We start from the raw sequence: 72,089 nt of genomic DNA, 5'->3' as shown, positions 1-72,089 counted from the left end.
TCTGTTGTGAGTAACAGTTGTGTCAGTTCTTTTCCTCAGTTTGAAACTTACCTTTTTTCTCCCTAGGAATCCAAAAATTCTTGTGGAATGTCTCACCCCTGACTTCCGAGGAGATCTTAAAGCAATAGAAAAAGTTGCTCTGTCAGGATTAGATGTGTATGCACATAATGTAGAAACAGTTCCAGAATTACAGAGGTGATTACATGTACAGAATAATGTTGGGACATTTAAAGGGTCAGAATCTGCTGTAATTTCTCACTCTTTTCAGGGGAGAATTTTGTAATTGACTTTTACAAAGTAATTTTCTTTTTTAAATAAAAACGTATATTACAGGAAAACCAGAATATGTAGCCAACAAAAAAAGCATAATATCACCCATAGTATCTCCACCCAGTAGTTTCAATTATTATCTAATATAAATGCCTAGGTATGTATATTTATATATTTAAATGTCTGCATGTTGTGTGTTGTTACAAACACATGAGCATGTTTTTTTCCTCTTTAATAGTATGTTGCAAGTGCTGATGAGTTATTTTTCTCAAAACAATTTCCAGAAAGAAAAATAATTGCACAAGAGCATTTGCTTTGATTATAATTCTTCTCAAAAGACCTTTAAAAATACATTTGGTGCTAATATATGCAATAAATAATGCATAAAAAATATGTCATTCAGATATATTTTATATTTCTTTTAAAAAGTAGATACTATGCTTTCTTACTCTTCCTAATGATGTTAGTTGTTGGAATATTTACATATTGTTATTCTACATCAGCAACCATGTTTATATTCAGAAAAATGAAAATTATTTTAACCTTCAGGAGACATTAATATATTTATTTTATTTTATTTTAGTAAAGTACTTGGCAATGATTTTGTTAGCTTCTATACATTCTGTATCATAGAACTTGAAAAGACAGGGTAAACAATAACAGCATTTTCACTAAATCCTAAGCTTTAGGGATGGTAACAAATTCAGCAGAGAAAGACTTTTCAAAAAGTAATTACTTGCTGTATGGCTAGTTTTGTAGTTATTTTTGGTTTCCTCTAAAATTGGTTTCCTCTCCCCTCTGTCAACTGGTCTCCGACTAAAAAAACCCAGCAGCTGCAAGCACATCAATTACACAAGATAAAGGTGGTAGAATTCAAATAAGCATGGGTTTAACATCAGCAACTTTCTGTCCTTCGGGCCTTGTAGCCAAGTACGTCATGGTGGTTTGGCTGCTGTTGAAGTCAAGCACACAGTTTGTTCCAAACCTGTCATAGCTCATGATACCACCACCAGTGGGTGCCAATTTCCCTGGTTTTGGTTAAGAAACATTATCCTTTCCAGTGAAAATTCCAGAATAGTGCATTTTTTTACCTAAGACATGGCAGTGTTTTGTACACACCAGCAGAGGGCACCTTAGTCTTTAGAAAAGAAATGAACATAAAAGTTTCAGACCTCTGAAATGTGGGTTCAGATTAAACAGTTTTTCCTTAGTTCAGTATGAAATTTTCTTACTTCCCCTCTTTCCCTTCCCTCTTGACTACCCCTTACAATCACTCATTCTCAGCTTAAGAATTCTGGTTCCTCAATGAGTAAATTCATAAACTGAATTACATCCATTCTAGTTTTCCCTGTCCCAGACTCGAAAGGTCTTCGAAGTAGACAGAGCTTGAGGGCCCAGTAAAGCCTTATTTTCTTTCCAAAAGTAACAGTTAGACATTTGTGCACAAGTGCTAATGATTGAAGTGTATGATATGGCTTAAGGTCCAGAACGCACTCTGATCTTTCAGGTTGCTTGCGTAACTCTGTTCTTAGCTGAGCTTGCGAATATTCTTACTAACAGCAGCCCTGTTGTTTTTAAGGAAAGTTCGTGATCCCCGGGCCAATTTCAACCAGTCTCTACTCGTACTGAAATACGCCAAGGAGGTTCAGCCCAATACTATTTCTAAAACATCTATAATGTTGGGTTTAGGTGAGAATGATGAGCAAATATATGCAACAATGAAAGGTAAAGAGATTAAAAAACGAAAACTCTTTTCCATTTAATTTGAGTAATAAGAGGAACCCTATTTTGAAAGCCCTGTTACTCTTCCTCCATGGTGTCAGTAAGGGCCAGTAAGAACAAAGTACGATTGATAGTTATAAACAGCAGCATAAAAAGGACAGAATGTATGTTTTCTTGGAACTTTATGGAATGATATAAAGGAAGCTCAGGATATGAAATTTATATCCCATTTTATTCCCTTGCCTTTCATCAAGTGAAAACATGATTTTATCCACTCTTATTCAGTCATTGGACAGTTTTGAGAGCCAACTAGGTACCAGGAGCTCTGGCAGGCCCTGATAATTCAAAGATAAAGAAGTCAGACGCAGCCAGGTCTTTGAGGAAGAGCTTACTTGTAGCATTGTCATGTAACATGATATGCTTTGGACCTTGCTTTCCATTAGTCCCAGAAGCCCATTTGCTTTGTGATTCTTGGGCTTTGAATTTTTTTTAATATAAAAGCTTATTTTACTTAAGGGTCCTTGGCCTGCTTGCAGTTCCTTATTGTTTTAAAGAATAACAAGTCCAAATAGTAATTAAAAGTTGCTCTTTGCCACAATGCATCCATTTTTACCAGAAAAATTCTGATATGTCAAATCGCTTCTAGAATGTATCTTGAATATTTAGTAAAAGCTTACTACACTGTATCTAGTCTATAATACAGATGTTTTCAGGTTTTTCACATACTGTTCCTTCAGCTTTTCTAAGAGACTCCTGCTCTGAACACCCTCCACCCCTATTTTAGCATTTATTCTATAATACTAGAGTAATTTGACCTTATATCTATCAGCCCCTCATGACTATCTTAACTTTCTCCATGTTTTCAGTCTTTACCATATTCCCTGGCACTCTTGAATGCATAGATTCAGTCTTATTCCCCAACATCAGGATTATAGACCAATGTGAAGTCACACTGTTCAGAAGTAAAATTATGCTCTGGAAAATTATATTTAAATATACCATTTTAGCATCAGAAAAATGTCTTCTAATGTAATATGTCCTTTTTCTATAGCCCTTCGAGAGGCAGATGTAGACTGTTTGACTTTAGGACAATATATGCAGCCCACAAAGCGCCACCTTAAGGTATAACTGTCTTGAACAACCAAATGTTTGTTGGTGATTTGAATTAAATCTTTATTGTCCATGGGTAAAATTAAGAAGCTGCTGGCTTTTTAGTGTGATGTTCCACGTATATTTGCAAGTCCCAGTTTCTGTTGTATCATCTGCATAAAGCAGCTTTTTTGCTGCCCCCAAAATTGTACAACATGAGTAAATGTACAAAAAAAGAATTTAAAAGTTGGGAAATTGCATTCATTCATACTTGGTGATCTTGTGGTTTGTTTTAGAGTCATATGAGAGCCAGAGGTGAAATAAGAAAGAAAAGTCAGTTTTCCTGTTTCTGTATTGGACATTCATTCATCTAAGAAACTTTTGTTGAGTGTGACCATGTGCCTGACACAATGCTAAGCAGAAGATACAAGATGACTAAGGCACAGTCTTGTCCTCAAGAATCTAATTCTTGATTATACCTAGTCAGTCAGTGAAGAAATATAGTTATATGATCTCTATAGATAATTTCACATTCGTTCTTTGTCTTTTGGAATAGCTAATACAGTACAACATTGACATAGCTTCCCCTCCTCTCTAATTTCTGGTGATCTGATAGTTTGTCCAGTCAGTAACCAGTGGACAGGGAGTCAGTGAGGGAGAAGAGAAAAGCCTGGGGCACCTGAATAAATTATGAAGTGAAAACCATCCTGAATACATGGGCATAGATTTTCTGTAGAATCAAAATGATTTAGGGCAATTCTAGAATTTATCAGAAATGATATCTTTAAATCTAGGTTGAAGAATACATTACTCCTGAAAAGTTCAAATACTGGGAAAAAGTAGGAAATGAACTTGGGTTCCATTATACTGCAAGTGGCCCTCTGGTGCGTTCTTCATACAAAGCAGGTAAGTTAGACTGCAGGGGGTGCTTTTATTTAGACCATAACTTTCCACATAAAATTATAATAGCTCTGGTTGTCTTTTGTGGGGAAAAAATAAGTTTTTTTCTGGAACATCCTTAGGAGCTCTGCTCCATAGGGGTCATATTAAAGAAAAATTTCTCTGAAACCTGGTTTGTCCCCTAATCTACCCCCCTCTTCCTTATAGTTCAGCTACTATGGTGAAAGCGGAAGTAATCAGTTTATTCTTTGTATGGATTCAATAGTAGGTTATTCAGAAATGACAAATACCAGTCAAGTATATAACACGGTTTTCTGAAAAATGTGTATTCATTTGATAATGATGGTAGCTGCCATCTCCACACTCCCAATTTCAGATCAGTTTAAATTCTGAAAAGTATCTATTTGATAGCATTGCTGCTTACATCATTAATATATTTTTGTTTTTCTTCCCAGAGGCAACAAAATTTTCCCTATAGAAATTTTTAGTGCTTTTATTAGCTACAATCCAGTTTTTCACCTTTTTAATTTTATCTCTTATTTTGATCAGTGGTTTGAGCTGACGTAAGAAAATAAAAGCCTTTCCAAGGGATAAAAAGTCATGAGGTCTATGAGAAAATATCTGAAGACTGAATTTAATCCAGATAATGTTTATGATGTATTCCTTGTTGGTTGGAGTTAACAATTATTGTTCAAAGAATAAACAGCTAGTTTTTTTCTAAACTATGCTATTACTATTAATGGTTTTCTAAATGACTGTGTTTTATAGGGGTCTAAATCATAGATATGTTTAAATTAGGCATAAATTCTATTTGTAAAAATTACTGTTCAAATATTAGTAATATCAGTATGTTCCTACAAAGAAATTCAATACATTTTAATGAACTAACAACAGTTTGGGTTATAAAAGCCAAGAATTAGATTCAGCACTGACTGATATTTGGAAGCCAGTAATTATAAGTGATTTATTCTTTTTCAAGCAGTGTTGTCAGCTGGCTAAAAACATAAAAGGATAAAACCAACATCTGCTTTGAGAGTGGTTAGAGCAGAGTAAAATGATTTCAAAGAAGTTTTAATTTTGTTGTTTTCTTGTTATTTTTGAAGGAAAATTTCTAACATTTATAAGGAAATTATGAACTTTTTATTGCTTTTAAAGTTACATAAAATATTGAATTCTGGTATGTAGAGCATTAGACTCAGATGGTGGACTAGGGTCTGAGAGTGTGGGCTCTACTTCTGCCAGATGTAAGTGAGGTGTGGAGTACATGGGCTACTCTATTATTTTGTTGGGTTATGAGCCTGGGGACTCTTGGTGACTATATACAGATATGGTCATCACAATTCTACTTGTATTTTAAGACAACAAAGAGAAGTTAATCAGACACCTCATAAAATCAGGCCTGTGGTGCTGAGCTCTACTAATATTCATTGCATCGTGCTGTAACAGTGATAGAGTAAATGGGCCCCTAATGACCTGAAAAATGTATGTTCCCTTTCTAAGCAGCTAACTTAATGCAGAGGCACAACTGAGGGGGTGGAGGAAAAGCCCCTTATAAATGAAGAGCACTTGCTTCCCTAGAGGCAAAGAAACTAAAGGGATTCCATCAGACGACTCTGCTCAACTGCACTGAGGTCTGTTTTATAAACATCAGATCCAGGCTAATAATGTAGCAGAACTACTCTCTGAAATGAATTGTGCCAGCAGCAATACTTTTTCAGTGATGAGTAGATAGTGCACAGAAAGTGAAATAAATTTAGAGAAGTAGACCCATAGATAGAATAGTGTCACTGAATGAATAATGAAGACTGTAGTGATAAACATTTTTTTTAAAGAATGACTAATCAGTATTCGGGGAGAAAGAGCCAAAGTTATAGGGGATATAGGAAGTAGAAAATTACTGTCTTTGAGATTTGAGAAGAGAGAAATGACAAAAAGTACAAATCTTCTTTGAAAGGGAAACACTGAAGTATAATTATGAAATTTAAGTTTATATTAATGTTTTTCACTCTTTCTAAATAGGTGAATTTTTCCTGAAAAATCTGGTGGCTAAAAGAAAAACAAAAGCCCTCTAAAATTTAACAAGACCTTCAAGATCACAGGAATTTTAAATACTTGATTCCAGTTGGTAATAGTGGTGGTACCAGAATGTGTAGACTTCAGCGGACATACCCCAGACTTTTTGTTTTAAGGAAAATGTCAATAAGCTATGCCTATTTATTTAGTGATTCGCTTGTCATTTAGCATGTCTTATTTATCCCAACAAACAATTTATTGATGTGATATAATCATAAAATATACTTGTAAGAGTTTACTGTTAACAGTATAATTAAAAAACACATTAAAAATTTCCAGAAAATGTTTCAAGCATCTGTTACCTGTTCATCATCACCACAGTTCAATTCTGAAAAATGATGTAATATAATGAAACAGCCAATATAAACTGAGGCTGTGATCAATTTATCTAGAATTAACATATGCCCTTTGCATAATAGGATAACATCATTGGAATAATTTAGAAAGGCTTAAGAGATTGAATGTTGATTCCTTACATTGGTATGACTGCTTCAGACCTGCAAGATAGTTTTATATTGGTTATTCAGGTGTCCAGGAAACCAAGACCATGATGTTATCTAAGACCAGGAAATACAACCTAAGAATAACAATATTAGCCCTCATTTTATATTAGTTGGCTACATTCACATGCACCATCCCATTTAATCCTTTTATTCCTCATACTACTCTTGGTGAAGTGGTTGTACTATATGATAGAAATAATCTGAAGGAAGATTTTCTTTCCTAAGTACTGGTGCTCATTAATCTTTGGACTCTGAATCCTTTTTATTCTACTATGTCCCACAAAGGAAGTTTTTAGATGGCTATGCTGTAAACTATGTAATGTGGATAACCAATTGTGTTTTAAAGTTTTAAGCGAACTAATGTTTTTTATAAAAGTAATGCATAACTCTGAAAATTAGTTACTTTAATTCAGGCGACTGATATACTTTGACTTACTTTCTTTATACATCCTATTAAATTTTCCTCTAAAACCCATCAACTTTAAACATCTCAGGCAACCATCCTTCTTAACATCTTACTTCACAGGAAAAATGGCTTACTTTTCTTCAGACTCTGATTTTGTGTTATAATCTGGAGGTTTCCTAATTTTGCACAGTTAGGCCAATTCGTAATAAAACATTTAGCAGAACTACGATTTTGTCAAATGAAATTTTCATGGAATGCCAGTGTAAAATAAATAGCATCTAATCAGCACAAATGCATGATAAAATTTCAGATTGTAACTATATAAAAATAGTGAATGATGGAAAATGACAGTGAGGGAGATGAGACACAGGCCTCCTCCCAAAACCACATATAATACAAAAATATACTTAATACAACTAATCCTGAAAGAGCAACAGGGAAGAAGGCTGCCCCAGACTGCATACATCTGAAGAAGAGAACAGACCTCACGGAATGGTAACATACCAAACCCATGATCTGATGGGACCCAAGCTCTTCTCCCACCCAGCCCACCAGTGGGAAGAAGAGAAATGGAGTGGGGAGGGGGTGGAGGTCTACGACTACAGAACACCAAGCCCTGGACATCTGCTCTGGGAGCATGAACCTACACTGCACAGTGCTCTGGAGATTAGTGTGGTTGGAAAGCTGAGACAGCCGGAACACTTGGAGACACTGAGATTTCAGCCTCTTGTGGAAATCAGGGATCCACATCCGGCTGCTCTGGGACAAAAAAAAGGCAGCCAGTCTGAGAGACTTCCTAACAGCGAGAGGACTGCTAAAGGGGCAAGGATTGTACAGAGCTTGTTGCTCAGGAAAAGGGACAGATAGACAAACTTGTCAGGGTATACTTTGCCCAGTATGTTTGGGAACTTTCAGGAACATCAGGCACTCCATCCCCTTGGCAGGCAACATATCTCTGAGGCACCCCACTGTGATACACAGCCTGATGGGCCTTCCTCCTGGTGGGGTGGTACAGATTGCAAAACAGCAGCCCTTGCCCTGGGATCAGGCCAGCCAGAAGGAGGCCCTGCTTACAGGAGATACAAATGCAAAGAAAAGAGGCTTACACCTGTGCACTCAGCCCACTGGTTCTGTCAGTGGAGACAGGCATAGCAACAGGGAAGCAGGAAACAGCTTTTTCCTCTCCCCAGGCAAAAGGTCTGCTCCCGTGTGACCCTCAACATCACTCCAGGGGCTGAGCAGCTCCAGAGAGTAGAGCTTCTTGGCACTAGAGGGCGCCACATACAAATATGAAATGTCAAAGGAACCTGGTTCAAACCAAAATCCCACAAACACAAGAAAAAGGGTGTCAAATGAAACTAAACTCATTAATCTTCCTGAAAGAGATTTCAAAATGAAAATCATAAACATGCTCATGAAGGTACAGAAAAATATTCAAGAACTTAGGGATGAATTCAGGACTGAGACTCCATCATTAAGGAATACAATATATGAAATGAAACATACAATGGAGGGATTTAAAAGCAGATTAGATGAACTGGAGGAGATGGTAAATGGAATAGGAATTAGAGAACAGGAATACAAAGAAGCAAGGCAGAGAGAAAAAAGGATCTCTAGGAATGAAAGAATATTGACATAACTGTGTGACCAATCCAAACGGAACAATATTCCCATTATAGGGATAGAAGTGTCTTTGTGGAGCTAATTGCTGAAAACTTCCCCAATGTGGGGAAGGAGAAAGTCTCTCAGGCCATGCAGGTGCACAAATCTTCCAACACAAGGGACCCAAGAAAGACAACACTAAGACATGTAATAATTAAAATGGCAAAGATCAAGGGTAAGGACAGACTATTACAGCAGGCAGAGAGAGAAAAAAGATCACATACAAAGGGAAACCCATCAGGCTATCATCAGACTTCTCAGCAGAGACCTTACAGGACAGAAGGAAATGGCATGATGTATTTATTGCAATGAAGCAGAAGGGCCTTGAACCAAGGTTACTTTATCTGGCAAGATTATCATTTAAATTTGAAGGAGGGATTAAACAATTTCCAGATAAGCAAAAGCTGAGAGAATTTACCTCCCACAAATCATCTCTACAGTGTATTTTGGAGGGACTGCTATAGATGGGAGTGTTCCTAAGGTTTAATAGCTATCAGCAGAGGTAACAAAACCACAGAAAAGAAAGTAGAACAGCTAATTACTAAGCAAATGCAAAACTAAATTAACTATCCCCAATCAAGGCAATCTGCTACTGGCACAAGAACAGACCCATAAACCAATGGAACAGACTAGAGAGCCCTGATATAAACCCAACCAAATATGGTCAATTAATATAAGGAGCCATGGACATACAATGGGGAAATGACAGCCTCTTCAACAGCTGGTGTTGGCAAAACTGGACAGCTACATGCAAGAGAATGAAACTGGATTATTGTTTAACCCCATACACAAAAGTAAACTCGAAATGGATTAAAGACCTGAATGTAATTCATGAAACCATAAAACTCTTAGAAGACAACATAGGCAAACATCTCCTGAATATAAGCATGAGCAACTTCTTCCTGAACTCATCCCCTCGAGAAAGGGAAACAAGCAGAAATGAATTCATGGGACTACATCAAACTAAAAAGTTTTTGTATGGCAAAGGACATCATCAACAAAACAAAAAGGCATTCTACAGTATGGAAGAATATATTTGTAAATGACATATCCAACAAGGGGTTAACATCCAAAATAAATAAAGACCTTACACACCTCAGCACCCAAAAAGCAAATAACCCTATTAACAAATAGGCAGAGGATATGAAGAGATGGTTCTCCAAAGAAGAAATTGAGATGGCCAACAGACACATGAAAGGATGTCCACATCACAAATCATCAGGGAAATGCAAATTAAAACCACAATGAGATATCACCTCACACTAGTAAGGATGGCCAGCATCGAAAAAACTAAGAACAACAAATGCTGGTGAGTATCTGGAGAAAGGGGAACCCTCCTACACTGCTGGTGGGAATGTAAGCTAGTTCAACCATTGTGGAAAGCAATATGGAGGTTCCTCAAAAAACTAAAAGTAGAAATACCATTTGACCCTGGAATCCCACTCCTTGGAATATACCCAAAGAATACAACTTCTCAGATTCAAAAGGACATATGCACCCCTATGTTCACTGCAGCACTTTTTACAATAGCCAATATATGGAAGCAACCTAAGTGTCCATCTGTAGATGAATGGATAAAGAAGATGTGGTATATATATACAATGGAATATTATTCAGCCATAAGAAAGAAACAAATCCTATCATTTGCAACAACATGGATGGAGCTGGAGGACATTATGCTCAGTGAAATAAGCCAGGCAGAGAAAGACAGATGCCAAATGATTTCCCTCATTTGTGGAGTATAACAATGAGGCAAAACTGAAGGAATAAAATGGCAGCAGACTCAGAGACTCCAAGAATGAACTAGTGGTTACCAAAGGGGAGGTGTGTGGGAGGGTGGATGGGGAGGGAGGGAGAAGGGGACTGAAGGGTATTATGTTTAGTACACATGGTGTGGGGGATCATGGGGAGAACAGTGTATCACAGAGAAGGGACACAGTGGATCTCTGGCAACTTGCTGCATTGATGGACAGTGACTGCATTGGGGTATGGGTAGAGACTTGATAATATGGGTAAATGTAGTAACCACATTGTTTTTTCATGTGAAACCTTCATAAGAGTGTATATCAATCATACCTTAATAAAAAAAATTTTTTTAATTAACTATTCCCAAAGTCAATCAAGGGATAGACAAAGAGTACAGAATATGATACCTAAAGTATAAAGAATGGAGGAGGAAGAAAAAGGAGGAGAAAAAAAAGAACCTTTAGATTGTGCTTGCAATAGTATATTAAGTGATTTAAGTTAGACTCTTAGATAGAAAGGACATTAACCTTGAACCTTTGGTAATGATGAATCTAAAGCCTGCAATGGCAATAAGTACATGCCTACTGGTAATTACCCTAAATGTAAATGGACTGAATGCACCAATCAAAATACATAGAGTCACTGAATGGATAAAAAAAACAAGATCCATCTATATGCTGCCTATAAAAGACTCACTTTACACCCAAAGACATACACAGGCTAAAAGTGAAGGGATGGAAAAAGATTTTTCATGAAACTAAAAGGGAGAAAAAAGCAGGAGTTGCAGTACTTGTATCAGACAAAATAGACTTCAAAACAAAGAAAGTCACAAGAGACAAAGAAGGACATTACATAATGATAAAAGGGTCAATCCAACAAGAAGATATAACCGTTATAAATATCTATGTGCCCAACACAGGAGCACCTACATATGTGAAACAAATACTAACAGAATTAAAAGGGGAAATAGAATTGCAATGCATTCATTCTAGAAGACTTCAACACTCCAGTCACTCTGAAGGACAAATAAACCAGACAGAAAATAAGTAAGGACACAGGCACTGAACAACACATTAGAGCAGATGGACCTAACAGACATCTACAGAGTTGTACACCCAAAAGCAGTAGAATACACATTCTTCTCAAGTGCACATGGAACATTTTTAAGAATAGCTCATATACTAGGCCAGAAAAAGAGTCTCAATAAATTAAAAAAGATTGAAATTGTACCAATCAGCTTCTCAGACCACAAAGGTATGAAACTAGAAATAAATTATGTGAAGAAAATGAAAAAGCCCACAAACACATGGAAGCTTAAAAACATGCACCTAAATAATCAATGGGTCAATGACCAAATAAAAACAAAGATCAAGCAATATATGGAGACAAATGACAACAATAATTCAACACCGCCAAGTCTGTGGGATGCAGCAAAGGCCATGCTAAGAGAAAAGTATATTGCAATACAGGCATACCTCAGGAAAGAAGTACAATCCCATATGAACTGTCTAAACTCACAATTAACAAAACTAGAAAAAGAAGAATAAATGAGGCCCAAGTCAGTAGTAGGAGGGACACAATAAAGATTAGAGCAGAAATAAAAATAGAGAAGAATAAAACAATAGAGAGAATCAGTGAAAGCAGGAGCTGGTTCTTTGAGAAAATAAACAAAGTAGATAAACTCCTCACCAGACTTATCAAGAAAAAAGGAGAGTCTACTCACATAAACAGAATCAGAAAAGAGAAAGGAAAAATCACTACAGACACTATAGAAATACATAGAATTATTAGAGAATACTTTGAAAAATTATATGCTAACAAACTAGGTAATCTAGAAGAAATGGACAACTTTCTAGAAAAATACAACCCGCCAAGGCTGACCCAGGAAGAAACAGAAAATCTGAATACACCAATTACCAGCAATGAAATTGAATAGGAAATCAAAAACCTACCTAAAAAAAAACCTCTTGGACCAGATGGTTTCACTGCTGAATTTTATCAGACATTTAGTGAAGACCTAATACCCATCCTCCTTAACATTTTCCAAAAAGTAGAAGAGGAGGGAACACTCCCAAACTCATTCTATGAGGCAATCATCACTCTAATATCAAAACCAGGCAGAGACACCATAAAAAAAGAAAATTACAGTCCAACATTCCTGATGAACATAGATGCAAAAATACTCAACAAAATATTAGCAAACCGAATTCAAAAATACATTGAAAAGATCATCCATCATGATCAAGTAGGATTTATTCCAGGGATGCAAGGATGGTAAAACATTCAAAAATCTATCAACATCATCCACCACATCAAAAAAAGGACAAAAACCACATACACACCTCCATAGATGCTGAAAAATCATTCGTCAAAATTCAACATCTATTCATGATAAAAACTCTCAACAAAATGGGTATAAATGGCAAGTACCTCAACATAATAAAGGCCATATATGACAAACCCACAGCCAACATCATACATAACAGTGAGAAGCTGAAAGCTTTTCCTTTAAGATCAGGAACAAGACAAGGATGCCCACTCTCCCCACTTGTATTCAACATAGTACTGGAGGTCCTAGCCACAGCAATCAAACAACACAATGAAATAAGAGGCATCCAGATTGGTAAGGAAGAAGTTAAACTGTCCCTGTTTGTAGGTGACATGATGTTGTATATAAAAAACCCTAAAGAATCCACTCCAAAATGACTAGATTTAATATATGAATTCAGCAAAGTTGTGGGATACAAAATTAATACACAGAAATGTGTTGCACTCCCCTACCCTAAAGATGAACTAGCAGAAAGAGAAATGAGGAAAACAATTCCACTCAGAATTGCATTAAAAAGAATGAAATGTCTAGGAATAAACTGAGCCAAGGAAGTCAAAGACCTATACTCTGAAAACTACAAGACACTCATGAGAGAAATTAAAGAAGATATCAATAAATGGAAACAAATCCTGTGCTCATGGATAGGAAGCATTAATATTGTCAAAATGGCCATCCTGCATAAAACAATCTATAGGTTCAATGCAATTCCTATCAAAATACCAGCAGCATTCTTCAATGAACTAGAGAAAATCATTGTAAAATTCATATGGAACCACAAAAGACCCTGAATAGCCAAAGCAATCCTGAGAAAGAAGAATAAAGCTGGGGGGATTATGCTCCCCAACTTCAAGCTCTACTACAAAGCCAAGGTAATCAAGACAATTTGGTACTGGCACAAGAATAGAACCATAGACCAATGGAACAGGGTAGAAAGCCCAGATATAAATCCAACCATATATGGTCAATTAATATATGGTAAAGGAGCCATGGACATACAAAGGGGAAATGACAGCCTCTTCAACAGCTGGTGTTGGCAAAACTGGACAGCTACATGTAAGAGAATGAAACTGGATTATTGTTTAACCCCACACACAAAAGTAAACTTGAAATGGATCGAAGACCAGAATGAAAGTCATGAAACCATAAAACTCTTAGAAGACAACTTATGCAAAAATCTCCTAAATATAAGCATGAGCAAATTGTTCCTGAATGCCACTCCTCAAGCAAGGGAAACAAACTAAAAAATGAACACATGGGACTACGTCAAACTAAAAAGTTTCTGTATGGCAAAGGACAGCATCAACAGAACAAAAAGGCATCCTACAGTATGGGAAAACATATTTGTAAACGACATGTCCAACAAGGTGTTAATATCCAAAATATATAAATAACTCACATGCCTCAACACCCAAAAAGCAAATAACCCAATTAAAAAATGGGTAGAGGATATGAAGAGACAATTCTCCAAAGAAGAAATTCAGATGGCCAACAGACACATGAAAAGATGCTCCACATCACTAATTATCAGGGAAATGCAAATTAAAATCATGATGAGATATCACCTCATGCTATTAAGCATGGCCAGCATCAAAAAGACTGAGAATAACAAATGCTGGGGAGGATGCAGAGAAAGGGGAACCCTCCTACTCTGCTGGTGGGAATGTAAGCTAGTTCAACCATTGTGGAAAGCAATATGGAGGTTCCTCAAAAATCTAAAAATAGAAATGCCATTTGATCTGGAATCCCACTCCTTGGAATTTACCCAAAGAATACAACTTCTCAGATTCAAAAAGACATATGCACCCTATGTTTATCGCAGCACTATTTACAATAACCAAGACATGGAAGCAACCTATGAGTCCATCAGTAGATGAATGGATAAAGAAGAGGTGGTACATATATACAATGGAATACTATTCAGCCATAAGAAAGAAACAAATCCTACCATTTGCAGCAACATGGATGGAGGTAGAGGGTATTATGCTCAGTGAAATAAGCCAGGTGGAGAAAGAAAAGTGCCAAATGATTTCCCTCATTTGTGGAGTGTAAACACGAAGCAAAACTGAAGGAACAAAACAGCAGTAGACTCACAGACCCAAGAAGGAACTTAGGGTTACCACAGGGGAGGGATGGAGATGGGGATTGAGGGGTATTATGTTTAGTACAATGGTGTGAGGGGCCACGGGGAAAACAGTGTAACACAGAGAAGGCAAATAGTGAATCTGTGGCATCTATACTGATAGACTTAACTGCAAGGGGGTATTGGGGGGGCTTGATAATATGGGTGAATGTAGTAACCACATTGCTTTTTCATGTGAAACCTTCATAAGAGTGTATATCAATAATATCTTAATAAAAAAAGTTTTTTAAAGAAAAGAATAAAATTAATTAATATTGCCAAAATGGCCATCCTGCCTAAAGCAATCTACAGATTCGATGCTGCCCCTATCAAAATACCAATAGCATTCTTCAACCAACTAGATCAAAATGTCAGCAGAGTAACAGAGATGGAGCAGCAGCTGAGGAATGTGAGCACATGGCCTTCCTTCCCAGTAGACCCCCAGCTACTCAAGCCACACACACATTTTAACATAAATTTGTGCTAAAAAAAATACCATTTTTATCTGTTTTTTATAGGGCTTCAATGAAAATTTCATTTGACAATGATTCTCTTGCTACAATTTTGACTACCCACCACATTATACTTAGCTAGAGCTCTTCTCTGATTATTTATTTTTTCTCTTTTAAATAGCATCCTTTTCTTGTTTCCTAGTTGCAGGTTTTTCCATTTTTCTCTCTAAAGAGAATTAGTCTTTTGAAGCTGTGGTTCTCTATGTTGAGCATTGCCTCTGTTTGTTTTGGTCTCTGTCTGTTGTGTTGAAGGCTGTCCACAAATGTCTGTCTATCCCCAGCTGCACATGCATACTAAGTGGCAAGCACGCTGAAGCTGACTGGAAGCTGGGGCTGGGGACTAACTGATAGAGCTTCCTTGCAGAGTGTTGGTGGGTGAGCTGGATTTTTCAAGGAGGGAACTCCCAAATGTTAGCATTGTCTTAACATCATTCAGGTTTTCAAGATCATGGTCATGATCCTCCTCCTCCTCAAGTTTCATGCCTTGGGACTTGTAAACCTGGCTGCTGGCCTTCTCAGAGTCAGATGAGAAAAAGCAGAAAGGATAGGAGAGTGTGGATCCCTGTTCAGCATGCAGGCTTTCATTCAGTTCCTTGTTTCCAGTCTGGCGTCTCACTAATACTCTCCCCAAGTCAGATTCTCTTCCTCCTGAAAATAAACTTCTATTATCCTGTAACAGTAAGGGTAGATAAGGTAGTTTCTTGGTGTGGGGTAGGGTAGTGATGGCTGTGTCTTTAAGCAGTCTTCCACTGAACTCCCCTTTTCAACCCTATACTTTAACTCCACCTTTTGTGGTATCTGGTGCCTCTAATTCTTGAAATCTGAGGAGCCTAATGCCTGCATCTACAAAACAGTTCCTTATGAACTGAAGTTTCTACTTGCTATTTATATCTTTCTTATTCCATTTTAGTTAAGCTTCAGGAGTGAAAATAGTACATGTGTTTAATTCAACACATGTAATCAAAAGTCCAGTCTTTTGACTTGTTTGTTTTGTGGTGAAAGGCAGAGAGCTCATGCTAGGCTTAGAATGGGGAAGGCTTGTCCTGGTGCATGACAGCAAAACCCATTGCTCTAGGAGGCAGAGCCAAGATGGCAGCGTGAGTAGAGCAGCAGAAATCTCCTCCCAAAACCACATATATTTATGAAAATATAACAAAGACAACTCTTCCTAGAATAGAGGCCAGAGGACACAGGACAACATCCAGACCACATCCACACCTGTGAGAACCCAGCGCCTCATGAAGGGGGTAAGATCCAAGCCCCAGCCCGGCGGGAACTGAGCGCCCCTCCCCCCAAATCCCAGCGGGAGGAGAGGAGTCAGAGCAGGGAGGGAGAAGGGAGCCCAGGACTGCTAAACACCCAGCCCCAGCCATCCAGACCAGAGTGCAGACACAGTGCATACATGGGGTTCTGGATACTAGGGAAACAGGGCAGCAAGACTGGTGAGCAGGTCCCTGAGGCCAGCGCCTGAGGACAAACAAAAGCGAGTGGCTTTTTTATGTTTCGTTTAGTTTTGTTATGTTTTGGCAAGTGCTTTTTGGAAGTCTTAAAGGGACAGGGTGGGACACTTAGTCCAGAGGCAGGGAATCTGAGGATCTCTGGGCACTCTAACCCCCTGGGCAGCAGGGAGCATGGAGGCCTCTCACAGAGATAAATAGCCTCCCAGCCGCTCCTTCTCCAAACCGGCTCCACCATTTTGGAGCACCAGCCCGAGGCAGGGCACGCCCACATCAACAGCGGAGATAAACTCCATAGCAGCCAGGCAGGAAGCAGAAGCCCTGTCTGCATGCAGCTGCCCAGCACAAGAAACTAGAGGTCGCTGTTCTCCCAGGAGAGGAAGGCCACAAACCAACAAGAAGGGAAGTTCTTCCAGCTGTCACTTGTCCCAGTTCTGCAAACTATTTCTATCACCATGAAAAGGCAAAAATACAGGCAAACCAAGATCACAGAGACAACACTAGAGAAGGAGACAGACCTAGCCAGTCTTCCAGAAAAAGAATTCAAAATAAAAATCATAAACATGCTGATGGAGATGCAGAGAAATATGCAAGAGCTAAGGGATGAAGTCTGGAGGGAGATCACAGATGCCAGGAAGGAGATTACAGAAGTGAAACAAACTCTGGAAGGATTTATAAGCAGAATGGATAAGATGCAAGAGGCCATTGATGGAATAGAAACCAGAGAACAGGAACGCATAGAAGCTGACATAGAGAGAGATAAAAGGATCTCCAGGAATGAAACAATATTAAGAGAACTGTGTGACCAATCCAGAAGGAACAATATCTGTATTATAGGGGTACCAGAAGAAGAAGAGAGAGAAAAAGGGATAGAAAGTGTCTTGAAGAAATAATTGCTGAAAACTTCCCGAAACTGGGGGAAGAAGTAATCGAACAGACCACGGAAATACACAGAAATCCCAACAGAAAGGACCCAAGGAGGACAACACCAAGACACATAATAATTAAAATGGCAAAGATCAAGGACAAGGAAAGAGTTTTAAAGGCAGCTAGAGAGAAAAAGGTCGCCTATAAAGGAAAACCCATCAGGCTAACATCAGACTTCTTGACAGAAACCTTACAGGCCAGAAAAGAATGGCATGATATATTTAATGCAATGAAACAGAAGGGCCTTGAAACAAGGATGCTGTATCCAGCACAATTATCATTTAAATATGATGGAGGGATTAAACAATCCCCAGACAAGCAAAAGCTGAGGAAATTTGCCTCCCACAAACCACCTCTACAGGGCATCTTACAGGGACTGCTCTAGATGGGAGCACCCCTAAAAAGAGCACAGAACAAAACACCCACCATATGAAGAATGGAGGAGGAGGAAAAAGAAGGGAGAGAAGAAAAGAATCTCCAGACAGTGTATATAACAGCTCAATAAGTGAGCTAAGTTAGGCAGTAAGATACTAAAGAGGCTAACCTTGAACCTTTGGTAACCACGAATTTAAAGCCTGCAATGGCAATAAGTACATATCTTTCAATAGTCACCCTAAATGTAAATGGACTTAAGGCACCAATCAAAAGACACAGAGCAATAGAATGGATAAAAAACCAAGACCCATCTATATGCTGCTTACAAGAAACTCACCTCAAACCCAAAGACATGCACAGACTACAAGTCAAGGGATGGAAAAAAGTATTTCAGGCAAACAACAGAGAGAAGAAAGCAGGGGTTGCGGTACTAATATCAGACAAAATAGACTTCAAAACAAAGAAAGTAACAAGAGATAAGGAAGGACACTACATAATGATAAAGGGCTCAGTCCAACAAGAGGATATAACCATTCTAAATATATACGCACCCAACACAGGAGCACCAGCATATGTGAAACAAATACTAACAGAACTAAAGGGGGAAATAGACTGCAATGCATTCATTTTAGGAGACTTCAACACACCACTCACCCCAAAGGATAGATCCACCAGACAAAAAATAAGTAAGGACATGGAGGCACTGAACAACACAGTAGAACAGATGGACCTAATAGACATCTATAGAACTCTACACCCAAAAGCAACAGGATACACATTCTTCTCAAGTGCACATGGAACATTCTCCAGAATAGACCACATACTAGCCCACAAAAAGAGCCTCAGTAAATTCCAAAATATTGAAATTTTACCAACCAACTTTTCAGACCACAAAGGCATAAAACTAGAAATAAATTCTACAAAGAAAACAAAAAGGCTCACAAACACATGGAGGCTTAACAACATGCTCCTAAATAATCAATGGATCAATGAACAAATTAAAATAGAGATAAAGGAATATATGGAAACAAATGACAACAACAACAAACAAAGCCCCAACATCTGTGGGATGCAGCGAAAGCAGTCTTAAGAGGAAAGTATATAGTGATCCAGGCACACTTGAAGAAGGAAGAACAATCCCAAATGAATAGTCTAACATCACAATTACTGACACTGTAAAAAGAAGAAGAAATGAGGCCTAAAGTCAGCAAAAGGAGAGACATAATAAAGATCAGAGAAGAAATAAACAAAATTGAGAAGAATAAAACAACAGCAAAAATCAATGAAACCAAGAGCTGGTTCTTTGAGAAAATAAACAAAATAGATAAGCCTCTAGCACAACTTATTAAGAGAAAAAGAGAATCAACACAAATCAACATAATCAGAAATGAGAATGGAAAAATCACAACAGACTCCACAGAAATACAAAGAATTATTAAAGACTACTATGAAAACCTATATGCCAACAAGCTGGAAAACCTAGAAGAAATGGACAACTTCCTAGAAAAATACAACCTCCCAAGACTGACCAAGGAAGAAACACAAAAGTTAAACAAACCAATTACGAGCAAAGAAATTGAAATGGTAATCAAAAAACTACCCAAGAACAAAACCCCCGGGCCAGACGGATTTACCTCGGAATTTTATCAGACACACAGAGAAGACATAATACCCATTCTCCTTAAAGTGTGCCAAAAAATAGAAAAGGAGGGAATACTCCCAAACTCATTCTATGAAGCCAACATCACCCTAATACCAAAACCAGGCAAAGACCCCACCAAAAAAGAATATTACAGACCAATATCCCTGATGAATGTAGATGCAAAAATACTCAATAAAATATTAGCAAACAGAATTCAACAGTATATCAAAAGGATCATACACCATGACCAAGAGGGATTCATCCCAGGGATGCAAGCATGGTACAACATCCGAAAATCCATCAACATCATCCACCACATAAACAAAAAGGACAAAAACCACATGATCTTCTCCATAGATGCTGAAAAAGCATTCAACAAAATTCAACACCCATTCATGATAAAAACTCTCAGCAAAATGGGAATAGAGGGCAAGTACCTCAACATAATAAAAGCCATATATGATAAACTCACAGCCAACATTATACTGAACAGCGAGAAGCTGAAAGCTTTTCCTCTGAGATCGGGAACAAGACAGGGATGCCCACTCTCCCCACTGTTATTTAACATAGTACTGGAGGTCCTAGCCATGGCAATCAGACAAAACAAAGAAATACAAGGAATCCAGATTGGTAAAGAAGAAGTTAAACTGTCACTATTTGCAGATGACATGATATTGTACATAAAAAACCCTAAAGACTTCACTCCAAAACTACAAGAACTGATATCAGAATACAGCAAAGTTGCAGGATATGAAATTAACACACAGAAATCTGTGGCTTTCCTATACATTAACAATGAACCAATAGAAAGAGAAATCAGGAAAATAATTCCCTTTATAATTGCATCAAAAAGAATAAAATACCTAGGAATAAACCTAACCAAAGAAGTGAAAGACCTATACCCTGAAAACTATGAGTTACTCTTAAGAGAAATTAAAGGGGACACTAACAAATGGAAATTCATCCCATGCTCTTAGCTAGGAAGAATTAATATCATCAAAATGGCCATCCTGCCCAAAGCAATATACAGTTTTGATGCAATCCCTATCGAATTACCAGCAACATTCTTCAGTGAACTGGAACAAATAATTCAAAATTCATATGGAAACACCAAAGACCCCGAATAGCCAAAGCAATCCTGAGAAAGAAGAATAAAGTGGGAGAGATCTCACTCCCCAGCTTCAAGCTCTACTACAAAGCCATAGTAATCAAGACAATTTGGTACTGGCACAAGAACAGAGCCACAGACCAGTGGAACAGATTAGAGACTCCAGACATTAACCCAAATGTATATGGTCAATTAATATTTGATAAAGGAGCCATGGACATACAATGGGGAAATGACAGTCTCTTCAACAGATGGTGCTGGCAAAACTGGACAGCCATATGTAGGAGAATGAAACTGGATCACTGTCTAACCGCATACACTAAAGTAAATTCAAAATGGATCAAAGACCTCAATGTAAGTAATGAAACCATAAAACTCTTAGAAAAAAACATAGGCAGAAACCTCTTAGACATAAACATGAGTGACCTCTTCTTGAACATATCTCCCTGGGCAAGGAAAACAACAGCAAAAATGAACAAGTGGAACTATATTAAGCTGAAAAGCTTCTGTATAGCAAAATACACCATCAATAGAACAAAAAGGTACCCTACAGTATGGGAGAATGTATTTGTAAATGACAGATCCGATAAAGGCTTGACATCCAAAATATATAAAGAGCTCACCCACCTCAACAAACAAAAAACAAATAATCCAATTAAAAAATGGGCAGAGGAACTGAACAGAGAGTTCTCCAAAAAAGAAATACAGATGGCCAACAGATACATGAAAAGATGCTCCGCATCGCTATTTATCAGAGAAATGCAAATTAAAACCACAATGAGGTATCACCTCACAACAGTAAGGATGGCTACCATCCAAAAGACAAACAACAACAAATGTTGGCGAGGTTGTGGAGAAAGGGGAACCCTCCTACACTGCTGGTAGGAATGTAAATTAGTTCAACCATTGTGGAAAGCAGTATGGAGGTTCCTCAAAATGCTCAAAATAGACTTACCATTTGACCCAGGAATTCCACTCCTAGGAATTTACCCTCAGAACGCAGCACTCAAGTTTTAAAAAGACAGATGCACCCCTATGTTTATCGCAGCACTATTTACAATAACCAAGAATTGGAAGCAACCTAAGTGTCCATCAGTAGATGAATGGATAAAGAAGAATGTGGTACATATACACAATGGAATATTACTCAGCCATAAGAAGAAAACAAATCCTACCATTTGCAACAACATGGATGGACCTGGAGGGTATTATGCTCAGTGAAATAAGCCAAGTGAAGAAAGAGAAATACCAAATGATTTCACTCATCTGTGGAGTATAAGATCAAAGGAAAAACTGAAGGAACAAAACAGCAGCAGAATCACAGAACCCAAGAATGGACTAACAGGTACCAAAGGGAAAGGGACTGGGGAGGATGGGTGGGTAAGGAGGGATTGGGGGGGGGAAGAAGAAAGGGGGTATTATGATTAGCATGCATAATGGGGGATTGGGAGAAAGGGGAGGGCTGTACAACACAAAGAAGACAAATAGTGATTCTGCAACATTTTGCTATGTTGATGGACAGTGAATGTAAAAGGGTTTGTGGGCAGGACCTGGCATAGGAGAGAGCCTAGTAAACATAATATTCTTCATGTAATTGTAGATTAATGATAACAAAAAAAAAGAAAAAAGAAAGAAAAGGGGGATTACTCCCTGATAGGATAAAACTAACTGTAAATCAACAATTAATGCATGCTTTAAATATTCTTAATTTTGATCATTTAAAGGGTATCAGATGATCAGCTATGGAAGTACATTTTTCTGATAATATTCCTTTCTCTTAAAAAAAAAAGCAGTTCCTGTTTGGTGATCTCCAATAAGTTCTTCACAATGGTATAAAGGGCATATCAAAGTGTGGACAAAGGGTTTGTTTGTGTTTATACAGAGGATCAGAGCCTATTTGGCTACACAGAAAACGAATTAAGATATGATATGAAGAAGAACTTCCAACATCAACATTCTCTGGAAGACTCATTCCAGAAGATGATCATCAAAAAACTTCAACAAAGATCCTGGCGTTGTTGCAGTTGTAGCTGCATTCATCCCCCCGGTTCCTGGACTTGCCATCGGAATGAAGAAGGAGATATCTAAGCTGGCCTGTGCATACAGTAAAACAACAAATTTGATTGGATCTATACTGTCAGAACTCAACCAAGAATTAGGAGAAGTGCAAGTTGCATTGCTCCAAAATCTTGTAACTACAGACTATCTACTGTTAAAAGAACATATGGGATGTGAACAGTTCCAGGAATGTGTTATTTTAATTTGTCTGATTTTTCTCAAACTATTCAAATTCAGTTAGACAATATCCATCATATCATTGACAAGTTTTCACAAATGCCTAGGGTGCCTAACTGGTTTTCTTGGTTTCACTGGAGATGGCTGGTAATTGTAGGTCTGCTTTGGTTATGTAGCTGTATTCCTATTATGTTAAGGTGTGTGCACAATTTAATTAGTAGTTTAAAACCTATAAATGCTTATGTTACTCTACAAGAAGATATGTCAAAGAAATAATCAATCTTCCCATGTTTTCTTCCATCTGCTACTTCTATAGCTTTTCTTCTTCCTTCCTAATTACAACCCTTAAGTAGAATTCGTGCCTCATATCAAAATTACCGAGTATCATAATTCTTCCAAGTGGTAAAGATACCTCAAGACAAATGCTGGGCATAAAAGCCACAGGGCATAAATCTGCAAAGAAGTAAAAAGCTAACCTTTTCAAACAATATGGCTTCTCTCTCACTTACCAACTGTACATTTCCCTGTATGGCCCTGGAAGATGACTGGTTAGCCAGAGATGGGTAAGATTCCTCAAGGGAGGAACAACCTAAGACAGGCACAGTCGCAGGGGGCCATCAAGTGAGAAATTGTGGAGCAACAGAGGTGAGGCTTAGAACCTCACCCTCCCTGTTTTGAGAGAAATCTTCTGCATCCTTGGATGTTTTGTTGCCCTTGTCTAGCTTGGATTAATACTCAGTCTATAGGCACACACCTGATCATCTACATTTGCCCTCTTATAGCACTAAACTATGTTTTCTACCTTTATCTTGCATCTACCTACCACTTCAGCATTTTATTAAAAAAATAATAATAATAATAATAAGGGAGAAATGTGGGATTCACATATAAATCAAGTATAAAAATCAAACAAATATTCATATTTGACCTGATTGTTTATAGTTCATAATGCGTGATCAAAACCGAAAGTTTCCGTGATGAATGCCCTTGTACTGTTCACCATGTAAGAACTTATTCACTATGTAAGAATTTGTTCACCATGTAAGAGCTTGTTTGTTATGCTTCAGAAGATTGGAGACTGTTGAGAATGAGGGTTGGGGTTGATTAATGATTGTGCATTGAGTCCCCTATACAGAATTTTATTGTTGTTAACAACCATTTGATCAATAAATATGAGAGATGCCCTCTCAAAAAAAAAAAAAAAGAAAAAATCATTGCTCTAGCTCCCCACAACAGTTTGATCAATTTCTTTACAGAAAGACCCTCTCCTAACCCCACCTTTTTTTTTTCACCCTGTGGCTGTGAGATGTAGTCACAAGAAAGTACATGTTCAGAGGTGGGTGAAATGAGAAAATTAACTGTTCAGGTTAAAGACCTACAGCTAAGCTCCCAGTGAGTGCCCCTCTCCCACATCCTTTGGGTGGAGCCCTTGCTGATCTGCTGGGCTGGACCTCCTCCTCTGCCCTCACATCTGTATTCTAGGAAGCAGCTCTTCTGTTTAGTCAGTATACATCCAGCCCCCTAATGCTTTCCAGAAATTTCTTTAAATCTCTTGACCATTGATGGCCCCCTCCTGTTCTCTTTGTTTTATGGGATTATGTCTCTCTTGGCTCTTGCTGTAATTTTAATGGGATACTTAAAAGGGAGAGATATAATTATTTGCTCAGTATGGCATATTGATGGAAAACTCTGCTTGCTGTCTTTTTGTAGATAGTTTTACATCTGTAATTATCTATGTGTATATATATGTATTTTTATTTAAATCAGTCATTACCAGGATCCCAGAAACACCTCTGTGGAGATGCTTTAGTCACAGCTGGAAAGTCACTGAGGGAGAACAAATAACTTTCTTACATCTATATGTTTGCCATCATGTAGGCTTAGTCTTTAGTTTCAGCAAAACTAACATCCCTGGTAGTTTCCTAAGTTTAGTGTTACTAATTAAAATATATATCACAGTACTACTGTGTTTTCCTAAACTAGAGTCATTTTGTTTACCAGAAAGACAGATAAGAGCAGGATGAAAAAAGGGTGGGGCTCACCAAGAACTCAGGGAGTTAATCAGATAAAGCCAGAGAACCAGAAAGGACTCACAGCGTTAACCCCTTTTGCAATGTGAGTTCATTCCATGGGCTCTGGATCCAGGCTGACCTGAGACTTGCTCTAGCAAATGAAAAGTGAAATAGGGCAGAAACATAGGACAAGTATTATGATTAATTTTCCTAAAAATGGTGAGATATGAATAGCATAGTAACAGGAGGGACTTATCTTAAGGCTAAGATTCCATTTTAAGAGACAGTTGGGATGTTAGATTCTTAACATATTCTTTGGTAATCAGCCAACAGTATGTCTTAAGGCAAGGCAAGGAGTCTTAACTGATATTGTCCCAGTGCACTTATCTTGGAAAAGAACAGGAAGTTTATCCTACAGAATTATCTAGACATCATGAGACTGTATGACAAGCCTACACCCCCTATCCCTTTAATTTTATCCCATTCTTGAAAGCCTTAAAAGACAGAATCCTAAGATTTGAAATGCACCTTTTCTTGGAAATTGCCCACACTCCTCTTTCTTTGAGTGTGCACCTTTTGCCTTAAACAAACCTGCCTTTATCTGCCTTGACTCTAGCCCACTCATACTTTGGAGCGTATTCAAATAAAACTTTCATTCTGCTTCATTACTGTGTGTCTGCCCTCCAATTCTTTGTTATGGAGGCGACAAGAACCGAGAACAAACTCAACCCCCAGCAATTTACATGCGGTCTTTACTGTTTTTGCCCTAGCTGAATGGGAACTACTGTTCTATGTATTATTCTTTTTTACAATGGACTGAATTTCTAAACTTAAATCCCTAATGAAATTTTATATCCCTACCATAATGGAAACTCAGTACTAATAGCAATGAAAATAGGGATTTTGTGTGTGATGCAGAGCCTGCCAACTGTTCCCGATTTCCATAACCCTCCTTCTACAAAATTAGAATTTTTAGCTGGTACATGGTCAGTCATCACTAAAAATTTTATTTCCCAGACTCCTTTACAGCTGGGTGTGTATATGTGACTAACTTAGCAAGCAGTATATGAATAGTATTTGTGCTACTTCTCTGAATATGTTCTTAAAGGGTGGGTTGTACCTTTCCTTTCTTGTCCCTCTTCCCTCCTGGCTAGATGAGAACATGGGTTTGGAGAAGCAGCCAGCCATCTTGGACCATGAGATAGGATTTGTGCCAAGGCTGGCAGAGAAGCAGGTGAAGAAGCCTGGACCTTTGAAGTGCTCTACCATTCCTGGAGCACCTGCCTGGACTTTTATATGAGAGGGAAATACTTCTCTGCTCTTTTTAAAACATTTATGATTTTTGGCCTCTGTTAGAGCAGCGAAGTATATACACTAATATAATTTGAAATGTTTATTCTAATGCCTTTAAAATAAGTCCCTGTTAGGCACTTATATTCACCTAAAATAATCTCCCATGACACTGATTGTTTATTGTAAAATTTGGGTCTACAATGAGGAGTCTCTTTTTATTCAGAAAAAAGGAAGGGAAGAAGGGACAAGAGGTAACTGTATCCAACTTATCCTCTTAAGTTTAAAGGTCCTCTGTAAATGTTATTTTGCAAGGCTGACACTAATGTTATGTTTCTTCTGGGTTTCGGTTTTAAACTTGAATGCATTGCCAGTATATGAATAAACTCGATAGTATCTAGTTTGGGGCTGCATGTTCTCAAAAACTAAAGCTAGTGTGACTAACAAAGTTAACATTTCTTTTTAAGTGACTGCATTTTAAAAAGTTAACCTTCAGTGTTTCCATTTATCATTTTGACCATTCTAAAATGTACAATTCAGTGGCATTAAGTACATTCACAATGTTGTGTAACCATCAGTGTCTCCATTTTTACAAGCAAATGGAGCCCATACCCAGCCTAGAGTTCAAGGTTTTCTACAATCTGTCCTTCGTCTAACCTTTCAGTCTTTTCCAACTCTTCATTTTCATGCTCCCTTCTACTCCAAACAAAAGGCAACTTGCTTTCCCTAAAACCGATCTGAATCGACCCGCATCATCCTTTCGCTCACAATTGCTTCTGCACTGTGCCCCTACTCTCCCTTCCCTACCAAGATTAAGTCTAAGATCTTCAAATGCCATCCTGCCTTCAGAAGGCCTCCTGTCTTCCTCAGCTAGATAAATTTACCTTCGTGCCGGGGGCGGAGCCAAGATGGCGGCGTGAGTAGAGCAGTGGAAATCTCCTCCCAAAAACACATAGAGCTATGAAAATATAACAAAGAAAAATCTTCCTAAAATAGAGACCACAGGACACAGGACAACATCCAGACCACATCCACACCTGCAAGAACCCAGCGCCTTGTGAAGGGGGTAAGATACAAGCCCCGGCCCGGCGGGACCCGAGCGCCCCTCCCCCCGGCTCCCGGCGGGTGGAGAGAAACCGGAGCGGTTTTTTTTTTTTTTTTTTTTTGGCGAGCGCTTTTTGGAAGCCTTAGAGGGACGGGCCCCCGTTGCTGGGGAGGCAGGGTGGCGGGACCGGTGAGGAGGTGCCTGGGAACGGCGCCGGAGGACAAAGAATATCCCGCGTTTCTCCCTGCGAGACCTGGGGGCGGGTGCCTGAGACCGGTGCCTGAGGACTGAGGAGGTCGCGCGTTTTTCCCCTTTTTTTTTTTTTTCTCTTTTTGGCGAGCGCTTTTTGGAAGCCTTGAAGGGACGGGGACCCCAGTGCTAGGGAGGCACGGTGGCGGGACTGGTGAGCGGGTGGCTGGGACCGGCGCCTGAGGACAAAGAATATCCCCCGTTTTTCCCTGCGGGACCGGTGGGCGGGTGCCTGAGACCGGCACTTGAGGACAGAGGAAATCGCGCGTTTTTCCCCTTTTTTTTTCTCTTTTCTGCGAGTGCTTTTTGGAAGCCTAAAAGGGACAGGGACCCCGGTGCTAGGGAGGCAGGGCGGCGGGACTGGTGAGCGGGTGCCTGGGACCGGCACCTGAGGACAAAGAATATCCCGCATTTTTCCCTGTGGGACCGGTGGGTGGGTGCCTGAGACCAACACCTGAGGACGGAAGAAATCGCGCGTTTTTCCCCTTTTTTTTCTCTCTTTTTGCCGAGTGCTTTTTGGAAGCCTTGAAGGGACAGGGACCCCGGTGCTAGGGAGGCAGGGTGGCGGGACTGGTGAGCGGGTGCGTGGGACCAGTGCCTGAGGACAAAGAATATTGAGCGTTCCTTCCCTGCGGGACCGGTGGGTGGGTGCTTTTTGGAAGCCTTGAAAGGACAGGGACCCTGGTGCTAGGGAGACAGGGCAGCAGGACCAGTGAGCGGGTGCCTGGGACCAGCACCTGAGGACAAAAAAAAAAAAAAAAAAATCGCTTGTTTTTTCCTTTTTTTTCCTTTTTTTTTTCTCTTTCTTTCTGTTCCCTCTCTCATTGTTGCTGCTGTTGTTTTGGTTTGGAGAGTGCTTTTTGGAAATCTTAAAGGGGCAGGACAGGTCACTTAGACCAGAAGCAGGGAATCTGGGGATCTCTGGGCACTCTAACCCCCTGGGCAGCAGGGAGCACAGAGGCCCCTTACGGAGATAAATAGTCTCCTGGCTGCTCCCCCTCCAACGGGGCTCCACCATTTTGGAGGAACAGCCCCAGCCAGGCCAAGCCCACAGCAACAGCGGAGATAAACCCCAAAGCAACTGGGCAGGAAGCAGAAGCCCTGTCTGCGCACAGCTGCCCAGCACAAGCCACTAGAGGTCGCTATTCTCCCAGGAAAAGGCTACAAACCAACAAGAAGGGAAGCTCTTCCAGCGGTCACTTGTACCAGCTCTGCAAACTATCTCTATCACCATGAAAAGGCAAAACTACAGGCAGACAAAGATCACAGAGACAACACCTGAGAAGGAGACAGACCTAACTAGTCCTCCTGAAAAAGAATTCAAAATAAAAATCATGAACATGCTGACAGAGATGCAGAAAAAAATGCAAGAGCAATCGGATGAGATGCAGAGAAAAATGCAAGAGCAGTGGGATGAAGTCCGGAAGGAGATCACAGATGTCAGGAAAGAGATCACAGCAGTGAAACAATCCCTGGAAGGATTTATAAGCAGAATGGATAAGATGCAAGAGGCCATTGAAGGAATAGAAGCCAGAGAACAGGAACGTATAGAAGCTGACATAGAGAGAGATAAAAGGATCTCCAGGAATGAAACAACACTAAGAGAAATATGTGACCAATACAAAAGGAAAAACATTCGTATTATAGGGATACCAGAAGAGGAAGAAAGAGGAAAAGGGATAGAAAGTGTCTTTGAAGAAATAATTGCTGAAAACTTCCCCAAACTGGGGGAGGAAATAATCGAACAGACCATGGAATTATACAGAACCCCCAACAGAAAGGATCCAAGGAGGACAACACCAAGACACATAATAATTAAAATGGCAAGGATCAAGGACAAGGAAAGAGTTTTAAAGGCAGCTAGAGAGAAAAAGGTCACCTATAAAGGAAAACCAATCAGGCTAACATCAGACTTCTCAACAGAAACCCTACAGGCCAGAAGAGAATGGCATGATATACTTAATGCAATGAAACAGAAGGGCCTTGAACCAAGGATACTGTATCCAGCACGACTATCATTTAAATATGATGGTGGGATCAAACAATTCCCAGACAAGCAAAAGCTGAGGGAATTTGCTTCCCACAAACCACCTCTACAGGGCATCCTACAGGGACTGCTCTAGATGGGAGCACCCCTAAAAAGAGCACAGAACAAAACACACAACATATGAAGAATGGAGGAGGAGGAATAAGAAGGGAGAGAAGAAAAGACTCTCCAGACAGTATATATAACAGCTCAATAAGCGAGCTAAGTTAGGCAGTAAGATACTAAAGAAGCTAACCTTGAACCTTTGGTAACCACGAATCTAAAGCCTGCAATGGCAATAAGTACATATCTTTCAATAGTCACCCTAAATGTAAATGGACTTAATGCACCAATCAAAAGACATAGAGTAATAGAATGGATAAAAAAGCAAGACCCATCTATATGCTGCTTACAAGAAACTCACCTTAAACCCAAAGATAAGCATAGACTAAAAGTCAAGGGATGGAAAAACATATTTCAGGCAAACAACAGTGAGAAGAAAGCAGGGGTTGCAGTACTAATATCAGACAAAATAGACTTCAAAACAAAGAAAGTAACAAGAGATAAAGAAGGCCACTACATAATGATAAAGGGCTTAGTCCAACAAGAGGATATAACCATTCTAAATATATATGCACCCAATACAGGAGCACCAGCATATGTGAAGCAAATACTAACAGAACTAAAGAGGGAAATAGACTGCAATGCATTCATTGTAGGAGACTTCAACACACCACTCACCCCAAAGGATAGATCCACCGGGCAGAAAATAAGTAAAGACACACAGGCACTGAACAACACACTAGAACAGATGGACCTAATAGACATCTATAGAACTCTACATCCAAAAGCAACAGGATATACATTCTTCTCAAGTGCACATGGAACATTCTCCAGAATAGACCACATACTAGCTCACAAAAAGAGCCTCAGTAAATTCCACAATATTGAAATTCTACCAACCAATTTTTCAGACCACAAAGGTATGAAAGTAGAAATAAATTCTACAAAGAAAACAAAAAGGCTCACAAACACATGGAGGCTTAACAACATGCTACTAAATAATCAATGGATCAATGAACAAATCAAAATAGAGATCAAGGAATATATAGAAACAAATGACAACAACAACACTAAGCCCCAACTTCTGTGGGATGCAGCGAAAGCAGTCTTAAGAGGAAAGTATATAGCAATCCAGGCACACTTGAAGAAGGAAGAACAATCCCAAATGAATAGTCTAACATCACAATTATTAAAACTGGAAAAAGAAGAACAAATGAGGCCTAAAGTCAGCAGAAGGAGGGACATAATAAAGATCAGAGAAGAAATAAACAAAATTGAGAAGAATAAAACAATAGCAAAAATCAACGAAACAAAGAGCTGGTTCTTTGAGAAAATAAACAAAATAGATAAGCCTCTAGCCCAACTTATTAAGAGAAAAAGAGAGTCAACACAAATCAACATAATCAGAAATGAGAATGGAAAAATCACGACAGACTCCACAGAAATACAAAGAATTATTAAAGACTACTATGAAAACCTATATGCCAACAAGCTGGAAAACCTAGAAGAAATGGACAACTTCCTAGAAAAATACAACCTCCCAAGACTGACCAAAGAAGAAACACAAAAGTTAAACAAACCAATTACAAGCAAAGAAATTGAAACTGTAATCAAAAAACTACCCAAGAACAAAACCCCGGGGCCGGACGGATTTACCTCGGAATTTTATCAGACACACAGAGAAGACATAATACCCATTCTCCTTAAAGTGTTCCACAAAATAGAAGAAGAGGGAATACTCCCAAACTCATTCTATGAAGCCAACATCACCCTAATACCAAAACCAGGAAAAGACCCCACCAAAAAAGAAAATTACAGACCAATATCCCTGATGAATGTAGATGCAAAAATACTCAATAAAATATTAGCAAACAGAATTCAACAGTATATCAAAAGGATCATACACCATGACCAAGTGGGGTTCATCCCAGGGATGCAAGGATGGTACAACATTCGAAAATCCATCAACATCATCCACCACATCAACAAAAAGAAAGACAAAAACCACATGATCATCTCCATAGATGCTGAAAAAGCATTTGACAAAATTCAACATCCATTCATGATAAAAACTCTCAGCAAAATGGGAATAGAGGGCAAGTACCTCAACATAATAAAGGCCATATATGATAAACCCACAGCCAGCATTATACTGAACAGCGAGAAGCTGAAAGCATTTCCACTGAGATCGGGAACCAGACAGGGATGCCCACTCTCCCCACTGTTATTTAACATAGTACTGGAGGTCCTAGCCACGGCAATCAGACAAAACAAAGAAATACAAGGAATCCAGATTGGTAAAGAAGAAGTTAAACTGTCACTATTTGCAGATGATATGATACTGTACATAAAAAACCCTAAAGACTCCACTCCAAAACTACTAGAACTGATATCGGAATACAGCAAAGTTGCAGGATACAAAATCAACACACAGAAATCTGTAGCTTTCCTATACACTAACAACGAATCAATAGAAAGAGAAATCAGGAAAACAATTCCATTCACCATTGCATCAAAAAGAATAAAATACCTAGGAATAAACCTAACCAAGGAAGGGAAAGACTTATACTCTGAAAACTACAAGTCACTCTTAAGAGAAATTAAAGGGGACACTAATAAATGGAAACTCATCCCATGCTCATGGCTAGGAAGAATTAATATCGTCAAAATGGCCATCCTGCCGAAAGCAATATACAAATTTGATGCAATCCCTCTCAAATTACCAGCAACATTCTTCAATGAATTGGAACAAATAATTCAAAAATTCATATGGAAACACCAAAGACCCCGAATAGCCAAAGCAATCCTGAAAAAGAAGAATAAAGTAGGGGGGATCTCACTCCCCAACTTCAAGCTCTACTACAAAGCCATAGTAATCAAGACAATTTGGTACTGGCACAAGAACAGAGCCACAGACCAGTGGAACAGATTAGAGACCCCAGAAATTAACCCAAACATATATGGTCAATTAATATTTGATAAAGGAGCCATGGACATACAATGGCAAAATGACAGTCTCTTCAACAGATGGTGCTGGCAAAACTGGACAGCTACATGTAGGAGAATGAAACTGGACCATTGTCTAACCCCATATACAAAGGTAAACTCAAAATGGATCAAAGACCTGAATGTAAGGCATGAAACCATTAAACTCTTGGAAAAAAACATAGGCAAAAACCTCTTAGACATAAACATGAGTGATCTCTTCTTGAACATATCTCCCCGGGCAAGGAAAACAACAGCAAAAATGAGCAAGTGGGACTACATTAAGCTGAAAAGCTTCTGTACAGCGAAAGACACCATCAATAGAACAAAAAGGAACCCTACAGTATGGGAGAATATATTTGAAAATGACAGATCCGATAAAGGCTTGACGTCCAGAATATATAAAGAGCTCACACGCCTCAACAAACAAAAAACAAATAACCCAATTAAAAAATGGGCAGATGAACTGAACAGACAGTTCTCCAAAAAAGAAATACAGATGGCCAAGAGACACATGAAAAGATGCTCCACATCGCTAATTATCAGAGAAATGCAAATTAAAACTACAATGAGGTATCACCTCACACCAGTAAGGATAGCTGCCATCCAAAAGACAAACAACAACAAATGTTGGCGAGGCTGTGGAGAAAGGGGAACCCTCCTACACTGCTGGTGGGAATGTAAATTAGTTCAACCATTGTGGAAAGCAGTATGGAGGTGCATCAAAATGCTCAAAACAGACCTACCATTTGACCCAGGAATTCCACTCCTAGGAATTTACCCTAAGAACGCAGCAATCAAGTTTGAGAAAGACAGATGCACTCCTATGTTTATCGCAGCACTATTTACAATAGCCAAGAATTGGAAGCAACCTAAATGTCCATCTGTAGATGAATGGATAAAGAAGATGTGGTACATATACACAATGGAATACTACTCAGCCATAAGAAGTGGAAAAATCCAACCATTTGCAGCAACATGGATGGAGCTGGAGAGTATTATGCTCAGTGAAATAAGCCAAGTGGAGAAAGAGAAATACCAAATGATTTCACTCATCTGAGGAGTATAGGAACAAAGGAAAAACTGAAGGAACAAAACAGCAGCAGAATTACAGAACCCAAAAATGGACTAACAGGTACCAAAGGGAAAGGAACTGGGGAGGATGGGTGGGCAGGGAGGGATAAGGGGGGGGAAGAAAAAGGGGGGTATTAAGATTAGCATGCATGGGGGGGAGGGAGAAAGGGGAGGGTGGGCTGCACAACACAGAGAGGACAAGTAGTGACTCTACCACATTTTGCTAAGCTGATGGACAGTAACCGTAATGTGGTTGTTAGGGGGGACCTGATATAGGGGAGAGCATAGTAAACATAGTATTCTTCAGGTAAGTGTAGATTAAAAATTTAAAAAAAAAAGAAAGAAAGAAAGAAAAGGGGGATTACTCCTTAACAGGATAAAACTATTGGTAAATCAAAGATCAACGCATGCTTTAAATATCCTTAATGTTGATCACTTAAAGGGTGTCAGATGATCAGCTATGGAGGTACTCTTTTCTGATAATATTCCTTTCTCTTAATTAAAAAAAAAAAAAAAAAGCAGTTGCTGTGTGCTGACCTCCAATGAGTTCTGCACAGTGGTATAGAGGGCATGTCAAAGTGTGGGCAAAGGGTCTGTTTGTTTCTACGCAGAAGATCAAGGCCTAGCTTGGATACCCAGAAAATGAACTAAGATATGATATGAGGAGGAGCTTCCGGCATCAGCACTCTCTGGAGGACTCGTGCCGGGGGATGATCATCAAAAAGCCTCCACAGGGATCTGGACGATGCTGCGGTTGTGGCTGCATCCAGCCCACCGTCTCCTGGACTTGCCATAAGAAGGAGGAGGGAGATGTCTAGGCTGGCATGTGCATACAGTGAGACAACGAATTTGACTGGATCTGTACTGTTGGAACTCAACCAGGAGTTGGGAGGGGTGCAAGTTGTAGCACCCCAAAATCTCATGACTATAGACTATCTATGGTTAAAAGAACATATGGGATGTGAACCAGATCCCAGAAATGGGCTGCTTTAATTTGTCTGATGGTTCAAGTACAGTTGGAAAATATCCATCATATCATAGATAAATTTTCACAAATGCCTAGGGTGCCTAAATGGTTTTCTTGGTTTCACTGGAGATGGCTGGTAATTATAGATTTGCTTTGTTTATGTCACCGTATTCCTATTATGTTAATATGTGTGTGCAAATTAGTTAGTAGTTTAAAACCTATACATACTTAAGGTACTATACAAGAAGATATGTCAAAGAAATAATCAATCCTCCCAAGTTTCCTTCATATGCTACATCTATAGCTTTTCTTCTTCCTTCCTAATTACAAACCTTAAATAGAATTCGTGCCTCATATCGAATTTACCGAGTATCATAATTCCTCCAGGTGGTAAAGATACCTCGAGACAAGTGCTGGGCATAGAAGCCACAGGGCATAAATCTGCAAAGAAGTAAAAAGCTAACCTTTGCAAACAATATGGCTTCTCTCTCACTTACCAACTTTACATTTACCTGTATGGCCCCGGAAGATGACTGGTTAGCCAGAGACGGGTAAGATTCCTCAAGGGAGGAACAACCTAAGACAGGCACAGTCGCAGGGGGGCCATCAGGTGAGAATTTGGGGATCAACAGAGGTGAGGCTCAGAACCTCACCCCCCCTGCTTTGAGAGAAATCTTCTGCATCCGTGGATGTCTTGCTGCCCTTGTCTAGCCTGGATTAATACTTAGTCCATAGGCACACACCTGATCATCTGATCATCTACATTTGCCTTCTTACAGCACTAAACTATGTTTTCTACCTTTATCTTGCATCTACCTACCACTTCAGCATTTTATTAAAAATAAAAATAATAATAAAAATAGGAGAAATGTGGGATCAACATATAAATCAAGTACAAAAATCAAATGAATATTCATATTTGACCTGATGGTTTATAGGTCATATTGCATGATCAAAACCGAAAGTTTCTGTGATGAATGCCCTTGTACTGTTCACCATATAAGAATTTATTCACTCTGTAAGAATTCGTTCACCATGTAAGAACTTGTTCGTTATGCTTCAGAAGATTGGAGACTGACGAGAATTAGGCTTGAGATGGATTAATGATTGTACATTTAGCATGGACCCCCCTATACTGAATTTTATTGTTGTTAACAACCATTTGATCAATAAATATGAGAGATGCCCTCTAAAAAAAAAAAAAAAAAAAAAAAAAACATAAACAAATTTAGGGTCTTCTGAGTTTACTCTTTTTCTTAGTCTTTTACCACTCCAAATTTAGAAAAACATTTTCTTGGACTTTATTAGTTTATCATTTTACTTTTCTACATTCACGGCCCTAATATATTTGAAATTTACTTTTGTATGTGATGTGGGGTAGAATCTAATTTTATTATAATATCAAATGAATAGCAAATTGTTCTATCATTTATTGAAGAATACATTAAATTTCTCTTGATTTAAAAAAAAAAAAAAATTTACCTTCGTGCCACATGGCATTTTGATTTTATCACTTACAGCTATGTTCATATTTGGTCAGTTTTTTTGTGTGTGCGTCTTAGCATCTATGCTTTCATTTCTTAGCACCTAGAGCATCTGCCTCATAGTGGGTACACAGACACTAAATTTTTAATAGTTTAAATAGGGTTACCTGAATGCAAGTACAAGTGAGCTTACATAGACAGGCAGATCTTAATTTTGCTAGCTTGTCTCTCTGCTCTTCCCCAGACCTGGTCTCCTGTAAAACCTCAGACCCCTTTCTGGTTGGGAGTCCCCAGGAGGCTGAAGGGCATGTATTCACACCCTTCTCAGCTGCTGCTCATGCTATTTTGCTCTATCCATCTCCTGATTATTTCCTTGGGATATTGTTCTATTAGTCTGACAAAGGCCACAGGTGCTCACTCTTCTTGATAATACCTCAAATGAGGATCCTTTCAACTTCAGTAAGAAAAGCTCCCATTCAAACTGTTGTGACTTTGAGCAAGTTTCTTAATCTTTCTAGGCTTCTGAACTTCACCTGAAAATGGGGATAGAACTTATCTCAAAAGACAATCAATGAGAACACATGCCAAAGGGTTTAGTGTGATGCCTGCCCTGTAACGCTGTTAATTACTTATTTCTTAGCGACTCTAGAGCCTACACATGGCTCTCGTTCAGTGGTATCAGCTTGTTACGGTGTCTAACAGGAGCGTCCCATCACCTGCCAGTCACTCTGTAAGATCTTTGTGTAAACAATAATCTCACATAATCTTTATGACAACTCTTTGAGTTGGAGATGAATTCTATTTTACAGGTGAGGAAAATAAGGCTTTCAGGCAACTCAGCCAAAATACCACATGCTATTAACAGGTAATGCAGTCAGGATTTAAAGCTAGAAGTCTTAAATAGAATAACACATTCTTTTTTTTAAGCATTTAAAAAATTTTATCATTAATCTACAATTACATGAAGAACATTATGTTTCCTAGGCTCTCCCCTATCCCAAGTCACCCCCACAAACCCCATTACAGTCACTGTCCATCAGTATACTAAGATGTTGTAGAATCACTACTTGTCTTTCTCTGTGTTGCACAGCCCTCCCCTTTCCCCCAACCCCCACATTATACATGCTAATCATAATACCCCCTTTCTTCGTCCCTGCCCTTGTCCCTCCCTACCCTCCCATTCTCCCCAGTCTCTTTCCCTTTGGTAACTGTTAGTCCATTCTTGGGTTCTGTGATTCTGCTGCTGTTTTGTTCCTTCAGTTTTTCCTTTGTTCTTATACTTAAACAGATGAGTGAAATCATATGGTATTTGTCTTTCTCTGCTTGGCTTATTTCACTGAGCATAATACCCTCTCGCTATATTTTCTTCTAAGAGTTTTATGGTTTCATGACTTACATTCAGGTCTTTGATCCATTTCGAGTTTACTTTTGTGTATGGAGTTAGACAGTGATCCAGTTTCATTCTCTTACATGTAGCTGTCCAGTTTTGCCAGCACCATCTGTTGAAGAGACTGTCATTTCACCATTGTATGTCCATGGCTCCTTTATCGAATATTAATTGAACATATATGTTTGGGTTAATGTCTGGAGTCTCTAATCTGTTCCACTGGTCTGTGGCTCTGTTCTTGTGCCAGTACCAAATTCTCTTGATTACTATGGCTTTCTAGTATAGCTTGAAGTTGGGGAGTGAGATCCCTCCCACTTTATTCTTCTTTCTCAGGATTGCTTTGGCTATTCGGGGTCTTTGGTGTTTCCATATGAATTTTTGAACTATTTGTTCCAGTTCATTGAAGAATGCTGTTGGTAATTTGATAGGGATTGCATCGAATCTGTATATTGCTTCGGGCAGGATGGCCATTTTGATGATATTAATTCTTCCTAGCCAGGAGCATGGGATGAGTTTCCATTTGTTAGTGACCTCTTTAATTTCTCTTAAGAGTGTCTTACAGTTTTCAGGGTATAGGTCTTTCACCTCTTTGGTTAGGTTTATTCCTAGGTATTTTATTCTTTTTGATGCAATTGTGAATGGAATTGCTTTCCTAATTTCTCTTTCTATTGGTTCATTGTTGGTGTATAGGAAAGCCACAGATTTCTGTGTGTTAATTTTGTATCTTGCAACTTTGCTGTATTCCAATGTCAGTTCTAGTAGTTTTGGAGTGAATTCTTTAGGGTTTTTTATGTAGAATATCATGTCATCTGCAAATAAAACTTTAAGGAGAATGGTATTATATCTTCTCTGTATGTCTTATAAAATCCTGAGGTAAATCCATCTGGCACGGGGTTTTTTTTCTTGGGTAGTTTTTTGATTACCTCTTCAATTTCTTTGCTGGTAACTGGTTTGTTTAGATTTTGTGTTTCTTTCTTGGTCTGTCTTGGAAGGTTGTATTTTTCTAGGAAGTTGTCCATTTCTTCTAGGTTTTCCAGCTTCTTAGCATATAGGTTTTCATAGTAGTCTTTAATAATTCTTTGTATTTCTGTTGGGTCCGTCGTGATGTTTCCTTTCTTGTTTCTGATTCTGTTGATGTGTACTGATTCTCTTTTTCTCTTAATAAGTCTGGCTAGAGGCTTATCTATTTTGTTTATTTTCTCAAAGAACCAGCTCTTGGTTTCATTGATTTTTTCTATTGTTTTATTCTTCTCAATTTTGTTTATTTCTTCTCTGATCTTTATTATGTCCCTCCTTCTGCTGACTTTAGGCCTCATCTGTTCTTCTTTTTCCAATTTTGATAATTGTGACATTAGACTATTCATTTGGGTTTGTTCTTCCTTCTTTAAATATGCCTGGATTGCTATATACTTTCTTCTTAAGACTGCTTTCGCTGTGTCCCACAGAAGTTGGGGCTTTGTGTTGTTGTCATTTGTTTCCATATATTGCTGGATCTCCATTTTAATTTGGTCGTTGATTCACTGACTATTTAGAAGCGTGTTGTTAAGCCTCCATGTGTTTGTGAGCCTTTTTGCTTTCTTTGTGCAATTTATTTCTAGTTTTATACCTTTGTGGTCTGAAAAGTTGGTTGGTAGGATTTCAATCTTTTTGAATTTACTGAGCCTTTTTTTGTGGCCTAGTATGTCATCTATTCTGAAAATGTTCCATGTGCACTTGAGAAGAATAGGTATCCTGCTGCTTTTGGGTGTAGACTTCTGTACACGTCTGTTAGGTCCATCTTTTCTAGTGTGTAGTTCAGTGCCTCCATGTCCTTACTTATTTTTTGTCTGGTGGATCTGTCCTTTGGAGTGAATGGTGTGTTTAGGTCTCCTAAAATGAATGCATTGCAGTCTATTTCCCCCTTTAGTTCTATTAGTATTTGTTTCACATATGCTGGTGCTCCTGTGTTGGGTGCATATGTATTTATAATGGTTATATCCTCTTGTTGGACTGAGCCCTTTATCATTATGTAATGTCCTTCTTTATCTCTTGTTACTTTGTTTTGAAGTCTATTTTGTCTGATACTAGTAGTGCAACACCTGCTTTTTTCTCCCTATTGTTTGCATGAAATATCTTTTTCCATCCCTTGACTTTTAGTCAGTGCATCTCTTTGGGTTTGAGGTGAGTCTCTTGTAAGCAGCATATAGATGGGTCTTGTTTTATTATCCATTCAGTGACTCTATGTCTTTTGATTTGTGCATTCAGTCCATTTACATTTAGGGTGATTATCGATAGGTATGTACTTATTGCCATTTCAGGCTTTAGATTCGTGGTTACCAAAGGTTCCAGGTTACTTTCCTTACTATCTAAGAGTCTAACTTAATTCACATAGTATGCTGTTACAAACACAATCTAAAGATTCTTTTCTATTTCTCTTCCTCCTTCATTCTTTATATATTAGGTATCAAACTACTTTTTGTCTATCCCTTGATTGACTTTGGGGATAGTCAATTTAATTTTGCATTTGCCTCACAATCAGTTGCTCCACCCTCCCTACCGTGATTTTACTACCTCTGGTGACAGCTATCCAACCCTAGGAACACTTCCATCTATAGCAGTCCCTCCAAAATAAACTGCAGAGATGGTTTGTGGGAGGTAAACTCTCTCAGCTTTTGCTTATCTGGAAATTGTTTTATCCCTCCTTCAAATTTAAATGATAATCTTGCTGAATAAAGTAATCTTGGTTCCAGGCCCTTCTGTTTCATGCCACTCCCTTCTGGCCTGTAAGGTTTCTGCTGAGAAGTCTGATGTTAGCCTGATGGGTTTTCCTTTGTATGTGATCTTATTTCTGCCTCTGGCTGCTTTTAACAGTCTGTCCTTATCCTTGATCTTTCCCATTTTAATTACTATGTGTCTTGGTGTGGTCTTCCTTGGGTCCCTTGTGTTGGGGGATCTGTGGTTCTCCATGGCCTGACAGACTATGTTCTTCCTCAGATTGGGGAAGTTTTCAGCAACTATCTCCTCAAAGACACTTTCTATCCCTTTCTCTCTCTCTCCTTGTTCTGGTATCCCTATCATGCGAATATTGTTCCGCTTGGATTGGTCACACAGTTCTCTCAATATTCTTTCATTTTTAGAGATCCTTTTCTCTCTGTGCCTCAGCTTCTTTGTATTCCTCTTCTCTAATTTCTATTTCATTTATTGTCTCCTCTACCATATCCAACCTGCTTTTAATACCCTCCATTGTGTTCTTCAACGATTGGATCTCTGACCTGAATTCATTCCTGAGTTCTTGGATGTCTTTCCATACCTCCATTAGAATGTTGATGATTTTTATTTTGAACTCCCTTTCAGGAAGAGTCACAAGGCCCTATCATTTAAATCTTTCTCGGGAGTTGTATTAATAATTTTACTCTGGACAAGGTTCCTTTGGTATTTCATGCTTGTATATGGCGCCCTCTAGTGTCCAGAAGCTCTATTCTGGAGCTGCTCAGCCCCTGAAGCAATGTCCGGGGTCACAGGGGAGCGGTACTGGTACCTGGGGGGAGGAAAGAGCTGTTCCCTGCCTCCAGGCTGCTGTGCCTGTCTCCACTGCCTGAGCCAGTGGGCCAGTCACACAGGTATGTTTTTGTCCCAGAGAAGCCAGGTATGGATCCCTGCTTTCCACAAGCAGCTGGAATCCCAGTCTCCCCAGGTACTCTGCCTGTATTAACTTCCCAACCCAGTAGTCATGTGAGTCTCATGAAAGCACCATGAAATGTAGGTTTGTGCTCCCAGAGCAGATCTCTGGAGCTAGGTATTCATCTGTCCCAAGCCTTCCACTCCCTCCCTGCTCCGTTTCTCTTCCTCTCGCCAGTAAGCTGGGGTGGGGGAGAGGCTTGGGTCCCATGGAGCCACAGCTCTGGTACGTTAACCCATTTGCTGAGGTCTGCTCTTTTCTCCAGGTGTGTGCAGTCTGATGCTGTCTTCTTTCCTGTTGCTCTAGCAGGATTAGTTATGCCAATTAAATTTTCTAATTGTATCTAGTTTTAGGAGGAAGCCTGTCTCTCCTCTCACACCGCCATCTTTAATCGGTACTCAAATAACACATTCTTGAGGACACATTGTGCGAAAGAGATTTTACATTTTCATATACCCTTTTGTATCAATTTGATTTTTTTCATCATGCCCTATTTTGTTAAAAGCACTAGTTAATAATTTCATTCTTAGTCACTGTACCCCACCAAAAAAAATACTAGCTAATAAAGATAGAAACCTTGTTATCAATTAAAAAAAGAAAAACATGGCCCTGTGTGGATAAAAGGAGAGTTCCTGTAGGCAGGATTCTCACCTGGCCATGGTTCACTAGCTCACTGCACACCTGTGGGCAATATATGCCTGTTGACTCTATTAAAAGAGCTCCGCCCACTGCTCTGGGTGCGACATGGTGGCACGGCTGCAAGGCTGCAGGAGAGCAGAGCAGAGGCTGGAGTGGTGGCAGCACCGAGGGCAGAGGCCCAGAGGATGGCTGTGCGGGCAGAAGGCCCAGAGGCAGAGACCGGCTTGCTGCCTGCAGACTTGCTCAGAGTTAACGGGATTTTAGTGACTGACCTGCCACCTGGAAATATAGTTGGGTATAACCCTTTCACCCCAAGAATGTTTTGCTGTTGATTTCTTTGGTCACACTGAATCCATAGCGAACTTGCCCAGAGGGAGGTAAGGGCTAACCACCTGCTTGTAACTTTTCACACAAAGGTCTTGAATTGCTGTTAAATTTACCTGTTATTGAGCATTTTTCCTCCCCATGACAAACAGCAAATTTACATTGTTCTGTAAGCTGTCTTTTCCCCATTTTCCTCCACTTACCAATTCTCTTACCTTTTAATCAGTAACTATAGTTTACACATAATTGTTTATCAATCCTAGGCATTGAAGCATCCAGCTTCAAACCAGTGCCTAATTCTGTCTGCTTTAGCAAGACAATTGTGGATTATAATCCTGTCTTGTCAATGGGGTTCAGCCCCAGGAAAGTTCACTATGGATCCAATGAGACCAAAGAAATGACAGTGGAATGTTCTTGGGGTGAAAGGGTTATACCCAACTTTACTTCCACGGTGGCAGGTGAATCACTAGAATCCGGTCCACTCAGAGGGAGTCTGCATGCAGCAAGCGGGTCTCTGCCTCTGGTCCTCTCTGCCCGTGCAGCCGCCTCAGTCTCTGTCCTCAGGGCTGCAGCTACTCCAGCCTCTGCTCTCCTGTCACCCAGAGCACTGGGCAGAGCTCTTTATATAGAGTCAATAACAATGTATTGCCCACACGTGTAGTGAGCAAGCTAAGCAGGGCCAGGTGAGAATCCTGGCCATAGGAACCTTCATTTTATGCACAAATCCTTTACTAAAATACACAATGATTAAACAGAATACAAGAATATTTACAAGCAGAAATGTAAAGCAAATTCTAATTAATAAAGTCATCCTCACTTTAAAGTCATATAAGTTTGGGCTCATTTCATATTCAAACAGTCTGGTATCTGTCTCTTTCTGGTATTCTGTTTCTTTCACTCTGGTCTGCAAACTTTTTCTTAAAGGTCCAGATAGCAAATATTTCAGGCTTTTTAGGCCAACAGGCAAAACTGGGAGCTTACATACCCCTTTAAAATGTAGTTATGTAAAAATGTAGAAACCATTCTTAGCTCACACTGGCTGGCAAGATTTGGCCTACGGGCTTCAGTTGGCTGATACCTGGTCTTTATGCTAAATTCTCTCCCTTTCTTGTATCATTTGAAAGAATAATGAGATGCCCTTTTCTCAAAAGAATGAGTGATATTTTCCTGTCTGTCAGACTCTCATGACTCACTAGTTACTTGCACTATGACAAAAAATACAGCACACAGGTGTTGCAGAATATTTTATTTATGTATTTGATATCTGTACAGATGTCTCTGTCCTCATCTTTGTATGTTACTGTATTCTCAGTGAACCGCAAAATTCCTAAAGGATGAGGCCTGTAACTGTTTTAACTCGATTTGTACATTCTCAGCAGAGCACAAGCTGTCAAATGGACACCTAACACATTTAAACAATGGTAAAACACCAATCAAATAAGCCAAAAAAAAAAAAAAGGATGGAAACATACAAAAAAATTCTTATTATAGAATTATGCTATACATAATTTGAAAAATCTACTTCAAGTAAGTTTAAATGAAATTATATTCGTTTTCCTTAAGAAAAAGGGAGAAAACTGCAGGGAGTTATAAGAATAAAAATGCAAAGTAAAGGTAACAAATATTTTTGGCTGTTGGACTAAAAAAATAACTAAGTGAGGAAAAACAAGGAGTGAAGAAGAATGAAATAGACCAACCTACTGATTTCCACTTTATGCTAAAAAAATTGCCTTTTAGTCTTATTTGGATTGGAAATAAGCAGTGACGATCTTTTTGGACTTAAAAAAAAATGACAATACAGTTCATTACAACAAAAAGAGCAAAGGAACATTACCAAACCTCACTTGCAGGGTTACCTCTAACATGGCAGCAGAGGAAAAATGTTCTAAGTACCTTAAAAAAAGCATGAAAGGCCCCGCTCGGCCCACTGCATCCTCCTTCTAAGTTCACAGACAAGGAATGAGTGGAAAACACTTTACCCCATTAAGCTAGACACCTCTAAGGATCCATGACACTTTCTGTAAGGTTGGCAGGCTTAGCCCAGAATTCAGAGCAGCAATTTCATGATTTAAAACACATATTTAATGACAAGTTAATAAACCAATAATGAGAAAAAGTGAACAGTGCCTTTCCTTTTACTGCGTGATTAAGTGCTGCCTGGCTATGGACACTTTGTAAAGTAACAAGTGAAGTTCAATTTTTATTTTACAAAAATTGACACCATTAAAACCAACATGATTATTTGCCACTCATCCAATAACTGAGTTAACAATATTATAAAAATATGTAAAAAATACTGTAGATTCATAATTATCAGACATACTGATTCCCATATAGCTAGTATAAATTTGATTATTAAAAAAATAGTTTTGTTTCCTTAAAAACACTTGGTTCATTTACCATTTAGTATCAGATAGATATGATATCCTGAAGTACCAAAAAAATTACAAATAAAAATGGCAATGTTTAAACTTTGGGTTTCTTGTTAGGTGGATCCTGAAGACTAAACTTTGGAATTTCACCAGAAGGAGCATATGGAATTCTCTTTGAAGACACCTTTTTGCCAATTGTTTCAATCTAGGGGAAAAATAGATTTTAGAAAGAAAATTATTAATAATTATAATACATAAATGTAAAAACTTTAGGACATAGTATACTGACTGGGAAAATGTAGGCTACTTTTTCCTTTTGAGAGCAAAAAAGTTTTTCAAGTTGTCTGGGTTGCTATGAAAGGTCTTTGGTTCACTCCATATTTTGTATGTTTCTAGAGTCAATCTATATATTCCTATCTAGACACTCTGACTCCTGCCATCCCCAATGCCACACCCCCTCAAACAGAGTAGAGAATCATATACCACTACTGTTTCAGTTGCATACAAGAAAGCAATTAACAGACCAGATTCCAGTTACTTCACATTTTCTGTCAAACTCTGTTCTTGTAATAGTTTTTTTCTCTTATTCTAAATATTTTATATAAGCTGTAACAGCATATTTTATAGGAGTTCAGGATTCAAAGTCTGAAAGGCCCCAGTTGAAATCCTGAGTGATAGTTACTATGTCCTTTAAACTCTCTAGGTCTCTCTTCCTCAAGAGAGAAGTTACTACCACCTACCTCAAAGGGCTGTGGTAAGGATTGAATCTGGTAAAGTACTAAGTGAGCACAGTGTTTGGAATATAACAAGTCAGGCTTCAAAAAGTAAATGGTAGTCAATTCTTATTTTGCATATTACATTTTAAACTTTTTCCCATACATCCAAAATCATCAATCTTATCTTTAAAGACACTGCTTATTAGTCATAAATTTGCCTCCTCTCTACAGCAGAGATAAATATACTATACAATTTTCATAAACATCCTTTGAATTACAAATTAATATTTAAACCTGATTCAAAGAAAGCACTTCTGCTTTGCATTAATCAATTATTTAGTGACTTATAAATTCTCTTTAAGATATTCCTAGTTGTTTTTTTAATTAGGAAAAGTTAACTTTTATATGAACTCAAACTTATTTTTATATATATATATATATCTTCACATATCTTTTTCCTTGAAGAATAAAGTAAGAATGAGAGAATGTCTATACTTGCAAATAATCTTTTAATAATAATAATATTACTGAGTTTAATTAAGCCAAGTCTCAGAAAAAGTCATGCTGTTATTCACTAAGGAGGGGTGGGAGTAGGACAGAAGAGTGCCCAAGGTCCTTGATGGAGTGCTAATAGACAAGAATGCCATCTGAGTCTTGTTGCAAGCGAACCTCTCAGGAATGAGAAATGGGCACTGAATACTAAATTAGAAGGACCTTCAACAAGTCAGTGACAAGTTAAGAGAACTAGATCAGACATTTTAAATAGTAGATGAGACAGACCCTACAGATACTTCTCCAAGAGAGCTGGTGCTGAGCAGACACATACAACCAGCTCTCACCACTGCCCCAATCTGCTGTGCTTGGACTATGCTAACAGCAATCTCTTGGAATGTTTCTGTATTCTCTAAGACGTCCCACCTGCATGTACACACAAGCTCTGAGGAAATGAAATTAATATTTTTGGGAACCCTGGTGGAACTAAAATGATTTAACATAGATGTACTGTTCCACTTTCTGTCAGCTCTCTATATGCTTCATGATTAACTGACAAACAATTAAAAGAAGGCCAGTATCACTGAAACTGCTATTCTTTTCACTCACACCTCTCATAGCACTAGGACAGTGCTGAGCACTCAGAAGGTGGAGGACCTATACAACATGAGACAACTACATTGCCTTTTGCAGTTTTCTAAACATTCATATAGGAATAAGTGACCTGGACTTCAAGAGGGTCACTGTGGGGCAGACAGGTCAGCAGAGCAGCCTTGGCAGCTCTGGGGAGAAAAAAATGTTTATTTTAATTCATATATTTTCTTGCTTGATTATTATATGAGTAAGGCAAGGTACATCTTGTCCCTGTGTAATATGCAACTGATGACTTCCTAGGTCCTATGTCACACTGAATGACCTTTAGATCACAAAGTAAAGGAGGGTGTGGAGTAATTTCACAAATCCCATACAGACTTCCCAGAGAACTGACATGTTGTCCCAGAGTTACGCTAAATGAGAAAACATTAAAATTCTAAAACTTAAAGCCATTAAAATGCAAATGACTAAACAAACAGAACAAAACCAGTCCAGAATCATGATTACCTGGAAGCCAATGGTTTGCAGTTCATTGTGGAGCCCATCCAGGACACGTCGTCCATCAAAGATAAAGGCTGGCTTTAGCATTTTTTTATGAATGCGTTCATAATCCAGTTCCTGTAAAGATGGAACCAAATAAACAGAATGTATACATGTACACAAACTCAATCCCAACTGGCATTAAGATACCTTTAAGATTTTCCTGAATATCACTACTATTCCCTCACCTTAAACATGTCCCACTCAGTGCAAATAACAACAGCATGGGCGCCATCACACGCTTCATACGGGTCCTTGGAAATGGTCACGAGCCGGGACACTATTAACAACAGCAATGAAAAATTGGTAATAAGAAAGGAGTTATCTGAAATTACGCATTTTAATGCCAGGATTGTAGGAGCTGAGAGTCTGACAGAAGTGGAATGAACGGTCTGGTTGAAGTGAGACTGGGATAATGGAAGGGGGCCTGGAGCAACCCCAAACCTTGCCATCCAAAGAAGCATCTCCTTGGAACCTCTTGCGTGTTTAGAATATGTTGGAACAATCATTAGACTCACCCACAGCTGATCACTTCAAATAAAAGACAATGAAACAATGCCTAATAATTTAATTTTAGAGAAATGAGGTTGAAAAAAGGGCCTCATGATAAAAACTGAACAACAGAACAGACACGTTTCAGGGCCCATACTCAAAATGACTCATGAGACTGAAAGCCTTACCTTGGTCATCCTCTGAAACCCCTGGATGAGAAAGATCCACAACTATTTGTTCCCTTGGTACTTTTGGATCATATATATGGAGGTGTGCACCCTCATCCATCAAATATTTGCTAATATATATACTAGAAGATTCTCTGAAGGAAAAAAAATCAGTATTGTTAAGCTTTTAATGGCATATATTCTAACATCTAAAGGATTTAATATACAGGTAAGGTACTATTTCTTGTGAAGACATGGATGTTCACTTTATTTTTATACTATATGTGTATATGTATTTCAAACACACATCATCACCAAAAATCAGGATCAGATGAGAGGACGAGAGGACAGCTAACATTCTCAAAGGGGTTGAAATATTTTAAATAATTGATACCTTGTATCACCAGTGTCCTTTTTGAATGCAAACCCCAAAATAGCTATCTTCTTGTCAGTCACCGTGTTAAATAGACTGTCTATAATCCGGGAAGCAAACCTCCTTCTCTGGTAGTCATTCATATCTATGACCTGGAATTACATGTAAAATTTTGCAATAATCAGTTAAAAGACATACAGCTTGTGCCATACACTGCTCCCAGCTTTATGGTGAGTACTTCTGTATGACTACTACAAGCCTTATATAGTAACACATGACAAAGATTAGCCAAATTCTTTCCTACAGATAAAAACAAACAAACAAACAAAAAACCAAGGATTTGCCTCCATCCCCTTTTTAAGGCCAACCTGAAAAAATTTTAATTTTAATTCGGCTTAACTTTCCATGCATTAAGTTGGGACAGATGTAAAGATGGGGAGCATGATTTCAACCCCACTTGAAGTCCAGCTATGAGGACAGCCTAAAAAAGCACACAGAAAACAGTGTACTCCTTTAGCCAACTTCTCCAAACCCCAGGGAAGCAAGGCTGGAAGCAATTAAATGCCAAAGTCCTCTCTCATATGCTTACCTCCCACTCCTCACCAAAACTGAGTGTGAGCAGACAGTGGACAAAGAAAAATTCAACAAGTTGAGCTGCCACTTGATGAACTATAACACCATGAACACTTGGCAACATTTTTAACTAAACATTTTAAGAGTAAAAGTCTCTGGTCCCCTAATCTGTCTCCTAAGAGTTTATAAACTGGACTTCATATTGGTGATCAGATGCATATAAGGAAAAGAGACTCTTTTTTTAAGTCTCTAACCTTCTAGGAACCATTTCAAAGCCTGAGAACTTAGGAAATGAGCCCAAAATGTGGGAAAATCAAGTATTTATCTGCATTTTTCCTACAATGGGCATTAAGATAAAGCCATCATGCTGGGCTGAGTGAAACAAAATTAGAAGTGTACATTTCTTTAAAAACATGCATTTCCTTCTATTCCTACCCACTGCTGAAAGATGAAAAACTATAAACGTGCAGAAAAAAATATTGGGGAAAGATAAATATAGTGGTTGTTATCTTAAAGAAGTTATTTAATGATTCTAAGCTTCAGTTTCCCCATCTATAGGTGGAGAATAATTTTAGTGACAAGGACAAAATGAAATACATGTAGTAACTGTCACAGAGTAAGCATATAAATGTTAACTCTATTTCCAATTTGGGGAGGGTCTCTAATTTAGCTCTGTGACACTCAAAGGGACAAAAGAAATATCAACAAATGCAAACCATTTTTTTATAACAAAAAAAATGTTTGTTTTATAAAATATTATAATATAGATTATTTTTATTTTATGCCTTTCAAAATAGAAGAGTTGGATCTTTTATATATCTTTAATATTATATAAAAGAATAATAGTTCTTGCTTTAAACTTAAGCAAATTTGAGCTCTGCGAGCAAATTTAGTTATAAAATTAGGAGAAATACTGGTTTATCAGCAATTTCTATCACAGTTGATTAGCCAAAAAGAAATTAAAAACAGAACAAAATAAATTGATCAAATTAAAAACAAAAAAACAAAAAACAGAAGCCCAATAAATAAACCTAAAATAAACAAAAAAAGGAATATAATAGTAGTTGAGCTTATGGAATAAATAAATCCTATCAAAAACATTTCACAAAGGGTGACAATCAAAAGTTGTTGACTATAAAGATTAACACCTGCTGCCAATAACGAGCTACTTCAGGCAAATTCAGAGCCTCACAGAGATAAACCAAATTCAGGACATCTTTCTGAAAGCAACTCCCACCAAAACCTGAAAGAAAAGAGATAGCATTTTCATTTAAGATCCACATAACTGAATCATGTGACAAATTTATTTATCATACTAAATCAAAGGACCCTATGTTAGGATTTTTAATAATAAAATTCAGATGTTGGAAAATTAGTGGTTTTACAAATTGTGTGAAGTTTGCAAGCAACTGATGAACTCTAAATAATTTCCAGATAGTCTTCTAGTTGAAGTTTTAGTATGGTTACATTTCCTTTTTTATTTCTCACTCATCTACTAACACTGCCCCACATCTCTCACTGTAGCACAGGGCTGGCAAACCTTTATAGGAGAGGTTGTGTTTCAGCCCTTGTGGGCCATACAGGCTCTGGTACAACTATTCAACTCTGGCTTTTTAGCTCAAAAGCGATCACAGACAATATGTAATCAAATTGGCATGGGTGTATTCCAATAAAACTTTATTTACAAAACATGCTGTGGGCTGGGTTTGGACTCAGGACTATGGTTTGCCCATCCTTGTTCCAGGGCAATGCACCACACAGTGAGGCCTGGCATGGGCTTTGAAGTCAGAAGCACTGAGCTACTGTAACATCTTTCTATGCTCATACATAGTAACTGTACTAGAGAGAGTGAGGATTTAATAATATGGGTCTACTGAACCACTGTGCTGTACGTTTGAAACCAACAGAAGATTGTTTATCAATGATACTTCAATTAAAAAAAAAAGACACCTAGCCATTCACTAGTTATAAGGCTTCAAGCAAGTTGCAAAAATTTCCCTGACTCTTAGTCATACCTATACAGTAAATACCAGCACCTTTGTAACAGGTTATAAGAATTAATAAGTGATATATAAAAAGCGCTGGTTCAGAACTGGGAACATAATATACCTTCACTAAAAAGTAGTATTTTTATTAAATGGTAGCTAGAAAAAAATGTCAAATAGACAGAAACCAGTATTGAGAAATGGCATGAGAAATAACAAGACGGGCTGCATATGGCCCAATCTGTCAAAGATTCTCTATTACCTTTATATCAACCTTACTAACTGATATCCAAAAATACAGTCAATTCTCATTATTCCCAGTATATATGTTTCATAAAATTGCCACAAACAGAATTAGTAAATACTAATTTGTACATGAAATACAGAGGTTCCTGTGAGCTTCTTGGTCACATTTTCATCAAAAAATCAACATATATTCTTGTTTTATGTGTGTTTCTGGTTAAAGACACCTTATTTAATAGATATTGTTGATTTATTAATATTTCACTCATAGCCAACAGCACTGTAACTCATGTCCGAATGAAGGTTATCTAAACCACATGTATTTTCTCCATGAGGCACATCACAGCCTTCTGACACTTAAGAACACTAGACGGCACTTCAGCAATATGCTTGGGGGCCATTTTAAATAGTGCAATCACCAACAAGAAACATAATGATGTGAAAAACATGGTACTGAGTAGACTGTAAAAAGAGCTCTTCTTTATAGTATGAGAGTGGAAGCAAGAAGAAAGAGCATTGCCTTAAGCAGCTTCAGCTGGGAAAGTATGTCGGGGGGTGGGGGACACGGAAACTTTCTGCTGTTGTTCATGTCTGCAAATACCATGAAAGTACCATGAGTACTGATTTTGGGGTTACAAATAAATTTTAGTAAATACACTAATACACAAATACAGAATCTGCAAATAATGAGGATAAACTGTATTTCTCCAAGGTCATATTTCCAAAAGTATATTAGTAGGGAAAGAACACGACAGAGAACTTTTTCCTACTTGTTTCAATAAGGTGTTACTTGAGTTATTTTCTATGGTCTTCTGAACTTATTCTTCCTAAATGTTCTTACTAAATACTAATAAATCCTCTTAAAACAGTGAACTATGCTTAGCTTAGTAATCAATCAGTAATTATCAAACAATGTAAGTTTAATTACTGCCTCATTTAGAAAATCCCTGAGAGGTTGCAGGCTAATGCATAATGGAATTATTATTTTAAAAGCATTAAGTTAAATAAAGACTTCCTTAAAGTTAGAGCTCTAGCTAAATGAACCCACTTTATGTACAAGAAATTTTCCATTTACCAACACTGGCTTTCAGAAACTTGTTCCCAATTCTCTGGTCCATTCCAATGGCTGTTGCCACCTCTTCTACATCAGCTCCTGTTGCTTCACAGAGGGCACTTATGGAGTTAATGCTGCTGATCCTCTGGGCAAGAAAAGCATTTGCTGCCTTTAAAAAGAAGAAAAGGAAAAGTATGATGAGCTAAAAGAGCAATTTTATACATTTAGATTATATTTCATTGAGTTGATGCAAATTACGGAGGAAAATATAAAAATTACTGATAAGATCAATTTGAGGAGGCTATGGATGGGTTGGTAAAGAAAAACATTTTAAATTGAGAACAAAGATGATTAAGAAAGAGGATAAAAGAGGGAGAAGAATAATTCAAAAAATATTATTTTAATGTATCCTCCATCTTATGATATATTTTATTATAATTTAAGAATTTTCAAGAATATTTTATACCTGATAGTTGATTCCTCTTGTGAAAATTATTTCATGATTAGAAAGAATATTATCCTCAAAAACATTCCTCTTATTAATATTAGGCAAGTACCAGAATAGCTTATCAGGTTTATGAGAAGTAAGTCCTCAGCTTTCAATTTAATGGAGAGTTGAATTCTATGTACCAACCAGTTTGGAAAGCTCTGAAGACCAAGTATTAGTGGTAAGGATCCTTTCTCTGGGAACCCAGTGCTCATACACAGCACACAGTGCCTGCACAGCTCTCTGGCCCTCTGGGGTTTCATCCCCTCCAATCAGTACTCTGTCTGGATTCTTTAGGTCCTTGATGGCTGTTCCTTCTGCCAAGAACTCAGGGTTGGACAACACCTAAAATCCCAATGCAAAGGAAAGGTTTAAGCTAGAAGTAACCATGGGCAACTGGATAGCATGGATATTTACATAAGAAGAACCACATTCTAATGTTTCCTTTTTTAATACCTGTAAATTCAAGTTGGGTTTGGTGTTTGCATCAAATATTCGACGAATACTTTCTGCTGCCCGCACCGGAACTGTGCTTTTCTCAGTCACAATTTTGTACCCATGTGAGTTTTGCACAATGCGTCTAGCACAAGCTTCAATATACTTCAGATCTGCTGCACGGCCTTTCCCCATTCCATAGGTTTTCGTTGGCGTGTTCACCTGATGAAAGTATACCAGATGAAGAACAAAGTATCTATAAGATACTCAGTGATTTCAAGGTATACACCCTACACTTTAGGTTAAAGGGGAAGTTAACTATCTGTAGCCCTGACTTAACCCTCTATTACCTCAATGGAACTAAAACATTTTATAAATATAACCAGGAGGAAGGGCTTGAAGCATCTGGAGAACTCTTTGAATAAATATTTGTTAAGAAGCTACTATACATTTGTAACATACCAGGGCAGGCAGGTTGCAATTAAAGCCCTGGAGATATAAAGATGAATGACACTATTCTTGGCCTAAAAAGGTTCACAAGCTGAAATGAAATAAAAGTTTTCTCTTCTTTCCTCACTTTATTGTATGTAATATATTACCCTGGTCTTTAAAAATGTGAACTTTCTACTCTCCTTTTTTATAGACTTATATCAAATAAGTAGCTTTTAAAAAATATTTGCAGTATCTTTCACAAACACCTTCTTGGCTCATTAAAGTTAGAAATTACCTAGCATTCTTTAGGTAAAGACGATCAAATAGAAAGAAAAATAAATCATGAGTCCAAAGTCTAGGCATTTAGTTTTGGCTTAGCTATATATCATGAAACCTTGGGGAAGTGTGGCTGCCTTTGCCTCAATGCCTCATTGTAAATGAGGATAACACACTCTAAAATCTAACATATGAGTTTTATAATGCTTTGGTAAAAATCAAAAACACTCTGAAAAGTCTAAAATTCTATATAGGAATAATTTTTGAACCAGATCTCTTCTCTTGACATAATCTAATGGGAAACTAAATAAAGGAAAAAAATTAATTAAGACTTGAAGATCAAGTTGAGGTGTGAAAAGCAGGAGGAAAAAGTTGTTTACATGCATGGAACAACAGGAAAAGATTTAAATGTGAATTCAAGGTGCAATGGAATTCAGAAGGGTAAGACTACTAATGGGATAAAATGAAACATGCCAGAGATGGGAGATGATCAGAGACTTCCCCTGATTAAGGAGCTCTGAAGATAGCAATTGAGAACTGATTCGTATAAAACTATTCCTATCTAGAATTTGCCTAAAAATGATCTGGAGTGGGAGGAAAGGAAGAGAAGTAGTAAATAAAACAAACAGTCATCAGCCATAACTGTTGACTATGGAGAATAGGTAAACAGGAGTTCATTAGTCATCATCTTTCATATAAGTTTGGTATTTTCCATAATCAAAGTATACAACAAGCAAATTAAAAAACAACAAAACAAAACCTGACCCAGAGAATAATGGCAACTAAATTTAAGTTACACAGTAATAAATTACTATAACAAGCACACAAAGTAATAGCTTGGAAAGATTCAGGACAACTCAGGATAGATCAGCAGAGGCAGGTTCAAAATCTGCTCTCTGTGCCAGACCACCCTAAGGTAGACTTACTGCCTGAGAATAGATGAAAAAAAAATATATATATATATGTATATATGTATATACACATATATACACACTTAAATTTGTAATACTTTATATATAATACTGTGTGTGTTTGTGTGTGTGTATATATATATATTTTTTAGGCGCTGGTTATTCAAAAAGTTGAACTAACTTGATTTTCTCCAAGCTTAGATAGAGGATGGGTAGGCAAGTCACAGAAGCTGCACCAATTTCTCTAAAGTAAATAAGGAGGCCAAAAAGAGAGACTGAAATCATAAGACAGTTTACCACTGACTTCAGTGCCACTTTCTTCTGGAGTTCACAGATCTTTACAGTACTGCTATTATCTCATCAGTCAGAAAAAAATAACCTTATCCAAAACTTATAATCATTAACTATATGCATAATCAATTCAACAGCATCTATTCTCTATGGACCTCATGGTATTTCCTTCACCTCATGGAACCCACTCAAAGCTCACACCACTGGCTTTCCCTTTATTCTTTAAGGCCTTAAAGGTCTTGAGTCACATAACACCCTAGCTCAGCCACCAATTGGTGTTAAATATACCATCACACACAAAATATTTGAGTAGCTACAAGGACAGCAAGAAGTAAGTTACCGTGGTTCAAATATTGGATTTCCAGAGTTTACTCCCAAGCATTGGTTCCATTTTCATAACAGAAGTACAACAGTTTAGCCATATTATGAGCTGAAGGTGTCTATGGACTAGCCTGATAAACTAGTCAGTATATGCCAAGTTCCAAACAATTAATTGAAAATGGCTTTCGGAACATAATTCATCTAGATAGAAGATGCCTGTAAGTTTGCAGGCAATTTTATTTCATTCTCTTTATCTTACCTCCACCAAGCAGTGGAAACAAGAAATGATGAAATATATAAACTAAACTATCACCACATGTGCTCACACATTACCAGCACTTCCTAATTTTCAATCTCACACTAGAACTTTCTTTCAATTTATTTGCTCAATGACCTGAAATGACAGTATTTGACCAGATGATTATAGGGTCTGGTGAAGTGCTGGAACAAGTGATAATCAAAATTTAACTGGACAACTCTATACTAAGCAATGTGCTGTGGCTTAATATTAATGGACAATATTATAACACAGTGAAACTTCTAAATAAACAAGACTATTTTTTTTGGCTTAAAACAACACAAATTTATTATCTTAGAGTTCTGGAGCTCAGAACTCCAAAACCAGCCTCAAGGAGATACAGTCAAGGTATTGGCAGAATTGCCTCTCATTTGCAGTCTCTACAAGCGAATTTGTTTTCTTGCCTTCTCTGGCTTCCCGAGGCCTTGGCTTGTGGCCCCGTCTTCCTTCTTCAAAGCCAAGGGTATGGCATTTTCAATCACTCTCTAACTCCATCCCTCCTGCCTTCTTCTTTTCTTTTTCTTTTCTTATGGTATCCTTGATATACAATCACATGAGCAACATTGTGGTTACTACATTCCTCCCATTATCAAGTCCCCACCAAATACTCCATTATCGTCACTGTCCATCAGCATAGTAAGAAGCTACAGAGTCACTTCTTCTCTGTGCTATACTTCCTTCCCCATGCCCCCGCTACATTATGTGTGCTAATTGTAATGCCCCTTAATTCCCTGATGCCTCCCTTACCACCCATCCTCCCAAGTCCCTTTCCCTTTGGTAACTGTTAGTCCATTCTTGGGTTCTGTGAGTCTGCTGCTGTTTTGTTCCTTCAGTTTTTGCTTTGTTCTTATACACCACAGATAAGTGAAATAATTTGGTACTTGTCTTTCTCTGCCTGGCTTATTTCACTGAGCATAATACCTCTAGATCCATTCATGTTGTTGGAAATGGAAGGATTTTTCTTCTTATGGCTGAATAATATTCCATTGTGTATATGTACCACATTTTCTTTATCCACTCATCTACTGATGGACACTTAGGTTGCTTCTGTACCTTGGCTATTGTAGTAAATAGTGCTGCGATAAACATAGGGGTACATTTGTCTTTTTGAATCTGTGATCCTGTTTTCTTAGGGTAAATTCCTAGGAGTGGAATTCCTGGGTCAAAGGGTATTTCTATTTTTAGTTTTTTGAGGAACCTCCAACTGCTCTCCACAATGGTTGAACAAATTTACATTCCCACCAGCAGTGGAGGAGGGTTCCCCTTTCTCCACCTGCTCACCAACATTTGCTGTTGTTTGTCTTTTGGATGGTGGCCATCCTAACTGGTGTGAAGTGATATCTCATTGTGGTTTTAATTTGCATTTCTCTGATGATTAGCGATGTGGAGCATCTTTTCATGTGCCTGTTGGCCATCTGAATTTCTTCTTTGGAGAAGTGTCTGTTCATATCCTCTGACCATTTTTTAATTGGATTATTTGCTTTTTCTTTGTTGAGGTGTGAGCTCTTTATATATTTTGGATGTCAACCCCTTATCAGATATGTAATTTATTAATGTATTCTCCCATAGTATAGGATGCCTTTTTGTTCTACTGATGGTGTCCTTTGCTGTACAGAAGCCTTTTAATTTTATATAGTCCCACTTGTTCATTTTTGCTTTTGTTTCCCTTGCCCAGGGAGATATGTTCATAAAGAAGTTGTTCATGTTTATATTCAAGAGAGTTTTGTCTTATGTTTTCTTCTAAGAGTTTTATGGTTTCATAACTTACATTCAGGTCTTTGATCCATTTCGAGTTTACTTTTGTATATGGAGTTAGATAGTAATCCAGTTTCATTCTCTTAGATGCAGCTGTCCAGTTTTGCCAACACCAGTTGCTGAAGAGGCTGTCATTTCCCCATTGTATATTCATGGCTCCTTTATTGTATATTAATTGACCATATATACTTGGGTTAATATCTTTACTCTCTAGTCTATTCCATTGGTCTATGGGTCTGTTCTTGTGCCAGTACCAAATTGTCTGGATTACTATGTCTTTGTAGTAGAGCTTGAAGTTGGGGAGCATAACCTCCCCTGCTTTATTCTTCCTCCTCAGGATTGCTTTGGCTATTTGGGGTGTTTTGCAGTTCCATAGGAATTTTAGAACTATTTGTTTCAGTTTGTTGAGAATGCTGTTGGAATTTTGATAGGAATTGCTCTGAATCTGTATATTGCTTTAGGCAGGATGGCCATTTTGACAATATTAATTCTTTCTACCCAAGAGCATGGGTTGATTTCCATTTATTAGTGTCCTCTTTAATTTCTCTTAAGAGTGCCTTGTAGTTTTCAGGGTATAAGTCTTTCACTTTCTTGGTTAGGTTTATTCCTAGGTATTTTATTCTTTTTGATGCAATTTTGAATGGAATTGTTTTCCTGATTTCTCTTTCTGCATCACTAGTGTATAGGAATGCAACACATTTCTGTGTATTAATTTTGTATCCTGCAACTTTGCTGAATACAGATATAGTCCTAGTGGTTTTGGAGAGCATTCTTTAGGGTTTTTTTATGTACAATATCATGTCATGTGCCAATAGTGACAGTTTAACTTCTTCCTTACGAATCTGGGTGCCTTTTATTTCTTTGTGTTGTCTGATTGCTGTGGCTAGGACCTCCAGTAGTATGTTGAATAAAAGCAGGGAGAGTGGGCATCCTTGTCTTATAACCGATCTTAGAGGATAAGCTTTCAGTTTCTCACTGTTAAGTATAATGTTGGCTGTGGGTTTGTCATATATGGCCTTTATTATGTTGAGGTACTTGCCCTCTATGCCCATTTTAAACAAGACTATATTAAAACTCACAGAGCAAACGAAAATACTTACAGAAATAAATACGAGATCAGCTTCTTTAATGGCATCATCAATATTGGTAGAAAAAAACAGATTTTTTCCTCGACAGGATTCTACTACTTCTTTTAGCCCTGGCTAAAAAGAAAGAAGAAAACGAGTTGTACATACAGTTTACTTGTCATATGAGATTACCTAATAGTACAGAATTACATTTGTTAAAGGGGAATGTTATATTGTAATTTAAAGGTTTATACTCACTCTCAAATAACTTTGTAGAAAAATCAAAGATCATACAGCAATAGTTATCATAAGTATATATTGTGTAACATTATTAAATTAAGCAAAACTGAACTTGCCACAATTAAAGCAACAGTTCTTTTTTTTTGGTAATATAACCAGTGTTTTTAATTGGTTGTCTTACAAGGAAAGCAGATTCTTATTGAACTTGTGCAAATAAACATACTGCCATGAAATATAAAAATAGTCACTGAGAGTTTTTAAATTCTGGAGGGATCAGGTAGAGAGAAAGATAAAGTTCCAATTCTGCTTATAAAGGCAGTTATTTACTAAACTGTTGTCAGCTTAAGAAAAAAAGCTTAAAACATTTTATCAACAACATTTGAAACAAAAAGCTACAAAATTATCTTCCTTAGTTTTCTTAATCTTATGCAACTAATACCTGTTCTGCTGAAATCTAGTTTCTTAATAGTTTAGGAGTAATAAACAGTGAGTATAGATGACAAAAGACTTACAAATGACAATAGTTAAAGATCTGATGAGAAAAGCAACAGTTCTTTTTAGTGCATGTCAGTTGACCATGTGCCTGATTGTTTCATAAAAGTTAACAATTAACTTTGAGTATCAACACAATTGACAGAAAATTCAAGGTCTCTGTGATTCCAGGCAAACATTTGATTTTTGCATCATCATGATGAATGCAAGTTTTTACTCCCCAAAAGTCAGGCCATACAACTGTCTGAGAAACAGTCAATATTTACTCTATACATACTTAAATAATTTTTTAAGTCCTATTGTAAGAAATACATCTATTGAAAATTTCATTACTTTTCCCATACAATTTAACAAGAAATACAGTTACGTTAAGACCATTGAGCCATGTGACACCACCTAACAAGCATTCTTGCCAAAATTTAAAAAAAAAAATGTCTGAATTTGATCAGACTAGTCCAGTTTGCAAATCCAGACTATGAACATTTCTACAAGATAAACAACTTGGTTTCATCAACTTAAGAGAGACAAACAGAGAGAGAGAAAAACAGATTTCAATAGTATGTTCTTAAAAGACACTTAAGAGATGAAAATCAATTAACAATATATGGATCTTACTTGGATTCTGATTCAAATAAACTATGGGAAGAAGGATGTATAAAAATTCTTGATATTAAGAAATTTATCTTTTATTACATCTTTGAAATTTTTCATTATAAAAAGCAAACAAAACAAAATAAAATTGACCTACATCACCAAAGCTTACTCTTTTTGGGAAGTAGGTTCAAGCAATATCCACAGTATTATGGATGTTCAGAAAACTATCTATGTAGCAAAAGTAAAAAGCCACTTCAGGATCCACAGGTCCTGTATCCAGAGTAATTCATTTTTCTTCACAGTTTTGAAGCCTTTTAACATAAGCAATTAGAATAAGTGTAAAATGCAAATTCAAATATCCATCAGGCTTGAATGAAATTTGTAACAGGACCTGCAAATTATATGAACCACTACAACCATGAATATAAAGTCACCAGTCATGGTAGTCATATCCTTGGTTATTTTGACTAGATTCTAGAAAATCAGAATAAAAGGTTATGGGTTGGGATTTTGCAGAGATTTAATTCAGGCTATATATAATCTCCCAATATTTAAATTAAAGTAACCTAAAATCAGAACAATACAGAATTTATACTAAGCCTTAATAAGACCTCAAAATGAACAACTACATTATTTTGTTAAAAAAATCAATGGGATATTTGTAGATCTATGAAATTGATGCAGAAACAGTTAATACAGGTTCTACCTCATATTAGACTCAAATGCAATGATCATAATTAGTATTTAGAATTTATATGGTACTTTTTATGGAAGAACTCAAATCCTTTTCACAGGGTAAAATTACTTTATTCAAAAAAAAAGTAAAGTAAATTATCCATTTTGTTTTTTTAGAAGTGGTTATTAAACTCTTTTAATGAACAAAGTTAAAAAAGCAATGACTATTTGATTAAATATGGTAACACAAAATGTATCAACTATACAATTTCTGAGTAAAAACTTAAATTTATCTTATTATCATACATTATGGTAGTCATTACTATTCTGTTTTCAAGCAGTAAAGAAAACTGCTTTTTTATTAATATAGTTTTGACCCATAACATATAAGCCTATATATAAGATTAGAAAGGGCCACAATAAACAAATGCTCACGGACCCTAAGCCCTACCTAGCTGTGTTTTCAATGGGGCCTGATAATCTTTTTACTTCTCTCTACTCTAAGGTTACTCTTCTGAACCTCCACTACTCACAAGTCCTTGACCCAACACTACCCTTTTGTCTTCTTCAGAATATCTCACCTACTTCTTCCAGACAATTGAGATTACCAGTGTAAGTCACCTTTATTCATGTCCTCACTAACAAAATTGTCTATATCTTTATCCATCTTTGTTTGGTTCCTTTCAGTCTCTGAAGAAGAGGCTTTCAAGCCCAATCCCTTTATTTGCGCTTTTGATCCCATCCTTTTGTATCCTTCTAGACTTTATCCCATCAATTAGCCCCTTTCTCCTCATGCTTTGACCATTCCTCTTCTATGTGATTTGTCTACCTTAGTTTAACATGCTCATCTCTTATCAACCATAAGCAAAAGTACAAAGAAATAAAGTCAATGCCTTTTCCCTGTGCCCCTCTCTAATGACCACACCCTTTATTTCCTTCTAAATTAAGTCCTACTCCTTTTGTATACTCTCTCACTTCCCCAATTTCCTATCATTTGTAACTGTTCCTGCAGAAGTTACAATAGCCCACCAAATATAAAATTTGATCAATATGTTTTAGTCTTTATTTCTACTGTATTTGGCATGACTGATAGCTTATTCATTCAGCAAATATTTATCAAGCACTCCCTATGAGCTGTCACTGTGTTAGTTACTCATAATCAAGACATAGACATCAATATGGAACTTGCACTACTAAAACTCTTCTGGTTTTTGGCTCACCTTCTCTGAGGTGGAACAATTTTCTAGGAGGCTGTGTACTCCAAAGAGCACATTAAATATTCTAATTATGTATTAATTATCATTTCTCTATCAGTAACCATGAGTTAAACATTAGTCACCAATTACAACTAATAATGGTATACATAAACTACCCAAAAAAGCAATCCAGAAAGCAGTGTGAACTCCAGTTAAACCTGCCATTCATTTTTCTTCTTTCATACAGTTCTTCCTGTTTGACATTTCACCTAACACTTCACATCTCCAATATGGCCAAGGAAATGTAAAGGAATAGTTCATTTTATAACATAAAATAAAGAAATAAAAATGGAACAAAGTCCTAACATATCTTGAAAATGGTAACTGTGTCACAAAGTAATTTCTCCAAGTTTTTTTTTTCTTTTAAACACAACCTTAAAAAAATCATTTCTTTTCTTCTGATTTATAAATTTCTTAATCAGGCATCTTTCAACAATGGATGTCTAAGAAAGACACATGAAAATTATAAGCCTAAGGTCATTTACTTGCTAAGAAGAAACTCATCCTAATTGCTAAAAAGATTCCTTCCAGAATTTTAAAGTAGCAGTGCCATGTTTTTTAACTTCCAAAATCAGCTGGGTTTTAGAAAAAGATTCCATTTCCTTTGTAGGCCCCACTAAGTTGTACAGAACTTAAATAGCTCCTTATGTTACCATTATCTAATTTCCTGGAGTAGACATATTAAATTTAGATAAAAATTAAGACTTTAAAGACCAAATAGTTATAACCATTAAAACTGATATAATTAGGGGACTTCAGAGTTCTGAGAACTCAGACACTGCTTCTAATGGTGCTAGATAGACTTTCAAATCTTTTATATTCTAAAGAGATTTAAGAAGGAAGGAATGTATTTATGAAATAAAAGTGCAAAACAGCAAGAAATACGTTTGTTTCTTTGTTTATAAAAAGCAGGTTATTGAGAAAAAGCAAGTAAGATATGGAAAAGAAATAATTTTAGATCTTAACTTTCTTAACCTAATTATAAATCCCAAATAGATTCAGTATCAATGTAGAACATACCATTTTAAATTTAAAGCACTGAAGAGTTAGGAGGAAGAGTTTCAGACTCCAAACAATGGAAATAGTAATAGCAATAATAAGAATCTGGCCAGGGAACATGCCTGGCCAACTGATTTTTTGTTTCTCTAAGAAAAATGTCTAATTCCAATATATTATAGTTTATACCTTTTTGTAGTTCAGCATATCCTTTGTTTTTTAAGTAAACATTTTATTGAAGTAAAACAAAAATTCAGAGAAGTGCACCTATATTAGTATAGAAAAGTGTATAGCTCAATTTTCACAAGTGAACAACATACTCGTGTAACCACTGTCCATATCAAGAATTAGAAGAATGGTAACAGTACGTCAGAGCCTGCAATATGCCCTCTCCTTGTCACTATTATCCATCAAATTACCATTCCCAGCATGCTGAATTCTATCAGCAGAGAATAGTTTGCCTATCTTTGAACTTTATACAAATGGAATTATACAGTATGTACTACTTTGTGTCTGATAACACACTGCTTTCATGAGAACTTAACTATAATCTTCATGCAGAAGTAGTTTCATTGATTTTTCAATGCAGGATCACACTGTATGTATCCACTCTGCTGATGATTAACACTTAGGCTGTTTCTAATTTGGGGCTATTACAAATAGCATTGTTAACTGTCTTTCGGTACACATATGTACCCATTTCTGTTAGATATACACCTAGGAATGGAATTGCTAGGTAAGACCATATGTATTTTCAGCTTTAATAAATACTACTGAACAGTTTTACAAAGTGGCTGGCTGTAACAATTAACACTCTGATCAGCAGTGTATAAAATTCCAATTGTTCTAAATCCTTGTCAACATTTGGTGTTGTCAGTAGTAATAATTTTAGCCATTTGATGAGTGCCCTTTGTTTTTAAATATTACACTGTTGGCAGAATTACTTACTAAATGATTGGATATAAATATGGCTTATGGTGTTTCAGATAACTTGCAGCCCTTTTATGGAAATCAGAATTATAAAGCTCTTTATCAAATTATCTTTCTAAAATGTTTAAAAAAATTCCCCCAAACAAAATACAGCAGTAATATTAAACCAGGGAAAGTAATGCTATAATACTGAGATATTTAAACCCTTATGGGGAGGTTAGGTTGTAGAAGAAAGTGCAAAGCACAAATAAAGCTACAGAGGGTATTTTTTAAAATTCTGAGTCTGATTCAATAATGAGTAAATCTGTGATGTTGACCTATGGGTGCTTTTTCATGGATTTTTATATTTCATATGCCTATAAATAGCCAGCAAATTTATCTGACAGATAAAACTGGATTGAGACTTCCCTTCCCAAGGCCTAAAACACTTAAAGACTATGGCTGACAATAGTCTTATCAGTAACAAAACTTTTCTAGGGAAAAATAGAATATATTAATGTTGGAGAGAAAATGCTACCATCAAATTTTCAAATGTTCTTCCACTGAGCCTCAAAAGTATAATACCATGAACTCATTTTACATTGAAATTTTAAAAAATGGGGCTGACATAGCTTAATAAAATAGAAGCATATTTTTCCTAACTATAAATTCTCTAAATTTAAAATTCCAATTAACCAAATTTGTGATACTAAACCCTAAATATGAAAGACATCATTTATCCATCCAAAGTTCATCTATGTACAATAATCCAAAAATATAATAGACTTAAGAGTTATTATAAACATTCAGTTTTATTTATTTAATTTTTACAGAATACCACTCCAATGGTCTAACAATATGATAACCATGCTAAGCAAAATTAGAACATAAAGAATAGGAAAAAAATACCACTGCACTAATACAACCATAATTGATATTAAGATATACTTCTTTCTAGTCATTTTCCCTGGGCATACTTGATATAATTATAATTATAGTGTCCATAACATTGTATATCTAGATTTTTTCATTTAATTTCTTATCAGTTGCATTCATAGATTCTTACATTAATAGTAAATTATTTAACAAAAACAGTAAGAAAACAAAGAGCATAGAAGTACTATTTAATAATGGCTTACCTCATAAATAGGAAGTGTAGGAGAGTTCCATGCATCGATTCTTGATTCATTGACATCAACAACCGTTACCCTGATTTCAGGGCACATATGAGCAATGACACTGCATGTGGGTCCTCCAACATAGCCTGCGCCAATGCAACAGATCTTCTTAATTTCAAACATGGTTGTAAACTAGAAGGGGAAAGGATTGTTCTACTATTGAAAACAAAAAAATTTTAAGAAATCACATTGTACAAGCATCACACTTTATAAAAACTGTCTAAGTGACAGATATCCAGAAAGATTTCCTACATTCACACTCATTAAGAATTATGTAAATAGTGATAAATAACATTCCAATTGGATGGCCTTCCCTGTTCTCAGCTGCACCAGCATAAAACATGGAAAAAAATTTTAGTAACTTATATTACTGGGGAAGAGCCACAAAAGGGGATTATAATGACCTAATATTTAGGAAATCAGGAAGCAAAATAAAACCTTACTTATGCCTCTAATACCCAAGGGTAACTGATTGCTGAGGGAAATTTCAAGGATGAATATACCAGTGCAATTCTTGCTTAAATGCTGGTGTACAAAGGTCAGCCTTATGACAGGTTTAAGCTAACATGACAGATATTAAGATAAGTTCCAAAGTCCAGAATTGGCCTCTGTGATTATATTACCTACAAAATTAATTTTTGCAGTTTATTTTTAGATACTTCAATTCTACTTAAATGATCTTAAATTCTACTTCAATTTTAATCAGACACCGTGAGGTGGCTAAAGGAAAGTCATTTCTGTAGTTGTCAAAACTGTTACACAGGTTTTGATAGGTTTCCAAAAGCCATTTGGTGAACTGATTCACACTAATCAAAATTATAAGGGACTGATTTATACATAACAAAATCAGTTTATTCATCATAATGAGAACACGAACTGTCAAACTGACCAGATTCTTAGAATTTTAGTCCTTGCCAAGACCTCAGACAATATCTAATATAACTCATTCATGGATTCCAAAGAGAAGGAAAATGGTAATGAGACCATAAGAATTTGTTAGTATACTCTTGCATGGATCAGAGAAGGTACTCTGGACCGCTGACCTAATTACAATGCCTGGGAAGTATATCCTGTTAAGAAAAAAGATAGAGAAAACACATAATTAAGATGATCCAATTCCCTTTGGTCTGAATCTGTATGAATCAATGTTCTATTCTTCGTTGGTCTCTAGGCAGACCTTCCACTGGAAGAGAATGAGCTGACCAACCTACACAAGTATCCTGGTCTGATATGTAAACAATTAATTTGGCTTATAAATTGATCTTTAATGGTCATGATTAGCAGATATCAACTCATAGTGTCTGATCCCTAATGACTTTAAGACTATAAAATAGAATTTCAGTAAAATACTGAATATGAGCAGAATTTGGAATCTAATGATTCTATGAAAGTATATACAAAGTTTTTGTTTTGAACAGCTAATATATTCATATAGTTCAAAAATTATATCTGTAAATAAGGAATACACTAAGAAGCCTCACACCTAAGGCATCCTATCTGCTTTGCCAACCCCTATTTGCTTGCACAAGCAACCTCTTTATTATTAGATCCTTCTGATATTTTTATATGGTACAAGTAAATACACATATATATTCTAATAATCCCTTCTTTCTAAATTCAAGAGAGAATACCATATACACTATCAACAATTGGCTTTTTTCACTTCATGTATTCTAAAAACCTGTCCATTTTTTCTCTTTTAAGTCACACTGTATTCCATTGTGTGGATGTACTTAACAGGAAATATGAAACCACCCTAAATCTGGTAGATTCTTTCCACAATCTAAATAAGTAGCTTAAGAGTTCCCTATTATCACTTGTAAAGCCATAAAAATATGATATGCCTATTAGACTTTTAGGATTCCAAGATTCACCTCAGCAAAAATACTAAGACTAGCAAAATTTACTTTTGGTAACCATTCATCTTTCATTTTTTCATTCTTTTACTTTTCAGTTCTGACCTTTCCCCATCTCCAGGCAAGTGCCCTATACACAGGAGAAAGAGAAAATGCATGGGAGGAAAGACTACACTGGGATTGTTCAGTGGCTAAAGCTCAGGGGAATGTTCTGAAAAGCTCCCACCTGTGGAAGGGACAGCTGAGCCTGGAGCAGGCTTACCAAAGATGTGTCTCCAGCATTCACCGCCCTGTCCCCACGTCTATAGTAGAAAAGGTTGACATCTGGTTTCAGAAAAACTGCTTCAACTTGCTTCAGGCCTATTCCCTTCTTCTCCTTCATGAAAATTACTTATTCCCAATTTAGTGTCTACCATGTGGGCATACAGAGATTTTAGCCACAAAGAGATATAGGTCCTGACATGCAAGTATTCACTAATTTATTTAGAGAATAATTCAATCAAAAAACATCTATTAAACACCCTACAATGTAACAGCCATTATTGTTCTATGTACTGTGGATACAATAGTGAACATGACAGATACAGTTCCTACACTTGCAGTTATATTCTAGAAAGAGCCCACAAACAAAATAATGGCAGTTGCCTTAAGTTCCATATAAAGGTATTAAACATGCAACTGAGAGAGAGGTCCTGTCTGTAGAGAAAGGACTGTTTAGATAAGGTAAAGAAGGACTCTCTGAGAAGGTGACTTTTAAGCTGACTTAAAAGATGAAAAGGAGTTAATTGCACCCAGGTAACATGGTTAAATTATAAAAGGCAGTTTAATCAATTAAATGACAGAATGAGTGTTAAAGTCCAGAGGGGGTAAAAAAATCAAACTAAGACGGCACTTACATCAAAGCAAATGTAGAAACTAAGATTGGCCTAAATATTGAGTAGGATATAGAAAGAAAAGGTGAATGAGGAGGGATGCAGATGAGACGAAGGGAATAAATGAGGAGTCATATACAGAAATGAGTCCAAAGAAGGGAGATCTGCCTCTTGGACAAAAAAAATGGGTATTAAGAAGTAGTGAGAGGTAATTAATAATTGTCTCCTAGGGAAGAAGTGAATTGAAAGTGGGTCTTGAATGGTCCTTTCAGGAAAGCATGACCATAACAATCCATGAGGCTATAATTTAATAACTTAAAATAACATAGCTGAGTTGGCAAGGATGTAGAGAAAGGAGAACCCTCCTACACAGCTGGTGGGAATGTAAACTAGTTCAACCATTGTGGAAAGCAGTATGGAGGTTCCTCAAAAAACTCAAAATAGAAATACCATTTGACCCAGGAATTCCACTCCTAGGAATTTACCCTAAGAATGCAGCAGCCCAGTTTGAAAAAGACATATGCACTCCTATGTTTATTGCAGCACTATGTACAATAGCCAAGAAATGGAAACAACCTAACAGTCCATCAGTAGACGAACAGATAAAGAAGATGTGGTACATATACACAATGGAATATTATTTAGCCATAAGAAAGAAACAAATCCTACAATTTGCAACATCATGGACGGAGCAAGAGGGTATTATGCTCAGTGAAATAAGCCAGGCGGAGAAAGACAAGTATCAAATGATTTCACTCATCTGTGGAGTATAACAACAAAGAAAAAACTGAAGAACAAAACAGCAGCAGACTCACAGAAACCAAGAATGGACTAACAGTTACCAAAGGGAAAGGGACTGGGGAGGATGGGTGGAAAGGAAGGGATAAGGGGGAAAACAGGGCATTACAATTAGCAGACATAATGTAGCGGAGGTAGGGGACACGGGGAAGGCAGTATAACACGGAGAAGACAAGTAATGATTCTATAGCATCTTACTACGTTGATGGAGAGTGACTGTAATGAGGTATACGGTGGGGACTTGATAATAGGGGGAGTGTAGTAACCATAATGTTGTTCAAGTAATTGTACATTAAAGATATAAAAAAAAGAACATAAAAATAAATCAATAAAAAATAACACAGCTGAAAGTAACTATAACAATCAATGGCATTACTGTAGCTAAAATCTAATAAACTTCACTGAAGGGAAAAAAGGGAGATTAGGAAAGGGAATGATCAGCTTGGAGCCTGGGAAGGGGGAGTCAAGAACAAAAATGCAACTGTGTTCATTTCAGCACTGTCTAGAAAAGAGTGACACACAATCTGGAAGTGAGAAGTGTTCTGGGTTTCAGAGATGACTCAAGAATAGGCTTTCCCAATAGTTGGATGGCATATTCCCCCAAAATTGTTTGTTCTGATTCCACTCTGTCTTATGAATTCAGATTCCCAAGAACCATAATACTAGAATGGCCTGGATTTGAGACATAAGTATTCCAGGTACTGGAGTAAAATTTACCTACTGTCATAGCAAAGCTCCATTCTAGTGTAGCCATTCGTCTCCTCTGAGCTTAGTCATCGTAAGTTACTATCTAAAGCCATATTAACTCTGAGTCCACATGTACAAGGCTGAAGATCAAGTACTAAAGTGCAATAAGCCTGAAGAACTCCCACACCCCTACTGCCCAGTGAGCCAGACTCCTCTAATTAAAACAAGTACATCCAGATACCTAAAAAGTGGAATCTCGAGTATTTTGGACCAGATCTTTTGGGGTTACTACTTCATCCCATAGCCAAGAGGTTTATTGGTGCAGCCCATGCCCTTGATCTCAACTAGAACAGGTTCTGCTTTCTTACAATAAACATGGATTGAATGTCTACGTGATGCAACTCGGCCTCAAGGAGTTCATAGTTTAATAAGGTGCTCCCAGGCTAACAGTTCTTATCTGCTGCTGTTCACCTCAGTGCCTAGAACAGTAGGCTCTCAATAAATATTAACTGAGTGAATGAGTAAACTCTCCATAAGGGTCTATCTTTTTGAGATGAAGAGTGTTATTTGAATATTTTTAGCTCAGATGGTTGATCATAGCATTTTTGCAGAGATTGTCCAGAATCCTATCATCCTCTCTTCCTTAGGTAGAAATTGGCATGTTTTCCAAGTTACTTCTTATCTACTTCAATTGCCAGGTCATATGAAGTTGCCTTATATACAGCAGCAGGGGTAAATTACTGATGGCAGGTGGACCTGTGTTACAGAACTGCAAGTGTTTTGGGTATTCCTGTGTTGTTACTTCATCTAATGGATGGCTTGTAGATGACAATGGAAAAATTACTGAAGAGGCTAGATGTACTATCTGTGCAAGTCCAAATAAATTGTCACTTTCGAGTTTCAATAAAATCTTCAATAATCTTTGACTGATACAGTGTTAGTGATATACTTTGACCCACAGAGATGTTTTCTGATTCTATTTTCTCTTTCTACTTTTATATACCTTCTGACCCTCTACTGTGCTATCAGAGAAATAGGAAAGGTTGCTTACTGAGTGAGTCAGTTTGAAATGAGTTTTTACCTCTGTATTTTGGAAAAGTCACAACAAACCAGGCCATTCCAAAACTACTCTTCATCTAAAATTTTATTAATTCAGACCTAGGTTGTAATACCTAGAAGACGTGGTTAACAAATAACAAAGTTCCTACCACAATCTAAACATGAATATAATTCCTCCACTCCCACTCCCTTCAATACACTCTGCATAATTACCCAACAGCTAAGGAAATGAACTATTATGACTGGAACACATCGGCTTCACATATCACCTTAGTCACTTCCACAAATTAAATAACTAACAGATGCCTGACCTGGGAAAAATATTTAATCATTAAGAAAGACAGTGCTAACGCTTTATCTAAAGTATATCATATAAAGCTGGGGAAATAGCAAGAGGAAGATGGAGTATGCTTATTACTTACACATTTTATGTGAGAGAAAGGAGTACAGCAATGAGAGAAGAAGTGAGATTCTTTCAGTCAGGGTTATCTACCACTTACCATAAACTGGATGCTGGGTACTAACAAGCACATCTAAGCAGACAGTAAATTCTTTCATTTCCAGAACTCTCATGAAGAAACAGACCGGACTACTGTTCTCCATTTCTTAGGGGATTTGAAGAAACTCAAAAGACTCACTGTCTTTCAGGGTAGTCCATGAACAGCTACTCCTCTGTATATCCCAAAAAGCTCCCTACCAGTGAATCCCTCTTTTACATATATAAATCAGAATCCTCAACCCCACTCATTGTTCCCTATATAGAAGAGGTGTAATTTTTCGAGGTCTCATAAAACATTTCTCTTGAAGCACCCAAGAAAGGCCTTCCCTGACATGAAATACGGCAATTATATGGTGTAGAGGCCAACAATGAATTCTAGGACACCCCATACAGGTGTCATGATTGAACGTCTTAGGATTTCGCCCTCAAAAGGCTTTCTGGCTTTGTCTTCCCTTTAGTTTCTTAAGAAAGGTGGCCAGTGACTTGAAGAAGGCAGCAGCCCCCAGGTGAGCAGGCTCTAAATCCAAACAAAAGACTGCGACTCTGAGACAAAAATGGGGTCCTTAGCACGAAGACTGCTTCCTTCGGTGGACGTTCTGCTTTCTGATGCGCCGGGGAAATCTTATTTATTTCAAGTCAGAAAATGGGAAAAAGCAAAATGAACGGCGGCTGGAAGACTCGCGCATCTTAAATAAACCCAAGTTAACCCATTCCCAGGGCAGCAGATCCAAAAGCCGATTCCCGCCCAGAGCCCAAAGGAGACGGGGTCGTGAGACGGGAAGCCCGGGACCGAGAGCAGGGAGCCCCGGGGGCAGCGCGCACACCCCCGGCCCCGGCCCTCCACATCGCGCCGGGCCCCGGGAAAACCCCGACGGGGCGGCGGGCCACAGCCCAGGCAAGGCGCTTACCACTCCAGGCACCGAGCGCAGCGGCTGCTCCTACCCGACGACTCGGACAGCTCCTCGCCCTGGGTGCACCGCTTCAGCGCCGCGCCCCGTCCCCTCAGGCTGCCGAGCACCACGGCCTGACTCCCGGGCCCGTATTTAAAGGCTTCTGCTTGAGAAGGCGGAGGCTTCATCTCCCCCGCAGTCGGGCCCTCTGGGATTCGACCCTCGCGGCATCCCTGCTCCTCCTCCCGCCACGCTAGGCCCGGGGCCCGCCCCCGTTTCCTGCCAGCGCGAAAGGCGGGGCGGGGGCGGGGCGAGAGCCGCTGAGGAGCAGGCCCCGCCCCGGCCGACCCTGGGCGAATCCGCTAGGGCCAGCTCACCGCGGGCGCCCTGGGCGGGGGCTCGGGGTCGCGGCCGCCCGCGCTGCTGGGCCGGGCTGCAGGCTGCCCGGCCGGGTGCGGGCTGGGGTGTGGTCTGTCTCCCGCCTCCCTCCTCCCTCCCTGCGTCCCCGTCCTGGCTGACGGTCGGCGCTGAGTTAGCGCGGCGGATCAGCCGTACTCCCGGGGCGGCTGGGGTCCTGCGCGGGTCGCGGCCCGAGGACCGGAAGGTGCCGGCCCGCTTTCCGGTCTCCCCAGCAGCCTGGGGGTCTGGCCGGCACCTTCGGCTTCAGGCCTTGTGGGTCTGGCCCGGCCGGCGGCTCACTCCCATCCTCCGTCCTCCGGGCGAACGGCCCAAGGCTTAGTCAGATCCCTTGGGACCGCAGTTCTGGGAAGGAGGCGCCTCCCGTCAGGAGTAGCCGAGTCCCATCATGACTCTACCAGTTAGTGCTCCGCCCGGATCCCGGGGAGGAGCAGCGTTACACCCAGGCCTTCCAGACATATTTTCCAGAGATACTCCTGCCAAATTCGGGGTCTGGGATGTTTGTGCCTGATACGTAGC

General features: G+C 38.0%; 2 protein-coding genes across 4 annotated transcripts in view; one reads left to right on the top strand and one right to left on the bottom strand.

The window, feature by feature from the left end:
• The window catches only part of LIAS (lipoic acid synthetase), a 12,957-nt gene extending 6,617 nt beyond the window's left edge, over positions 1-6,340 (top strand). For both annotated transcript variants that reach the window (XM_037002775.2, XM_037002774.2), the window contains 5 exons: positions 67-195; positions 1,850-1,995; positions 3,044-3,114; positions 3,876-3,987; positions 6,001-6,340. In XM_037002775.2, coding sequence (XP_036858670.1) covers positions 67-195; positions 1,850-1,995; positions 3,044-3,114; positions 3,876-3,987; positions 6,001-6,053 — 511 coding nt within the window. In that variant the 3' untranslated portion in view covers positions 6,054-6,340. The remainder of the gene's footprint in view (positions 1-66; positions 196-1,849; positions 1,996-3,043; positions 3,115-3,875; positions 3,988-6,000) is intronic.
• A 37,169-nt stretch (positions 6,341-43,509) lies between these two features.
• UGDH (UDP-glucose 6-dehydrogenase) lies at positions 43,510-71,392 on the bottom strand. Of its 2 annotated transcripts, none has more exons than XM_017663795.3 (12): positions 71,172-71,392; positions 64,454-64,624; positions 58,186-58,287; positions 52,823-53,023; positions 52,514-52,711; positions 51,901-52,048; positions 49,746-49,840; positions 48,046-48,176; positions 47,673-47,806; positions 47,181-47,272; positions 46,960-47,070; positions 43,510-44,855 (listed from the first exon to the last, which is right to left on the bottom strand). In XM_017663795.3, exons 2-12 carry the CDS (start codon positions 64,613-64,615, stop codon positions 44,745-44,747), a joined length of 1,485 nt encoding a protein of 494 aa, XP_017519284.1. In that variant the 5' UTR covers positions 64,616-64,624; positions 71,172-71,392; the 3' UTR covers positions 43,510-44,744. The 2 variants fall into 2 exon arrangements, with proteins under 2 accessions (XP_017519284.1, XP_017519285.1); XM_017663796.3 differs by having other exon boundaries at positions 64,454-64,578; positions 71,172-71,379.
• Positions 71,393-72,089: the final 697 nt, after the last annotated feature.

This window comes from Manis javanica, chromosome 5 (genome assembly GCF_040802235.1).
Source record: "Manis javanica isolate MJ-LG chromosome 5, MJ_LKY, whole genome shotgun sequence".
NCBI lineage: Eukaryota > Metazoa > Chordata > Mammalia > Pholidota > Manidae > Manis > Manis javanica.
Note: the sequence above shows the minus strand (reverse complement) of the source record. Positions and strands in the feature narration are given on the sequence as shown.

Bases quoted from the DNA above. Each gene is read 5' to 3' on its own strand.
- UGDH (XM_017663795.3), bottom strand. From the start codon at position 64,615: ATGTTTGAAATTAAGAAGATCTGTTGCATTGGCGCAGGCTATGTTGGA. The intron at 58,288-64,453 runs GTAAGCCATTAT...CTTTCTTTTTAG, and splicing joins CTACACTTCCTATTTATGAG to CCAGGGCTAAAAGAAGTAGT. The intron at 47,273-47,672 runs GTAAGGCTTTCA...TGTTGTTAATAG, and splicing joins GGTTTCAGAGGATGACCAAG to TGTCCCGGCTCGTGACCATT.